This window comes from Amblyomma maculatum, chromosome 5 (assembly GCF_055883805.1).
Source record: "Amblyomma maculatum isolate TAMU_Amacu chromosome 5, ASM5588380v1, whole genome shotgun sequence".
NCBI lineage: Eukaryota > Metazoa > Arthropoda > Arachnida > Ixodida > Ixodidae > Amblyomma > Amblyomma maculatum.
In genome coordinates, this window is record NC_139348.1 from 11,463,731 (window position 1) to 11,524,678 (window position 60,948).

The following is a 60,948-nucleotide window of genomic DNA, read 5'->3' on the forward strand; positions in this document are numbered from 1 at the left end:
CTCGGGTTAGGCTCAGAATAGCGATTCAAGTTTGCACGTAGCGGCTAAGACGAATCGGAACAAGTTAATACACAAAAGGCCTTACAGGCACTTTTAGGCATGATGTGCAAATTGGCGTCACTCAAGCTTGCGCGGGTTAGGCTCAGAACTGCGATTCAAGTTTGCACGTAGCGGCTCAAACGAATCGCAACAAGTTAATACACACAAAGCCTTACAGGCTCTTTTAGGCATGATGCGCAAAACGCGGTCATCCAGCTTGCTCGCGTTAGGCTCAGAAATGAGATTCAAGTTTGCACATAGCGGCTAAAACAAATCGCAACAAGTTAATACACAAAAGGCCTTACAGGCACTTTTAGGCATGATGTGCAAATAGGCGTCACTCAAGCTTGCGCGGGTTAGGCTCAGAACTGCGATTCAAGTTTGCACGTAGCGGCTCAAACGAATCGCAACAAGTTAATACACACAACGCCTTACAGGCACTTTTAGGCATGATGGGCAAAACGGCTTCATCCAGCTTGCGCGGGCTAGGCGCAGAACTTCGATTTAAGTTTGCACATAGCGGCTCAGACGAATCGCAACAAGTTGATACACACAACGCCTTACAGGCAATTTTAGGCATGATGTGCAAAACGGGGTCATCCAGCTTGCTCGGGTTAGGCTCAGAAATGCGATTCAAGTTTGCACATAGCGGCTAAAACGAATCGCAACAAGTTAATACACACACAGCTTTACAGGCACTTTTAGGCATGATGTGCAAAACGCTGTCATCCAGCTTGCTCGGGTTAGGCTCAGAACTGCGATTCAAGTTTGCACGTAGCGGCTCAAACGAATCGCAACAAGTTAATACACACACAGCTTTACAGGCACTTTTAGGCATGATGTGCAAAACGCGGTCATCCAGCTTGATCGGGTTAGGCTCAGAACTGCGGTTCAAGTTTGCACATAGCGGCTAAAAGGAATCGCAACAAGGTAATACACACACAGCTTTACAGGCACTTTAAGCATGATGTGCAAAACGCGGTCATCCAGCTTGCTCGGGTTAGGCTCAGAACTGCGATTCAAGTTTGCACGTAGCGGCTCAAACGAATCGCAACAAGTTAGTACACACAACGCCTTACAGGCACTTTTAGGCATGATGTGCAAAAGGGGGTCTTCCAGCTTGCGCGGGTTAGGCTCAGAAATGCGATTCAAGTTTGCACGTAGCGGCTCAAACGAATCGCAACAAGTTAATACACACAAAGCCAGGCTCTTTTAGGCATGATGTGCAAAACGCGGTCATCCAGCTTGCTCGGGTTAGGCTCAGAATAGCGATTCAAGTTTGCACGTAGCGGCTAAAACGAATCGGAACAAGTTAATACACACAAGGCCTACAGGCACTTTTAGGCATGATGTGCAAATAGGCGTCACTCAAGCTTGCGCGCGTTAGGCTCAGAACTGCGATTCAAGTTTGCACGTATCGGCTCAAACGAATCGCAACAAGTTAATACACACAAAGCCTTACAGGCTCTTTTAGGCATGATGCGCAAAACGCGGTCATCCAGCTTGCTCGGGTTAGGCTCAGAAATGAGATTCAAGTTTGCACATAGCGGCTAAAACAAATCGCAACAAGTTAATACACACAACGCCTTACAGGCACTTTAAGGCATGATGTGCAAAACGGGGTCTTCCAGCTTGCGCGGGTTAGGCGCAGAACTGCGATTCATGTTCGCATATAGCTGCTAAAACGAATCGGAATACACAACGCCTTACAGGCACATTTAGGCATGATATGCAAATAGGCGTCACTCAAGCTTGTTCTGGTTAGGCTCAGAACTGCGATTCAAGTTTGCACATAGCGGCTAAAACGAATCGCAACAAGTTAATACACACAACGCCTTACAGGCACTTTTAGGCATGATGGGCAAAACGGCTTCATCCAGCTTGCGCGGGCTAGGCGCAGAACTTCGATTTAAGTTTGCACATAGCGGCTCAGACGAATCGCAACAAGTTGATACACACAACGCCTTACAGGCAATTTTAGGCATGATGTGCAAAACGGGGTCATCCAGCTTGCTCGGGTTAGGCTCAGAAATGCGATTCAAGTTTGCACATAGCGGCTAAAACGAATCGCAACAAGTTAATACACACACAGCTTTACAGGCACTTTTAGGCATGATGTGCAAAACGCTGTCATCCAGCTTGCTCGGGTTAGGCTCAGAACTGCGATTCAAGTTTGCACGTAGCGGCTCAAACGAATCGCAACAAGTTAATACACACACAGCTTTACAGGCGCTTTTAGGCATGATGTGCAAAACGCGGTCATCCAGCTTGATCGGGTTAGGCTCAGAACTGCGGTTCAAGTTTGCACATAGCGGCTAAAACGAATCGCAACAAGGTAATACACACACAGCTTTACAGGCACTTTAAGCATGATGTGCAAAACGCGGTCATCCAGCTTGCTCGGGTTAGGCTCAGAACTGCGATTCAAGTTTGCACGTAGCGGCTCAAACGAATCGCAACAAGTTAGTACACACAACGCCTTACAGGCACTTTTAGGCATGATGTGCAAAACGGGGTCTTCCAGCTTGCGCGGGTTAGGCTCAGAAATGCGATTCAAGTTTGCACGTAGCGGCTCAAACGAATCGCAACAAGTTAATACACACAAAGCCTTACAGGCTCTTTTAGGCATGATGTGCAAAACGCGGTCATCCAGCTTGCTCGGGTTAGGCTCAGAATAGCGATTCAAGTTTGCACGTAGCGGCTAAGACGAATCGGAACAAGTTAATACACACAAGGCCTTACAGGCACTTTTAGGCATGATGTGCAAATTGGCGTCACTCAAGCTTGCGCGGGTTAGGCTCAGAACTGCGATTCAAGTTTGCACGTAGCGGCTCAAACGAATCGCAACAAGTTAATACACACAAAGCCTTACAGGCTCTTTTAGGCATGATGCGCAAAACGCGGTCATCCAGCTTGCTCGCGTTAGGCTCAGAAATGAGATTCAAGTTTGCACATAGCGGCTAAAACAAATCGCAACAAGTTAATACACAAAAGGCCTTACAGGCACTTTTAGGCATGATGTGCAAATAGGCGTCACTCAAGCTTGCGCGGGTTAGGCTCAGAACTGCGATTCAAGTTTGCACGTAGCGGCTCAAACGAATCGCAACAAGTTAATACACACAACGCCTTACAGGCACTTTTAGGCATGATGGGCAAAACGGCTTCATCCAGCTTGCGCGGGCTAGGCGCAGAACTTCGATTTAAGTTTGCACATAGCGGCTCAGACGAATCGCAACAAGTTGATACACACAACGCCTTACAGGCAATTTTAGGCATGATGTGCAAAACGGGGTCATCCAGCTTGCTCGGGTTAGGCTCAGAAATGCGATTCAAGTTTGCACATAGCGGCTAAAACGAATCGCAACAAGTTAATACACACACAGCTTTACAGGCACTTTTAGGCATGATGTGCAAAACGCTGTCATCCAGCTTGCTCGGGTTAGGCTCAGAACTGCGATTCAAGTTTGCACGTAGCGGCTCAAACGAATCGCAACAAGTTAATACACACACAGCTTTACAGGCACTTTTAGGCATGATGTGCAAAACGCGGTCATCCAGCTTGATCGGGTTAGGCTCAGAACTGCGGTTCAAGTTTGCACATAGCGGCTAAAAGGAATCGCAACAAGGTAATACACACACAGCTTTACAGGCACTTTAAGCATGATGTGCAAAACGCGGTCATCCAGCTTGCTCGGGTTAGGCTCAGAAATGAGATTCAAGTTTGCACATAGCGGCTAAAACAAATCGCAACAAGTTAATACACACAACGCCTTACAGGCACTTTAAGGCATGATGTGCAAAACGGGGTCTTCCAGCTTGCGCGGGTTAGGCGCAGAACTGCGATTCATGTTCGCATATAGCTGCTAAAACGAATCGGAATACACAACGCCTTACAGGCACATTTAGGCATGATATGCAAATAGGCGTCACTCAAGCTTGTTCTGGTTAGGCTCAGAACTGCGATTCAAGTTTGCACATAGCGGCTAAAACGAATCGCAACAAGTTAATACACACAACGCCTTACAGGCACTTTTAGGCATGATGGGCAAAACGGCTTCATCCAGCTTGCGCGGGCTAGGCGCAGAACTTCGATTTAAGTTTGCACATAGCGGCTCAGACGAATCGCAACAAGTTGATACACACAACGCCTTACAGGCAATTTTAGGCATGATGTGCAAAACGGGGTCATCCAGCTTGCTCGGGTTAGGCTCAGAAATGCGATTCAAGTTTTCACATAGCGGCTAAAACGAATCGCAACAAGTTAATACACACACAGCTTTACAGGCACTTTTAGGCATGATGTGCAAAACGCTGTCATCCAGCTTGCTCGGGTTAGGCTCAGAACTGCGATTCAAGTTTGCACGTAGCGGCTCAAACGAATCGCAACAAGTTAATACACACACAGCTTTACAGGCACTTTTAGGCATGATGTGCAAAACGCGGTCATCCAGCTTGATCGGGTTAGGCTCAGAACTGCGGTTCAAGTTTGCACATAGCGGCTAAAACGAATCGCAACAAGGTAATACACACACAGCTTTACAGGCACTTTAAGCATGATGTGCAAAACGGGGTCTTCCAGCTTGCGCGGGTTAGGCTCAGAAATGCGATTCAAGTTTGCACGTAGCGGCTCAAACGAATCGCAACAAGTTAATACACACAAAGCCTTACAGGCTCTTTTAGGCATGATGTGCAAAACGCGGTCATCCAGCTTGCTCGGGTTAGGCTCAGAATAGCGATTCAAGTTTGCACGTAGCGGCTAAGACGAATCGGAACAAGTTAATACACACAAGGCCTTACAGGCACTTTTAGGCATGATGTGCAAATTGGCGTCACTCAAGCTTGCGCGGGTTAGGCTCAGAACTGCGATTCAAGTTTGCACGTAGCGGCTAAAACAAATCGCAACAAGTTAATACACACAACGCCTTACAGGCACTTTTAGGCATGATGGGCAAAACGGCTTCATCCAGCTTGCGCGGGCTAGGCGCAGAACTTCGATTTAAGTTTGCACATAGCGGCTCAGACGAATCGCAACAAGTTGATACACACAACGCCTTACAGGCAATTTTAGGCATGATGTGCAAAACGGGGTCATCCAGCTTGCTCGGGTTAGGCTCAGAAATGCGATTCAAGTTTGCACATAGCGGCTAAAACGAATCGCAACAAGTTAATACACACACAGCTTTACAGGCACTTTTAGGCATGATGTGCAAAACGCTGTCATCCAGCTTGCTCGGGTTAGGCTCAGAACTGCGATTCAAGTTTGCACGTAGCGGCTCAAACGAATCGCAACAAGTTAATACACACACAGCTTTACAGGCACTTTTAGGCATGATGTGCAAAACGCGGTCATCCAGCTTGATCGGGTTAGGCTCAGAACTGCGGTTCAAGTTTGCACATAGCGGCTAAAAGGAATCGCAACAAGGTAATACACACACAGCTTTACAGGCACTTTAAGCATGATGTGCAAAACGCGGTCATCCAGCTTGCTCGGGTTAGGCTCAGAACTGCGATTCAAGTTTGCACGTAGCGGCTCAAACGAATCGCAACAAGTTAGTACACACAACGCCTTACAGGCACTTTTAGGCATGATGTGCAAAACGGGGTCTTCCAGCTTGCGCGGGTTAGGCTCAGAAATGCGATTCAAGTTTGCACGTAGCGGCTCAAACGAATCGCAACAAGTTAATACACACAAAGCCTTACAGGCTCTTTTAGGCATGATGTGCAAAACGCGGTCATCCAGCTTGCTCGGGTTAGGCTCAGAATAGCGATTCAAGTTTGCACGTAGCGGCTAAGACGAATCGGAACAAGTTAATACACACAAGGCCTTACAGGCACTTTTAGGCATGATGTGCAAATTGGCGTCACTCAAGCTTGCGCGGGTTAGGCTCAGAACTGCGATTCAAGTTTGCACGTAGCGGCTCAAACGAATCGCAACAAGTTAATACACACAAAGCCTTACAGGCTCTTTTAGGCATGATGCGCAAAACGCGGTCATCCAGCTTGCTCGCGTTAGGCTCAGAAATGAGATTCAAGTTTGCACATAGCGGCTAAAACAAATCGCAACAAGTTAATACACAAAAGGCCTTACAGGCACTTTTAGGCATGATGTGCAAATAGGCGTCACTCAAGCTTGCGCGGGTTAGGCTCAGAACTGCGATTCAATTTTGCACGTAGCGGCTCAAACGAATCGCAACAAGTTAATACACACAAAGCCTTACAGGCTCTTTTAGGCATGATGCGCAAAACGCGGTCATCCAGCTTGCTCGGGTTAGGCTCAGAAATGAGATTCAAGTTTGCACATAGCGGCTAAAACAAATCGCAACAAGTTAATACACAAAAGGCCTTACAGGCACTTTTAGGCATGATGTGCAAATAGGCGTCACTCAAGCTTGCGCGGGTTAGGCTCAGAACTGCGATTCAAGTTTGCACATAGCGGCTCAAACGAATCGCAACAAGTTAATACACGCAACGCCTTACAGGCACTTTTAGGCATGATGTGCAAAACGCCGTCATCCAGCTTGCGCGGGTTAGGCTCAGAAATGCGATTCAAGTTTGCACGTAGCGGCTAAAACGAATCGCACCAAGGTAATACACACAAAGCCTTACAGGCACTTTTAGGCATGATGTGCAAAACACGGTCATCCAGCTTGCTCGGGTTAGGCTCAGAACTGCGATTCAAGTTTGCACATAGCGGCTAAAACGAATCGCAACAAGTTAATTAACACACAGCTTTACAGGCGCTTTTAGGCATGATGTGCAAAACGCGGTCATCCAGCTTGCTCGGATTAGGCTCAGAACCGCGATTCAAGTTTGCACGTAGCGGCTCAAACGAATCGCAACAAGTTAATACACACCACGCCTTACAGGCACTTTTAGGCATGATGTGCAAAACGGGGTCTTCCAGCTTGCGCGGGTTAGGCTCAGAAATGCGATTCAAGTTTGCACGTAGCGGCTCAAACGAATCGCAACAAGTTAATACACACAAAGCCTTACAGGCTCTTTTAGGCATGATGTGCAAAACGCGGTCATCCAGCTTGCTCGGGTTAGGCTCAGAACAGCGATTCAAGTTTGCACGTAGCGGCTCAAACGAATCGCAACAAGTTAATACACACACAGCTTTACAGGCACTTTTAGGCATGATGTGCAAAACGCGGTCATCCAGCTTGCTCGGGTTAGGCTCAGAACTGCGGTTCAAGTTTGCACATAGCGGCTAAAACGAATCGCAACAAGGTAATACACACACAGCTTTACAGGCACTTTAAGCATGGTGTGCAAAACGCGGTCATCCAGCTTGCTCGGGTTAGGCTCAGAACTGCGATTCAAGTTTGCACGTAGCGGCTCAAACGAATCGCAACAAGTTAATACACACACAGCTTTACAGGCACTTTTAGGCATGATGTGCAAAACGCGGTCATCCAGCTTGCTCGGGTTAGGCTCAGAACCGCGATTCAAGTTTGCACGTAGCGGCTCAAACGAATCGCAACAAGTTAATACACACACAGCTTTACAGGCACTTTTAGGCATGATGTGCAAAACGCGGTCATCCAGCTTGCTCGGGTTAGGCTCAGAACTGCGATTCAAGTTTGCACATAGCGGCTAAAACGAATCGCAACAAGTTAATATACACCACGCCTTACAGGCACTTTTAGGCATGATGTGCAAAACGGGGTCTTCCATCTTGCGCGGGTTAGGCTCAGAACTGCGATTCAAGTTTGCACGTAGCGGCTCAAACGAATCGCAACAAGTTAATACACACAAAGCCTTACAGGCTCTTTTAGGCATGATGCGCAAAACGCGGTCATCAAGCTTGCTCGCGTTAGGCTCAGAAATGAGATTCAAGTTTGCACATAGCGGCTAAAACAAATCGCAACAAGTTAATACACACAAGGCCTTACAGGCACTTTTAGGCATGATGTGCAAATAGGCGTCACTCAAGCTTGCGCGGGTTAGGCTCAGAACTGCGATTCAAGTTTGCACGTAGCGGCTCAAACGAATCGCAACAAGTTAATACACACAAAGCCTTACAGGCTCTTTTAGGCATGATGCGCAAAACGCGGTCATCCAGCTTGCTCGGGTTAGGCTCAGAAATGAGATTCAAGTTTGCACATAGCGGCTAAAACAAATCGCAACAAGTTAATACACACAACGCCTTACAGGCACTTTAAGGCATGATGTGCAAAACGGGGTCTTCCAGCTTGCGCGGGTTAGGCGCAGAACTGCGATTCATGTTCGCATATAGCTGCTAAACCGAATCGGAATACACAACGCCTTACAGGCACATTTAGGCATGATATGCAAATAGGCGTCACTCAAGCTTGTTCTGGTTAGGCTCAGAACTGCGATTCAAGTTTGGACATAGCGGCTCAAACGAATCGCAACAAGTTAATACACGCAACGCCTTACAGGCACTTTTAGGCATGATGTGCAAAACGCCGTCATCCAGCTTGCGCGGGTTAGGCTCAGAAATGCGATTCAAGTTTGCACGTAGCGGCTAAAACGAATCGCACCAAGGTAATACACACAAAGCCTTACAGGCACTTTTAGGCATGATGTGCAAAACACGGTCATCCAGCTTGCTCGGGTTAGGCTCAGAACTGCGATTCAAGTTTGCACATAGCGGCTAAAACGAATCGCAACAAGTTAATATACACACAGCTTTACAGGCACTTTTAGGCATGATGTGCAAAGCGCGGTCATCCAGCTTGCTCGGATTAGGCTCAGAACCGCGATTCAAGTTTGCACGTAGCGGCTCAAACGAATCGCAACAAGTTAATACACACCACGCCTTACAGGCACTTTTAGGCATGATGTGCAAAACGGGGTCTTCCAGCTTGCGCGGGTTAGGCTCAGAAATGCGATTCAAGTTTGCACGTAGCGGCTCAAACGAATCACAACAAGTTAATACACACAAAGCCTTACAGGCTCTTTTAGGCATGATGTGCAAAACGCGGTCATCCAGCTTGCTCGGGTTAGGCTCAGAAATGCGATTCAAGTTTGCACGTAGCGGCTCAAACGAATCGCAACAAGTTAATACACACACAGCTTTACAGGCACTTTTAGGCATGATGTGCAAAACGCGGTCATCCAGCTTGCTCGGGTTAGGCTCAGAACTGCGGTTCAAGTTTGCACATAGCGGCTAAAACGAATCGCAACAAGGTAATACACACACAGCTTTACAGGCACTTTAAGCATGATGTGCAAAACGCGGCCATCCAGCTTGCTCGGGTTAGGCTCAGAACTGCAATTCAAGTTTGCACGTATAGGGCTCAAACGAATCGCAACAAGTTAGTACATACAACACCTTACAGGCACTTTTAGGCATGATGTGCAAAACGCCGTCATCCAGCTTGCGCGGGTTAGGCTCAGAAATGCGATTCAAGTTTGCACGTAGCGGCTAAAACGAATCGCACCAAGGTAACACACACAAAGCCTTACAGGCACTTTTAGGCATGATGTGCAAAACGCGGTCATCCAGCTTGCTCGGGTTAGGCTCAGAACTGCGATTCAAGTTTGCACATAGCGGCTAAAACGAATCGCAACAAGTTAATATACACACAGCTTTACAGGCACTTTTAGGCATGATGTGCAAAACGCGGTCATCCAGCTTGCTCGGGTTAGGCTCAGAACCGCGATTCAAGTTTGCACGTAGCGGCTCAAACGAATCGCAACAAGTTAATACACACCACGCCTTACAGGCACTTTTAGGCATGATGTGCAAAACGGGGTCTTCCATCTTGCGCGGGTTAGGCTCAGAACTGCGGTTCAAGTTTGCACATAGCGGCTAAAACGAATCGCAACAAGGTAATACACACACAGCTTTACAGGCACTTTAAGCATGATGTGCAAAACGCGGTCATCCAGCTTGCTCGGGTTAGGCTCAGAACTGCGATTCAAGTTTGCACGTAGCGGCTCAAACGAATCGCAACAAGTTAGTACACACAACGCCTTACAGGCACTTTTAGGCATGATGTGCAAAACGGGGTCTTCCAGCTTGCGCGGGTTAGGCTCAGAAATGCGATTCAAGTTTGCACGTAGCGGCTCAAACGAATCGCAACACACAAAGCCTTACAGGCTCTTTTAGGCATGATGTGCAAAACGCGGTCATCCAGCTTGCTCGGGTTAGGCTCAGAATAGCGATTCAAGTTTGCACGTAGCGGCTAAAACGAATCGGAACAAGTTAATACACACAAGGCCTTACAGGCGCTTTTAGGCATGATGTGCAAATAGGCGTCACTCAAGCTTGCGCGCGTTAGGCTCAGAACTGCGATTCAAGTTTGCACGTAGCGGCTCAAACGAATCGCAACAAGTTAATACACACACAGCTTTACAGGCACTTTTAGGCATGATGTGCAAAACGCGGTCATCCAGCTTGCTCGGGTTAGGCTCAGAACTGCGGTTCAAGTTTGCACATAGCGGCTAAAACGAATCGCAACAAGGTAATACACACACAGCTTTACAGGCACTTTTAGGCATGATGTGCAAAACGCGGTCATCCAGCTTGCTCGGGTTAGGCTCAGAACTGCGATTCAAGTTTGCACGTAGCGGCTCAAACTAATCGCAACAAGTTAGTACACACAACGCCTTACAGGCACTTTTAGGCATGATGTGCAAAACGGGGTCTTCCAGCTTGCGCGGGTTAGGCTCAGAAATGCGATTCAAGTTTGCACGTAGCGGCTCAAACGAATCGCAACAAGTTAATACACACAAAGCCTTACAGGCTCTTTTAGGCATGATGTGCAAAACGCGGTCATCCAGCTTGCTCGGGTTAGGCTCAGAATAGCGATTCAAGTTTGCACGTAGCGGCTAAAACGAATCGGAACAAGTTAATACACACAAGGCCTTACAGGCACTTTTAGGCATGATGTGCAAAACGGGGTCTTCCAGCTTGCGCGGGTTAGGCGCAGAACTGCGATTCATGTTCGCATATAGCTGCTAAAACGAATCGGAATACACAACGCCTTACAGGCACATTTAGGCATGATATGCAAATAGGCGTCACTCAAGCTTGTTCTGGTTAGGCTCAGAACTGCGATTCAAGTTTGCACATAGCGGCTCAGACGAATTGCAACAAGTTGATACACACAACGCCTTACAGGCAATTTTAGGCATGATGTGCAAAACGGGGTCATCCAGCTTGCGAGGGTTAGGCGCAGAACTGCGATTCAAGTTCGCATATATCTGCTAAAACGAATCGGAACACACGCCTTACAGGCACTTTTAAGCATGATGTGCAAATAGGCGTCACTCAAGCTTGCGCGGGTTAGGCTCAGAACTGCGATTCAAGTTTGCACATAGCGGGTAAAACGAATCGCAACAAGTTAATACACACAAAGCCTTTCAGGCACTTTTAGGCATGATGTGCAAAACGCGGTCATCCAGCTTGCGCGGGTTAGGCTCAGAAATTCGATTCAAGTTTGCACGTAGCGGCTCAAACGAATCGCAACAAGTTAATACACACAACGCCTTACAGGCACTTTTAGGCATGATGTGCAAAACGCCGTCATCCAGCTTGCGCGGGTTAGGCTCAGAAATGCGATTCAAGTTTGCACGTAGCGGCTAAAACGAATCGCACCAAGGTAATACACACAAAGCCTTACAGGCACTTTTAGGCATGATGTGCAAAACGCGGTCATCCAGCTTGCGCGGGTGAGGCTCAGAACTGCGATTCAAGTTCGCACATAGCGGCTAAAACGAATCGCAACACGTTGATAAACACAAAGCCTTACAGGCACTTTTAGGCATGATGTGCAAAACGCGGCCATCCAGCTTGCGCGGGTTAGGCTCAGAACTGCGATTCAAGTTTGCACATAGCGGCTAATACGAATCGCAACAAGTTAATACACACAACGCCTTACAGGCTCGAAGGGAACAAAATGTAGCGCACCAAGCAGAGAAAGAAGACACACACAGCGCTAACTTCCAACTAATGTTTATTCTAGGAAGAAAGCATGGTTTTATACCACCGCGTATCACATGCGCCAAAGAACATGCGCTAGCAAGTCATATCACTCAGATACGCAATCTCCTTTGGCAACAACGCGACAGAAGGGTTACTAATACAATCATCTTTCAAAAGAGTAATCCATTCAGCTTCAACTATTTCACGCGTTAACCGGTTTTTGTGCACATTTAAAAGCATACTTTTTTTCAGGAGAGGAATACAATTGCAAACACGGCAATGAGCCGACAAACCTTTACCACACCTGTTACTGACATCCCGGCCATGCTCACGAAGCCTATCATTGAGGCATCTGCTCGTTTGACCAATATATTGCTTGCCACAGGATAGGGGTATTTGATAGACTACATTTTGGATGCAATTAACAAATTTTTCTTTATGTTTCTTTCAAACACAAAATAACATAAAAGGAACAGCCAAGGTCGCAATGAGCGACTGCAGGTGACAAATGCATCGGTCCCTGGTACTCGTGCTTTTTTAACATCACACTATGCAGCACTGAACTGAATGCTCATACGAGCGAAAATGAAAAACTCTAGGGGCACTTTGGACCACTAAAGAGCAATGAGGTGAAAGCCTTTATTGCACGGTGGTCTGATGCCCTCCACTATGGCACCTCCTTCCTCGTTTTCCTCATGGCTCGATTCAGGTGTTCGTGGAGAAGTGTGAGATACTACGCCTTTTCTTTCCTGTAAACCAATTTGAAGTGCTGCTGATGCTTGCTGTACTGCGTCTGCCTTTGTATGCTGTGTCATGTGGCGTTTGAGCAAACGCCAAATGAAAGGCGCTGCACTGACGACTGGATCGGGTTAACCTTCACATGTGCTCGAGTCGCCTGGTAACGTCATGACTGAATGTGATGTCATGATGGTGTAAGTTTCGGCCATGACATCATAGTAATCTCTGTCATTATCATCAATGTCACTAACTATCATGATCAATCAGTATCTATCACTAACTTCTTCACTGACAGATTTAAAGGTAAACAGCACAACCATGCAACTGCTCGCAAGATTCCAATGACAGCTCTCGCATGTTGGAATGGGGACGGAGGAAAGCAGTGGCAATGTGAGTGGCAAGTATGTATTTCCTGGGGCGGCTGTGCTGCGCAGACAGAGCGGGGACATACGTGAAGACACAGGTGCCTTCACGGCCAGTCAGGCTCAAGCAATTCCCAGGCGAGGTGTCTCTGGCCACCCTCCTAACACCTCTCATAACCATGTTGCGCGAACTGCAGCGGGGATGGTGGAGGCTGCTGCCACAGTTGCTCTAACAGTGCAATTGCAAAACGTTTTTTCCCAAGTTTATGGTTACGAGAAATCCAAGTTTATGGTTTTCCCAAGTTTATGGTTACGAGAAATCACCGTGGGAATGTAAACATTCCCACGGTAATTTCACTTATATGTACTCATTTTGGTTTCCACTCTTCTTCACGCAAAAATTTCACAGAACCAAGAAATAAAACTGCAGACCTGTCGTAGTTAGGTTATAACTGGGTTTAAATGTATTCAATGTGGTAATCACCGATAGATTAAGAGGAAACCTAGACTTTAGTGAACAAAAAGGCCAGGCTGGATTTCAGGCACACCACTTGACCACAGCCGATGTTCACGGCACCAATCAGATGAAAGAGGAACCACAGAATATACAGTATTTAGAGTAAACAATTCCGTAATGAATATATGATGTGAGGGAAGAGTTTGTGTCGAGAATAAAAACAAAAAAATTTTATCACGATTCCAACACAAGCTCACGATTATAACATGAAATCGTAACATTAAAGGCAACCATAGCTGGGGATGTGACAATAAAGGAGACTGCATTTAAAAATCCAAAAGAAAAGTATCCGAGTGGTTTATTCACTGTCACTACTCGTTTCCCCCCTCTTGATTAGACACGATTTGCTAAGCACTACATGCTTTCTTCTCTCGCTTAGAATCCCGCATCTCTCCCTGCATGTTTTGCCCATTGGCCATGATGTAATGATATTAAACAGGAGAGTTCGAACCCTCAATAACTACAGCTTTTTATTATTTTTTTCACTTCCACCTTTTGGTCTTTCTCTATGGTTACCTTTTTTTTTTACCCTTGCCTCATTTTACAGCCTCGAAGTTGCCGGAAATTTGCCTTCTCTTCGCAACTGGCTTGCCTGGTGGTAAAGCTATCTTGATGACCAGCAAAAAAAGTAAAAGTGTTAAATTCAGATATTGCTTCTGAACACAGCATGAAGTGCTGTTTCAGTGATGCAATTTCTAAAAAAACTAACTCGTGCTATAATCGTATAAATACTGGAAGCAACCCCTACATACAACCTGCTTATATTACAAGCATTTGATTTAGTCTAAGCATCAATCATGTATGCATTACATAACCATGGCATAGGAAAGGCATATGTAGAAACGCTGTAATGGTATATGGAAACCGCACAGCAGCCACAAGTCTTCTGCACAGAAAGCTAACCCTGATCAGGAATGGCGGTAGTTCCCCCCCCCCCCCCCCCATAGTTCATCCTGTGTTTTGTGCACCCCTAATCCCATGAATTTAGCGGTGAGGAGGAAGGCAGAAGAGTTCAGGATTTCGTTACAGAATAGGTATTCAGCTCTAACCGAGGATGGCGACATTATCCTAGAAGCAAGGAACAATAATTTCAGAGATATCATTACTGAGTGCGCGGTAGAAGTAGGCGGTAGGATAGTTAGAGAGGATACCGGTAAGCTGTCTAAGGAGACGAAAGATTTGATTAAGAAACGCCAGAGTATGAAAGCTTCCAATCCAACAGACCAGATCGAATTGGCTGAGATATCAAAGCTAATCAATAAGCGCAAGGTGGCCGATATAAGGAAGTATAACATGGAGAAAATTTAGCATGCTGTAAAGAACGGGGAAAGCTTTAAAGCGGTAAAGAAGAAATTGGCCATAGGCAAAAACCAGATGTATGCGATAAGGGACAAGGCGGGAAACGTCATCACGAATATGGACAAGATAGTCAAAGTAGCCGAGGAGTTCTATACACATCTCTACAGTAGCCAAAGTAGTCAGGACCGTAATGAGATATCCGGTAGGGAAAAACAGTCAGACGTTCCATCAGTGACGAAAGACGAGGTCAAGAAAGCACTAGAAACTATGAAAAGGAGGAAATCAGCTGGAGAGGATCAGCTAACTACAGATTTGCTGAAGGACGAGGGGGATATCGTGCTAGAAAAACTGGCCACCCTGCATACGCAGTGCCTGGTGTCATCGACGGTATCGGAACCATGGAAGAATGCAAACATTATCCTCATTCATAAGAAAGGGGATGCTAAGGACCTTAAAAATTACAGACCAATCAGCTTACTGTCTGTTACGTATAAGGTGTTTACTAAGGTAATCGCTAATAGAATCAGGGCAACCTTAGACTCCAATCAAGCAAAGTATCAAGCAGGGTTTCGGAAACGGTACTCTACTATCGATCATATCCATACCATCAATTAGGTGATAGGGAAATGCTCGGAATATAACCAGCCCTTATACATAGCATTCATTGATTACGAAAAAGCACTTCACTCAGTTGAAACCTCGGCGGCGATGCAGGCATTGCGAAATCAGGGGGTAGACGAGCCGAACGTGAAAGTGCCGGAAAGTGCCGGAAGTCACTGCACAGCAACCATAGTTCTGCATAAAGAAAGTAACAAAATTCTGATAAAGAAAGGTGTTAGGCAAGGAGACACAATCTCCCCAGTACTATTCACAGCTTGCTTAGAGGAAGTATTCAGAGACTTGGAATGGGAGCAGTTATGGATAAGGGTAGATGGAGAATACCTCAGTAATCTGCGATTTGCTGATCACATTGCCTTGGTAAGCAACTCGGGGATGAACTGCAAATAATGACTGATGACCTAGACAGGAAAAGTAGAAAGGTAAGCTTGAAAATCAATATGCAGAAGACTCCTAAGTGCAGCTGCCGACTATAGCTGTTAACAATGTTGCGTCATACGCTTAAAAGCAGAGCTTATGTGTATCCCTGACATATATCGCACCAAGTAGTGACACACAAGCGATCTTCATCTGAAGAATGATGGCAGCCACCGACTTCCGCGAGAGGACGCGACGTGCAACAGGGATGTACAGGTTAGCCATGCAGGCGCTGAAATTAAAGGTGCAAGCATGGGTAGAAAGTAACAAGATGCTCGGAGAGGCGCTTAGATGATAGCCTGTTCGTGCTTACCCGATGCATCGAAATATCTAGAGTGGAAAATAGATCCTTTGTATTTGGCCTTCCTGGACACAAACGGGGCGTACGACAACGTAAGCAGGGAACTCCTGTGGAACATATTAAAAGAAAAAGGTATCGGTTATGAGATAATAGAGTTCCTACAGGAACTATACCGGGATAACAAAGTAGATATTACCTGCAAAGGGATAAGAAGTACGCAAGATGTAAAGTATGCAAAGGATTAAGACAAGGCTGTCCTCTATCAAGGTTGCTGTTCATGCATTATATGATAAACCTGGAGCAAGAGGATACAAGACAGCAACCTAGGTTTTAACCTATCATATAGATTAGGTGGAAAGGCGGTCTATACCGCCTCCCCGGTTTGATGTATGCAGACGATATTGTGCTATTAGCTGAGAGTCTGGAAGAATTGCAAGAATTGTTAACTATTGCGGAGACGAAGGGGACGCTCTCGCTTCAGTTTCAGCGCAGTTAAGTCGGGACTGATGATTTTCAACGGCTCAACTGATCAGGGTCTTAAAATACAAGGCCTTGAAATACCTTGGTATGGGTAAACGAAGGATTGGCATACATTGGAAAGCATGAGCAATCACTTAAGGCAAAAGCGCGAAGGAATGCCGGGATAATGAAGCATAAGGCATTGTGGGGATACAATAGGTATGAGGTTTTGAGGGGTATTTGGAAAGGAATTATGGTGCTCGGACTTACTTTCGGAAATGCGGTTTTGTGCCTAAAATCAGAGGTACAGTCGACAGTAGAAATAAATCAGAGATCCGTTGGACGATTTGCACTAGGTGCCCACGGCAAAACTACAAATGAGGCGGTACAGGGAGATATGGGCTGGGCATCTTTCGAAGTACAGGAAGCTCAGAGTAAAATATTATATGAGGAACGCCTGAGGAAATTGGTCAGTAACAGATGGGCAGCTAGAGTATTTAAATACCTGTACTTATAAAGCGTTGACTCACAATGGAGGAAAAGAACTAGGAAACTAACTAGTAAGTATGCTAGTCACAAGGACAGAGAAATACAGAGCATTAAGCAACAGGTGGAAAACACAGAAGGTAAAAACTGGAGAAACTCGATGGAAAAGAAACAGTGTGGAATTATATCGAAAGTGGAAAATGCAGATCAGGAAGGAAGATTTCTTTGATAACTCAAGAGGCAGTGCCCTACTTTTTGAAGCTAGATCAGTGTGCCTTAGAACACGCAGCTACAAAAAGAAATTTAACAATGTGGTACCTCCAGTGAAACAATGACCATATTATACTCGAATGTAATGGTATCCATCCGGTAGTTTATGCAGGCGCAATCCCTGTTCCTGAAGCTCTGGGGCACGGTGGAAGAAAGAGAGGTGCTACTACTACGACGGCGCGGCCGCGCTGCAGCGAGCGCGCGGCCGCTTAGTGTGACCAGAAGAGAGGGCAGCCGCGAGGGTCAGCACGTGTTCTGGGGGCCATCCTCTTCGCCGCTTCTGCTGGCGTGCCTATGAAGCACCGGCGCGCGCGCTTATAATTTCGCACTTAAATCAGCAATAAAAGGTCTTAACTCTTAGATATTTATTTTGCGATATTTACACCCCAAGTTCTGAGCAGATAGAAACTTTCGTAACGCTGACTAAACAAATAACTCCATTTCCGAGCAAACAGAGACGCGTCGTCTGCTTGAGCGGACGACACGCTGCGCTCACCGCTCCGGACCACGCATCAGGCGCGCTTCTAGCGGATTGTGGCCACGTCTGGCCAATTAAAGAGAAGCTTCATGACATCATGCCGCCGGTGCAACACCTCTTGGGTAGCTGTTCAACGCATGTGAAATGAAGGTTCGCTATTCTATCCGCCCCTTGTTCGCATCGCAACCAGACGCCGATTGCATGGCGGTGAAGGAAGCAAGATTAAAGCGCTGTCGGGGAGGTTTGAGCGCCCGCTTTATCCCCGCGGGCGCGACAACCGTTGCCACACGAGAAACAGCGCTGCGCCTGTTTGAACGTGGCGCTCCAGTGGCAAAGTGAAGTATCGAACACAAAAAAGCAAAGCTATCTATAGCCGGATGCGCGTGTCTATCTCAGACGAAGGCTACCGCACTGTCAGACTGGGGCTTTTCCCGAGCGTTCGATCTGCCGTTCACACTTCTTGCAGGCATGCATAGCCTAGACTGCATGAAAGAAACAAAGAAACTGTGCACAGGAATGAAGGCAAAGTGCATCGTCGAATGATTAAAGTAAACGACTGCAGCTAAGAAACATTCTATTTTAATGGGGGAATTCTCCATGACCTTCACAATTTCTTCATTTCACTAGTAATATTTGGAATACGTTGCTTGCTCATTGAAATTTATCGTATTTTTGCGCAATCTGTGTTTTGGTGAAGGTAAGACTCAAAAAACATCTCTGTGCTGCCCGATGCCACAAGCGCATCAGGAACACCACGCGTACGAATTTCCGAATCATTCACTACGCTGTCTGCCAGATAATTTGCAACGCCAAGACATAAATGACAAAATACAATATTATGCCACATTGAAAAACGGTGTGCGATTCACAAATGTCGTAGAATCTTGAATCCTGCTTCGTGCACTGAGACTTGTGCAAGGGCGTTATTGGAGTGGCCGTAATTACTAGCGCAACTAAATTATGCAATATCTTTTCAATGAATTTGAAAGCTGAAGCAAAGGAGAATAGGGGACAAAGTTTAAGAAATATAAGAAAAATTATTTGCCTTAAGAAATTTTCATTGCTCGCTGTTTTCTTGAAATTAGCGCGATCGTACGTCTGTATATTGAAACATTATGTAAATATAAGCTTTCGCAGTTTGATACATAAGTATGCTGAGAACAGTGTGTGGAAGATTGCCGCTCTATCACAAACGTTTTTCGAGACAAAGGCCTGCAAAATAGGCAAAATTTCATTTCCAGGCCCGATTTTGCCCCGCAGCGTGGTGCAGTTGATAAGATGCCCGACTGCTGTGCCGGAGCACCCTGGTTCGATCCCGACCGCCGACGGCTGCGTTTCGATGGAGGCGAAAAGAAGAGGCGTCCGTGTGATGTCAGATACCCGGGTGGTCGAAATTACTCCTTAGCCCTCCACTGCGGCACCTTTTTCTCTCTTTCCGCTTTCACTTCCACACTCCTCCCTTCCCTAAAAGCACGGGTCAGGTGTCCACAGAACATTTGTGACAGATACTATGCCTTCCCTTTCCTGTGAAAACTAATTATTTTATTTTAGGAGATTTCATAAAAACAGACTAGGTGATTCTTACAAATCTGGTGAAAAGGAGTAACCGGAACCGCTATGCGCCACCAAATTCTCCTTTATTGTTCACATAAATAAAAAAATCTGCACCCCCCTCCCCCCCCCCCACCAAAAAAAAAAGCAATTATCTGAATACAAACAAAAGCATGCATATTTTTAGTCAGACCATTTCCAGCTACCTTGCTTTATTATAATTTCTGTAATCAGTCTAATCAATAACCAAAGTTGGCAAAAACAACAGAAAACATAAGCGCGGCACTCCACTTCGTTATTATTAATTTCCTATGCCCCGAAAAAGAAAAAAAAATTGGCAGCACATCCAATTGCAGATATCTTCTTTCCAGTCATCGGGCAACAGTATATCAAAATTTTAAAATCAATTTATAAGGTCGGCCGACCATCCTTTGTTTGATCGTACATGGAATCGCCTTATAGCATCCTACCATCAAATTGGGCTGTAATGCAAGACAGGCACGTGTAATGGCAATAAAAAGAAATGCGAGCAAAGGCACGCCTACGGGTTCCGCTGTTTAAATTTCTTGCGTCATGTTTACATTTGGGTTGCATAAAAAGCCTTCTACAATTGTCCGCAATGCAATTAATCTGGACATTTGCGTGTCTTTGCTATCAACCGGAAAAAAAATGAACGGCGAGAAAAAATTCAAATCGTGGAGTGCACGAACGTAACTCTGTTCGTTTTTTTTTTTTTTTTTTTTTTTTTCCAGCGCGACAGTATCTGGAACTTTGCACATGTTGGCAGCTGTGAAGGCTCACATAGTCCTCTTGCACTCCTTTGGATGCTCTTTACGCATCGCTCACTCGCGTTTGTCGTAAACAGCAGAGCTGCATATCAATTAAGAAATTATTCATGCAATCCCGAGTCGAATTATAACCTAGAAAATGGGCAGAAATATAGAGGTACATAATTCCAACAAAAAAAAATTGTTCCAAGCAGGCGAACGCCCCTATGTGTCAAAAACAAGCGCCCGTCCTAGACGCGCCCATTGAAACGCCAGCGAAACGAGCGAAGAGACAAGCTGGATGGATGGATGGATAGAATATAGGAGCGTCCCCTTTGAAACGGGCTGGTAGCAGTAGCTATCATGCTCATTTTCCTCCCTATATCTTAATTATTGATTTAGAATGGTTAACTAAACCCCCATTCTATTTATTAAATTTTGTTCCTACATTACTAACATTATGTCAGATCTCTGCTTTTAAGCCACCAATCTTCCAGTCGTTTTTTGCTAGTTTCCACCGCCGGTTTATTCACCCGGCCACTGTTATCTCTAACCCCAGAGCTTCAGGAACAGTGATTGCGCCTGCACCAACTTCCGGATGAATACCATTACATCATCATCAGCCTGCTTATACCCACTGCAGGGCGAAGGCCTCTCCCATATTTCTCCACTTAACCCGGTTCTGTGCTAGCTGCTTCCACTTGACCCCTGCGAACTTCTTAATCTCATCCGCCCACCTAACATTCTGCCGCCCCCTGCTACGCTTTCCTTCCCTTGGAATCCAGTTTGTTACCCTCAGCGACCATCGGTTATCCTCTCTTCGCACTACATGTCCTGGCCATGTCCATTTCTTCTTAATTTCTACTAGAATGTCGGTAACTTGAGTTATTTCTCTGACCCACTCTGCACGCTTTCTATCTCTTAATGTTACCCCTACCATTTTTCGTTCCATAGCCCTCCATACCGTTCCATACCATTACATTCGAGTATAATATGGTCAATTGTTTCACTGGAGTTTCCACATACAGCACATGCGTCATATCTATTGTTAAATTTCTTTTTTTAGCTGCGTGTTCTAAGGCACCCTGATATAGCTTCAAAAAGTAAGGCACTGCCACTTGAGATATCAAAGAAATCTTCCTTCCTGATCTGCATTTCCCACTTTCGGTATAATTCCACACTGTGTTTCTTTTCCATCGAACTTATCCAATTTTTACCTCCTGTGTTTTTCACCTGTTGCTAAATGCTCTTTATTTCTCCGTCCTTTTTACTAGCATACTTACTAGTTAGTTTCCCGGTTCTTTTCCTCCATTGTGAGTCAACGCTTTTTAGGTACAGGTACTTAAATACTTTCACTGGCCATCTGTTACTGTCCAATTTCCTCAGGCGTTCCCCATATAATATTTTACTCTGAGCTTCCCGTACTTCGAAAGATGCCCTGCCCATATCTCCCTGTACCGCCTCATTTGAAGTTTTGCCGTGGGTACCTAGTGCTAATCGTCCAACGGATCTCTGATTTGTTTCTAATGTCGACTGTACCTCTGATTTTAGGCACAAAACCGCATTTCTGAAAGTAAGTCCGAGCACCATAATTCCTTTCCAAATACCCCTCAAAACCTCATACCTGTTGTATCCCCACAATGCCTTATGCTTTATTATCCCGGCATTCCTTCGCCCTTTGGCCTTAAGTGATTGCTCATGCTTTCCAATGTATGCCAATCCTTCGTTTACCCATACCCCCAGATATTTATATTCTGCTACTCTAGGTATTTCAAGGCCTTGTATTTTAAGACCCTGATCAATTGAGCCGTTGAAAATCATCAGACCCGACTTAACTGCGCTGAAACTGAAGCCTAGAGCGTCCCCTTCGTCTCCGCAATACTTAACTAGAGTTTGCAATTCTTCCAGACTCTCAGCTAGCAGCACAATATCATCTGCATACATCAAACCGGGGAGGCGCTGCTCTACCGCCTTTCCACCTAATCTATATGACAGGTTAAAACCTAGGTTACTGTCTTGTATCCCCCAGTACCCGTGCTGCCCCTGGCGGCCGCGTCGTGCGTAAAAGTCATACTAAGCGGCCGCTCCTCGCGGCGCCGTCGGAGCACCTCTCTTTCTTCAACCGTGCTCTGGGGTTTAGAGATAACAGTGGCCGAATGAATAAACCGGCGGTGGAAACTAGCAAAAAACGACTGGGAGATTGGTGGCTTAAAAGCAGAGAAGTGACATAATGTTAGTAATGTAGAAACAAAAATGTAATAAATAGAATGATAGTTCAGTTAACCAATCTAAGGCAATAATTAAGATATAGGGAGAAAAATGAGCATGATATAGCTACTGCTACCACCCGTTTCAAAGGGGACGCTCCTATATTCTATCCATCCATCCATCCATGCCACGTTCGCCACTCCGCGCGTAGCGGCCGCCGGGATAACTGAGGTACAGAGGAGGGCGCGGTTCTCTTCGGAGCTATTTTCACATGCTATGCATTTGGTGCGATATTTAACAAAGAGGCTACTTATTCCAGGTGCTTAAACCGATCCCTGCAATAGTCCTTTACGTCCCTCTGGAGACGCCATGCACGCTTGGGTATTCATTTAGAGCAGCGCGCTATGCTGGAATCGCTATTTGAAACTCTTTCAAGGTTTCAAAGGGAAGCTGAAGCGGTTATCAAATTGCATGAAATGCTGTGGTTGAGAAGAAAAGACCTCGAAAATCATATGTGTAAATTTTTTCTCGATTCTGTCCGTTAGAACAGCCGCAATCGCCTTTTAAAAACCCGCGCGGACACGCCCCCGTCGCCTCCGGAAGCGCCGGGTTGGGGGATGGCAAAATTGGAGAGCTGGCGGAAGTGACGCCGTTTACGGGGACCCACGAGCCGGCCGGCCGTCCTGCCTGTCCCGCATTGCTTGCTCCGCTGCGTCTCGCGCTTTGGCGTGGCGAACGACGATTCAACGTAATCATTTGCTAGTGCCTTTTGTTTTTTCTAGTTCGAGCGTTCTGTGTGGAGTGGGTGTAGCGACAAGTGGCCATCATGTTGTCGTTCTGCGCAGCATTCGGCTGCGCGAACACCTGCGGCCGGGACGATGTGGTGTTTCACACGTTTCCAAAGGACAAGAAACTTTCAGCGCGGTGGGTCTCTGACGTGAAGAGGAAAAATTTCGTACCTACGAAATCAACTGTGTTGTGCTCGAACCACGGGCACTCGGAATTCCAATTAAATCAGCGCGACTGAAGCCCGGAGTCGTTCCGTCAGTGTTCCCGCACAACAATAACGCCTCGCCACCTCCAAGAGCGGCCTTCGCCAAAAGAAAGCGGCGGGAGGTAAGTGTTTAAGGTACCCTTGTGCCTGTCCATGGTTTGCTTGTGTGGTTCGACGTTCCGCGAACTGACTAGAGCTATGTGAAGGACATAGTGGCTCGGGAAATATTTCTCATGCCCGAATCTCCATACATCGGATATTACACATGGCGCCTTGCATCTGCTGTGGCGGGGCCAAATCCCTCTGCCTCGAAATTAGCGCCCTAGCAATCGGCACCCGAGGGCCATAACTGTATACTGGATCGTGTGAACATATCCTGTGCGCCGCAGCCACCAGTCGGCGGCACGAGGCCCACCAGATAATAAGGTGTGACTCGGCAGCCCGTCTGTTTTCTTTCGACGACATTTGTCAAAACAACCACTGAGCCACCGCGGTGGGACAGTATTTTTTTTTTTAATTGCGTGCTATCAGCGTTGTAGTACGCGGGGGTATATCTGTACAGCATAAAACTGAGACCTTTGGTCGGAGTTTAACTTTCGTATTCTCTCTTATTCACCCTCTGAACATATATCTGTCAAAATGCACCATTATTGGTGCAGTGGCAGTAGTTTTCTGTGCTCGTTAGTAAAGTTGCACTCACTCTTGTGCTGTTAATCAGTATAAATCTGACTTCCTTGGACAGAATCTTGCAACTACATTTTTCACAATGCAAAAGAACAGAGTGCAGGGAAGAGCACGTCTCAGGATAGTAAATTCCTTGAGGCTCCTAATCTTTGGATGTAGTCTAAGGCACTGTGGGTATTGATACTAAAGAAAGAAAATGCTTTTGTCAGTGTTTTCATGAATTTTTATGTATTTCTTCATAGTAGGCTGGCATTTGTGTTGTGCATATTTCATATTCTTTCAGGTCCTCACAGAAATGCTCGAGAACACGCCTCCTGAAGAAGAAGCTACCACTTCACCCCCTTCGCCATGCGAAGAGAATGTAAAAATCAGGGTTACAGAGGCACAGGTCGTCTCAAAGGAAACTGCTGACAAAAGCCTGCAAGTTAGCAAAAAACAGCCACACTAAAAATGTACTTCAAACGCATTGTATTTATTTCGTATTAATTTCGCATTTTTTTGTCCCAATGCCATACAAATATGTTATAAATATACTAGGAGTACAACACTGCATATCTTTATATAAAAATGTTTAAAATATGCTTTTTGCCTGTTGAGTATATTCCTAACATACCTAAAAAGTACTTTCTTCAGCTTGGCAGGGTTCACAAAATCTTCCATCTATAGACTGACAATGTACTTTGAAAGTATTACTAATGTACTTGACCTATTTTTCATGCTGGCAGAAAGTACCCTTAGAATAGATTAAAAATATATGAAAAATAGGATACGCTCATATTTTTTGGAGCATTACAAATATGTTGCAGCTATATTTTCCAAACCAAGAAAAGTATACTAATAATATATATACTAAAAGCATAATTTATACCATTCTCAGAATGCACTAAAAATATATGAAAAATTTGATGCGCTTATATTTTTGATGCATTACAAAAATGTAGCAAAAATGCACCAAAAATATAGCTGCCAAATGCTGAAAATACGTCCGACATTTTGAAAACTAGCTACCGAGAAACATAAATGAAGGGCAACACTGACAAACACCTCAATGCGACATTTGTGTCCATTGTCATGACCCTTTTTCATGCTCCTTGGTTGACAGTTTTCAAAAGTCAATGTTACTTAAGCTAACTTACCGTTATTTCCGTCCCTGTATTTTACCCACCCAGTCTGAATATATGTGACACAACTTCCTTTATATCTTTATTTAAAGCATTTGAGTGCAATGTCCCACCGTGGTGGTGCTGTGGTTAGGGTGCAAGACTATATCCCGGTATATTTCCTACAGGAAATATACCGGGATAACAAAGTAGAAATTACGTGGGAAGGGATAAGAAGTACGGAGGATGTCAAAGTATGCAAAGGATTAAGACAAGGCTGTCCTCTATCACCGGTGCTGTTCATGCCTTATATGATAAACCTGGAACGGAGGATACAAGACAGTAACCTAGGTTTTAACCTGTCATACAGATTAGGTGGAAAGGCGGTAGAGCAGCGCCTCCCCGGTTTGATGTATGCAGACGATATTGTTACGATGAAATAGCAAAGGGGTGTTTATTTACAGTGATATGGCAGTGGGATAAGGTGAAGCCTACTAGCCCCAGGCACCAACGCTTCGTCTTCTTCTTCTGTCTCACCATCACCATCCCTCATCGTCGTCATTAGCGTGACATTTCCCCCCTACTCAGACGAAGCCCTCTGGGCGTGTTCGTGAGTCGTGCGAGGCTGACACGGCTTCAAGCGAGCAACATGACACAGTTCGGTTTTGGCAGACCGGCGACCCGATGCTGTCAGGCGGGCTATTCCATAAGTTAAATCACTAAGGCGTTTGATAACCACATATGGGCCGTCATAATGGGCCAAGAGTTTTTGATGTAGGCCACGGCGCCGAATTGGACGCCATAGCCAGACTAAATCACCTACAGAGTACGTGACCTGCCGGTGACTGGCATCGTATCGCACTTTGGAACGTTCTTGTGAAGCACCAGACCGTAATCGGGCGATTCTCCGAGCTTCTTCGGCGAGACAGAGGGTCTCAGCCAGGCAGGGGTCTTCACGGCTTGTGAAGGGCAGGATAGTATCCAGAGAGTAGCGTGGCGGTCTGGCATAAAGCAGAAAAAATGGACTGTACCCAGTCGTCTCATGCGTGGCGGTATTAAACGCATACGTGATGAAGGGCAGTATGGTGTCCCAGTTCTTATGCCCTGCGTCCACATACATGGCTAGCATGTTGATAAGCGTTCTGTTGACGCGCTCAGTCAAGCCATTTGTCTGGGGATGGTATGGCGTCGAGTGTCGGAAAGTTACGGCGCATAAACGCATGAGCTCTTCAACAACATCAGCAGTGAATTGTCGGCCCCGGTCAGTGATGACAATTCGTGGCGGCCCGTGTCGTAAGATGACTGAGTGCAGCAAGAAAAGCGACACCTGATGCGCCGTAGCAGATGGAAGAGCGGAGGTTTCACAGTAACGTGTGAGATAGTCCACGCAGATTACAATCCAGCGATTTCCATCCACGGACTTCGGAAACGGACCTACGAGGTCAATGCCTACTTGATCAAACGGTGCTGTCGGGGTCTTCACAGGGTGCAGCAAGCCAGACGGAGTTGCAGTTGGACGTTTGTGGCGTTGACATTGCTTGCAACTGGCAACGTATTGTTCAACCGTCGAGCGCATTCTGGGCCAGTAAAATCTTTCTTGAGCACGGTGGAGTGTTCTAACCGATCCCAAATGCCCAGAAGTTGGATTATCATGCATAACACGCAATACGTCCGTGCACAACGTCTTGGGAACTACGAGTAGGTATCGCTGGCCGACAGGCGAATAACTCTTTTTCCATAGGAGGCCATCATGCACACAAAAACGGCTTGTAGGTACGTTGGCTTGGGCAAAGAGAGGCTGCAGACTGGTATCATTTTGCTGTTCCGTTTTGAAAACATTCGTGTCGGGGAACGCTGGTTCGAGGGTCGATATATAATTGTCGAAATCGTCGCTTTCAGGTCCAGTCGTGGCCATTGGCATCCTAGAAAGACAATCTGCGTCTGCATGACGCCTCCCGCTTTTGTAAACCACGGCAAAGTCATATTCCTGTAACCGGAGGGCCCAGCGTGCGAGGCGACCACATGGGTCTCGAAGGTTCCGCAACCAACAGAGTGAATGATGGTCAGTTACGATAGTAAACGAACGTCCGTACAAATATGAACGGAAACGCTGCACAGCGAAAACTACAGCTAGGCATTCCTGTTCGGTGACTGTGTAGTTTCGCTCCGGCTTGCTCAGGGTACGACTTGCGTACGCGATAACATGCTCTCGTTCATTGTGCCGTTGGACAAGGACTGCACCAAGACCGATTCCACTAGCGTCCGTGTGTACTTCTGTCATTGCAGTAGGATCGAAGTGACGTAAGATGGGTTTCGATATTAAAAGAAACTTCAGTTGACGGAATGACGCGTCGCAGTCTGGTGTCCAGTTAAAAGTAGAGTTTTTGTGGAGAAGGCACGTCAATGGGTAAGCAACGTCAGCAAAGCGATGTATAAAGCGTCTAAAATACGAGCACAACCCTAGAAAACTGCGCAACTCCTTCACTGTCTGCGGGGGTTTAAAAGACTCAACAGCGGCAGTTTTCTGGGGATCCGGCATTACACCATCACCATTGACAAGGTGTCCTAGCACCAGCGCTTGGCGCTCTCCAAAGCGGCACTTTTTGGAGTTCAGAATTAGGGCGGCGTTGTGCAGGCAATTCAAGACACGTACTAGACGGTCATTGTGTTCTTGGAAGGATTTCCCAAATATCACGACATCGTCCAGATAGCAAAGACAAATGTCCCATTTTAAGCCGCGCAAAACTGTGTCCATAAAGCGTTCGAATGTAGCTGGCGCATTACACAGCCCGAATGGCATAACATTAAACTCATAAAGGCCATCTGGCGTTACGAAGGCTGTTTTTTTCTTATCCGCAGGGTCCATTGGAATTTGCCAGTAGCCAGATCTGAGATCAAGACAAGAAAAATAGGACGCACCAGAGAGGCAGTCGAGGGCATCGTATATGCGAGGAAGAGGATAGACGTCCTTTTTCGTAACAGAATTTAAACGCCGATAATCGACGCAGAATCGCCACGAACCGTCTTTCTTGCGTACAAGAATAACAGGGGCAGCCCAGGGGCTAGATGACTCCTGTATCACCTTTTTCTGTAGCATGTCCTCCACTTGCTCATAAATGACTTTGCGCTCAGATGGGGACACGCGATATGGCTTTTGACGAATGGGACGAGCCGAACCAGTGTCGATGCTATGATGGGTCCGATGTGCAGGGCGAGAGGTTGGTCCATCTGTTTCAGAAAAGTCAAACATAGGCGAAAAAGGTAGAAGAATATCCACAAGAGTACGGCGTTGAGGTGAGCTGAGATCGGCGCTGATCATGCGGGAGATTGAAGTTTCATCAGCAGGCAAAGGTGCGGTGACACTCGTAGCATCTGTGACCAAAGCAACGACGTGGGGCGCATCGGGTCCACAGGAGGCAAGCTTCAATCCCGCTGGTAAAACTGCGGGCTCGGACGATGGGTTGATGGTCCATAACGAGGCACTACCATGATGCACGGATATCATACAGTGAGGGATAATTACATTTTTCTTCAGGCATGCTGAGTGAACTGGGTGCACCATGGCCTGGAATGAAACCTTCTCAAGAAGTGGAACGGACACGGGGACGAACATGGCAGACAAGGGTGGAACTACTGTGTCTTCGGTAATACTAAAAACTGTTTCTTCATCACGGCCACTTTCAAAAAATGTCGGCAGATGCGAGCCATCAAAATGAACCTCTTGACTTCGGCAGTCCACGGTAGCGCCACAAAACTTCAAGAAGTCCATTCCTAAAATGATGTCATGCGTAGAGTGGGGTAAGACTACGAATTCGGCTTGAAAAATTGCACCACCCACAGACACTTGCGCACTACACACACCCAGTGGCCGCAACGCCTCTCCACTCACACCACAAAACGTTGAAGCACGGTCATATTCAAACATCACTTTGCGTCCCAACAAGCGCCTAAACTGATTACTCATCACAGACACAGTCGCACCCGTATCCACCAAAGCTAATGTATACACACCATCAATAAACACACGAATTTTGTTTTTGAGCATTATAGTTGGAGGGATGTTGGCACACAGCACATTTCCAGCGGCCTCACCCCCATTGGTCGCGCTGGTTAGTTTTCCTGCTGAGGATGCTGAGGCGACATGGGGCGCCGTCGTGGTGATGGAGAACGACGCGCACGGAAGGCGGGTGGTGGAGTAACACTTCTATCAGATGCAGGGGAGTGGTCGCGGATATTCTGGTTATGGATGTTGCGGTAATACCCACGCTCAGTATTTGATTGTTGAAAAACGGGATTGTATTGCCGATTGTTGGGTACTGTTGGAAGCGCCGGACGGTTATAGCGAGGTGGGAACCTACTGCGGCAGTATCTGGCGATGTGACCTTCGATGCCGCAGCGGTAGCATATCGGCGGAGAAGGTAGAAAATGCTGTTGCGAATAAGAGCAGGGAACAGCTGGGTGCGTCGTAGTTCTGTCTGAATGGTCATACTGCTCAGGAATCCTGGTAGATCGAATGGAAGATCTATGGGCACTTGAGGCGACGTCATACCTTGGGGCGTCAGGCACCGACGCATTCCGGTTGGCGAAATGCATAGGAGGATAGTCAATGGAAGCTGCAACTTCAGGAGCTTGTGGGAAAGGCTGAACGGTAATCGCTTGTGGTGGTGAAGCCGGCCGTCTAGATACCGTCTGGACAGAGACCTCAGCAGATTCGTGCAGGGGTAGTGGGTTGAGCCGCAGTAGTTCTTCCCGCACGATTTGCCGGATCGTCGACGGAAGATCTAGTTGGGCGTGGTCATCAAGGCTGGCCACGGTAGGCACGTTGGCCAGCCGCCCAAATTTTGGCACAATACGACGCGTTTTCAGAGCTTGAAAAGCGCGGATGTGTTTAATGACATCGGAGACGGTTTCAAGGCTGTCTTTGGCGATTAAAAAGTTGTACACGTCAGCCGCGATACCCTTCAAAATGTGGCCGACTCTGTCTTCTTCGGGCATGTTGGAATTGACACATCTGCACAATCGGAGGATCTCTTCTGTATAAGTGGTACAAGTTTCATCCGGCAACTGAGCTCTTTGGGCAAGGGTCTGCTCAGCCCGTTTTTTGCTCGGTACAGAGTCACCAAAACGCTGTTTGATCTCGGTGGCAAACCGTTCCCAAGTTGTCAAATTGTCCTCGTTATTCTCGAACCATGTCATCGCCGTGTGAGTTAGAAAGAAGACGGCATTTGTGAGCATGGTGATAGGGTCCCACCGGTTGTACCGACTAACTCGTTCATAATGAAGCAGCCACTTCTCAACGTCCTCACCTTCCTCTCCTGCAAACGGTCGTGGTTCCCGGTAAGGCTGGCAGGGAATAGAGCTGGAGGGGGCAGGCCTGTCACCAGCCTGGCTTGCAGCGTCGCGGCCGGCGCGGTTAGAATCGCTGTGGTCCATGATGTTTGGAAGCGGTGGCAGTCCAGCAAGGCGGCGACTACGTCGAAACTCCAGTGGTTCTTGCTGCGCCGTACTTGGGGATCGAACGGAGCACCTTCCACCAAGTTGTTACGATGAAATAGCAAAGGGGTGTTTATTTACAGTGATATGGCAGTGGGATAAGGTGAAGCCTACTAGCCCCAGGCACCAACGCTTCGTCTTCTTCTTCTGTCTCACCATCACCATCCCTCATCGTCGTCATTAGCGTGACAATATTGTGCTGCTAGCCGAGAGTCTTTGCAAACTCTAGTTAAGTATTGCGGAGACGAAGGGGACGCTCTAGGCTTCAGTTTCAGAGCAGTTAAGTCGGGTCTGATGATTTTCAACGGCTCAACTGATCAGGGTCTTAAATTTCAAGGCCTTGAAATACCTAGAGTAGCAGAATATAAATATTTGGGGGTATGGGTAAACGAAGGATTGGCATACATTGGAAAGCATGAGCAATCACTTAAGGCCAAAGGGCGAAGGAATGCCGGGATAATGAAGCATAAGGCATTGTGGGGATACAATAGGTAGAGAGCAATGGTTAGCCTTGACCGCCTAGTAAAGAGCAGAGACATTAGTCTGCCAAACAGGATCTGTATAACTCATGCTATGGTCTTTCCAGTTGTGTTGTATGGATGTGAGAGTTGGACTGTGAAAAAGGCTGACCACCGAAGAATTGACGCGTTTGAATTGTGGTGCTGGCGAAGACTCTTGAGAGTTCCTTGGACTGCCAGAAGATCAAATCAGTCGATATTGTCGACCATAAACCCTGACTGCTCATTGGAGGGTCAAATTTTAAAGTTAAAGCTCAGCTACTTTGGTCATCTGATGAGAAGAGAGGAGTCGCTGGAGAAAGATTTGATGTTGGGAAAGGTTGAGGGTCGCCGGAGAAGGGGTAGGCAGCGAACGCGTTGGTTAGATGGCATCCTCGAGGCACTGCAGATAAAGTTATGTGATGTTAGGAAGATAGTGAGAGACCGGAAAGCGTGGCGTGACATGGTCCATAGGGTCACGAAGAGTCGGACACGACTGAACGACTAAACTGAACTGAATAGGTATGAGGTATTGAGGGGTATTTGGAAAGGAATTATGGTGCCCGGACTTACTTTCGGAAATGCGGTTTTGTGCCTAAAATCAGAGGTACAGTCGACATTAGAAAGAAATCAGAGATCCGTTGTACGATTAGCACTAGGTGCCCACGGCAAAACTACAAATGAGGCGGTACAGGGAGATATGGGCTGGGCATCTTTCGAAGTACGGGAAGCTCAGAGTAAAATATTATATGAGGAACGCCTGAGGAAACTGGACAGTAACAGATGGGCAGCTAAGGTATTTAAATACCTGTACCTAAAAAGCGTTGACTCACAATGGAGGAAAAGAACTAGGAAACTAACTAGTATGCTAGTAACAACGACGGAAAAATAAAGAGCATGAAGCAACAGGTGAAAAACACAGAAGGTAAAAATTGGATAAATTCGATGGAAAAGAAACAGAGTGTGGAATTATACCGAAAGTGGAAAATGCAGATCAGGAAGGAAGATTTCTTTGATAACTCAAGAGGCAGTGCCCTACTTTTTGAAGCTAGATCAGGGTGCCTTAGAACACGCAGCTACAAAAAGAAGTTTAACAAGTGCCCTACTTTTTGAAGCTAGATCAGGGTGCCTTAGAACACGCAGCTACAAAAAGAAGTTTAACAATAGAGATGACACATGTGCTGTATGTGGAAACTCCAGTGAAACAATTGACCATATTATACTCGAATGCAATGGTATCCATCCAGAAGTTGATGCAGGCGCAATCACTGTTCCTGAAGCTCTGGGGTTTAGAGATAACAGTGGCCGGGTGAATAAACCGGCGGTGGAAACTAGCAAAAAACGGCTGGAAGATTGGTGGCTTAAAAGCAGAGAAGTGACATAATGTTAGTAATGTAGGACGAAAATTTAATAAATAGAATGATGGTTTAGTTAACTATTCTAAATCAATAATTAAGATATATGGAGAAAAATGAGCATGATAGCTACTGCTACCACCCCGTTTCAAAGGGGATGCTCCTATATTCTATCCTTCCGTCCATCCAAGACTTCTGTGCCCAAGGATGTGGGATCGAATCCCGGCCGCAGCAGCAACTTTTTGATGGAGGTGGAAAGCAAGGCGCCTGAGTGCTGTGCAATCTCAGTGCACATTAAAGAAGCCCAGGTGGTCGAAATTTCCAAAGCCCTCCACTATGGGGTCTTTCATAGTACTCTTCTGCCATACCATATCACGCATCATTAAATCACAATACAGTCCATGGAAAGGAAATACGCCTATGCCACTCAATATCTATTTACAGAGTTTAATTTTCAAGAAACAGTGCTACAATACACCATCATATAGAGTAGCAAAACACTGATCTCGTGCTAAACGAAAGCAAGTAGAAACTCCGGACCGCAGATCTGGATAGGTTCCAAACTTTGGACGCAACGTGTACTGAAAAGGAAGAAAACAAGACACAAATTAAGGTAGGCTTTTTAACATTCAATCATATACTGCTACAAGAACTAGCTTTAGAAACCAGATGGTTTGTTCCTTCTTAACATGGTTATGAATGATGACAAAACAAAAGTAAAAAAAGCTGAGCTGGAGTTGGAAACCGCAATGTCTGAAACGCCATATTTGAAATGTAGATTATGGCAAAGCCACCAACCTGTAATGGAAACCACAACGGGGCATTCTGTTTTTTTATCTGATCCTGACATGAATATAATAGTTCCATTTTTCAGAGTAAAGGAGTGCGGGTTAGAATCTTGGAAGCATTTTTTTTTTTTTTTATCAGAGGATGAGAAGTGATACATACTTCCTGTTTATGCATGAGGTTCCATAGCGCGCATCAAGAAAAGGACCGAACATGAGCGCTTGTGTTCTGTCCCTTCTTTAATGTGCGCTATGGAACCTCATGTAGATTACCCACTAGCCCGAACCCTGACCCTTCCTGTTTGATTCTTTGCTTGCTTTCTTCAATGCACTCGCTGCATTGTAGAATTTGTGACGCAAGAAACTCTGGACCATAGAGTAAGGTAGGTGGGGAAATTTTGACATCGCATGAACTGAAGAGGAAGGAAACAAGACACAAATTAAAGCCCTCTTTTTAACATTTAAAACAATCAAATACTGTAACAAAATAATAAATACTGTAAGCTGTAACAAATATGGCAGCCCCTATTAATGCAAAATAAGTGAATAAAATTCTCAAATGCAGCCCAAATCTGGTCAGGTTAGATATACCAGTACTGCCCTTCTAAAAGCCGGTGTCATGATCACAGCTGACCGCATGCTTTCGATGCTTTATAAATGCAAAAATGGACAACTCTCGCAAAAAAAAAAAAAAAGATAAATGTGCCGCTTCTTAACATTCGCATCCACCATAGCTTATGCTACTTTGCACGTTCAGACGACAAGGACGGTCGACTCTGGCAAAAAAACAAGAAAGAAAAAAAAAAACATCTGCCGCTTCTTAGAGTCCGCCCTAATCCATCCTAATTTACAACGAAATTTTGTTTTTACACAGCAGCATTTATATAAAAAAAAAACACTGTTATATTACGAACTTCACTGCATGAACAGTTTATCTTTTAGCGGTGTAGAAAATACAAAACACAAGTTCTCGAACCCTTCCCTTTTCGCTTAATCTTGAATGCATGCATTTGTGACTATAATACAAGCGAATTTGGAAGAAACAGCAAACGAAAGAAGTAAAGCTTTGGTAACATACAATTCATCATCATCATCATCAGCCTGACTATACCCACTGCAGGGCGAAGGCCTCTCCCATATTTCTCCACTTAACCCGGTTCTGTGCTAGCTGCATCCACTTGACCCCTGCGAACTTCTTAATCTCATCCGCCCACCTAACTTTCTGCCGCCCCCTGCTGCGCTTTCCTTCCCTTGGAATCCAGTTTGTTACCCTAAGCGACCATCGGTTATCCTGTCTTCGCACTACATGTCCTGCCCATGTCCATTTCTTCTTCTTAATTTCCACTAGAATGTCGGTAACTTGAGTTATTTCTCTGACCCACTCTGCACGCTTCCTATCTCTTAATGTTACCCCTACCATTTTTCGTTCCATAGCCCTCTGGGTTGTCCTCAACTTAAGTAGAACTCTCTTGGTTAGCCTCCACGTTTCAGCGCCATAGGTGAGTACAGGTAAGATGCAACTGTTATATACTTTCCTCTTTAGCGATACCGGTAAGCTGCTAGACATAATCTGCGAGTGCCTGCCAAATGCACTCCATCCCAATCTTATTCTTCTTGTTATTTCCTTTTCATGGTCCGGATCTGCGGTTACTACCTGTCCTAAGTAGACATATTCGCTTACTACTTCCAGTACTTCGCTACCTAATGTAAACTGCTGTTCCTTCCCGAGGCTGTTGAACATTACCTTAGTCTTCTGCATTCTGCATACAATTGCATACCTCAAAACATCAGTACAGTTGAAATTTTCTGTGGAGCCAAGCTGCTCCCAACAGGTGCTCTATCATTAATTTTACCCACAGAAAACCTTTTGACCAAACTTGGGACATCTCAATTAAAATCCTGACTGACGGCTGGAGGTACAAACATTGCCATCAAAAATTATCATGAGCTTCATGTGTTGATACAACTGCCATGAAATGGGTACTCCCACTGAATGCGAAACCAAGTGGCGCTGTGAATGTTTTAACGGTGCCTGAAAGCCTGCAACTGCATTGCAGGTATAATAGGAATGGGATGTGCAAACTGAAAGTCTCAGCAATATAGACCACCAAGTTCAGTTTGATTCTTGTACTGTAAGTTCTCAATGGTTTTCTCACATGAATGCCAACTAGCGCCCATATTGTAAACGTGCCTCAACTCGATGCTCTACCACCAGTGCTTGGAGTGGAGAAAACAGCCACTCCTCCACTTCAGGGCCAATTTGGATTCATAAATCCAACTCGGCATTTCCTCTGACAAGTTCTCTCTCCACTCGAAGCAGCACAAATGGCGTATGGGGATGAAATTAAGGCGTACTTTTGGCCCGAAAACTGTGTGCTAAAGTAGCACGCTTAGTTTTTCATGTTGAGTCTTCTAAACAACCTTCGCAAGCAAGTTGTATGTTAAGAGCATAGTGGAACTTGCTTTGCGGGCTAGATGAAAAGGGTGGCTGTGAAAAACGACCAAAAATGCTTTTGCGCCTGGCAACAGTCGCTGCTGGTGACGTAGAGTTTACGCAGTACATGACATAGGCTTTGAGAAATGGTGTGAATACTTCGGTTGGTGTGAGGTGTTCTCGCCCTTTGCCGCTCTGCCTTTTTTTTTTATTGCCATGCTTTGACAGACATCAAAATACATTGGAAAAAAAAAAAAGTAAAAGCCGGCACTTTCTATGAACATGGCTTTGGCCTTCAGAGGGCTCGGGGGCAAACGGTGAAAACCTGCATGCTGCTTCACAGTGCGTTTCAGCGCATACACCTGAATTCGGAGCCCTAACTGAAAATGTGCTTGAAGAGAATGCCTTCGCTGGCAGCGAATATCCATCCGTAGGACAAGCACACCAATGCACTCCCTCGACAGTGCCACGCGTCCAAAGACGCACTACGTACCCTCAGGTGACAGGCAAGCCATTGATGCGTGGGGTGCAGCACAGATGTCCGCACAGCCCCACCGCGCCTTCGGTGCACCCCAGCTTACTGCTTGCGACATGCTGTTCCCCCACAACAAGTTTGCCGCCGTTCATCAGAAAGGGCGAGCTATGGAAGGAGTGCGCCTCCCCCACAGCTCGAGTCCACCTTCAAGCTCACCATTAACCGTGAAATGCGCGCCTCAACTCTGCACTCAGTAGGCTCCGAAAAGTCGTTCACTTCATCGGCAATGACTTCAAATGTACCCACACCACAGGAGCATAATGCGATAATCAATTACAGTACTGGTACCGGCGGCTGATCACAGTTATAAAAGCTCGGCACGGGCAGCAAGAGGCCACGGCCGCACCTGTAAAACGATAACGTGCCAGATGTCCTGGGTCGCTGTCACTTTCAGCCAATGCTTTAGAGAAAGGTTTGGTGCATCCTCGTCATATCCACTTTCGTGAAGTTTGGTATACCGGTAGAACAAAGTCCACACAGCGAGCAAACGATGTGATGTCCTCAGTGTTTACAAGTGGAGTGGTCGAGGAGCGGCGCCAAGGCAGCGGCATTGCGGACTAGAGATTCTTGAGAAAACTCGAGTTCTCTCTGGCACTGTGGGCGTTATTCGAGTGGAGGTTGTTTTCTGAAAAGAAAAACGGGCCTCAGGGGCTGCTTGGAGTAGAAGTTCGAGTGAAGGCGCAGTCGTGAATATGACGGTAAGACTAACTGCCACATTCGCGAACATGCCTTCACTGCAACTTCTACTCCAGGCCGTTTGGAGCGGCAGATCTGTTTTGTTTTTTGCCAGAGTCGACCATCCTTATAGTCTGCACGTGCAGCGTAGCATAAGATTTGATAACTCTGATCAGCTGCCGGTACCAGTACTGTAATTGATCATCGCATTACACTTTTGTGGCATGGGCACATTTCAAGTCGTCACTGGTAAGCGAAAGTTTCGTGGCTCGCCCTGCGCGATGGCTTCCCCAGACGACGGTGAACTTGCAGGGGAGCAGTGTGTTACATGCAGTAGTAATTGGGGGAACTGGAGGTGCGGAGAAGCTGTGCGGACATCTGTGCTGCACCCCACGCTTCAGTGCCTTGCCCATGGCAGTCGAGGAAGCGCATTCATTTGCTCATCCTACAGAGCGATATTTGCAGTCAGCAAAGGGCATGGCTTTTCAAGCAGGTTTTCAATTATGGCTCCGAACTTGTCCGAAAGAGACAGGGCAATCAATGAACAGAAGGGTAAATGAACATCGGGCAGACACAGGCAAAGCCCTCCCAAAGGCAGTTTCCCAGCATTTCAATCAGATGGGCCGTAAGGTTGTTGAAATTTATTTATTTATTCTCCATGTTGGGCTTTAAATCTTCAAGGGACACAAAATATAGGGTGGCATATCTAATCCATAAATTTAGAACATTGGAACCAACAGGAGCAAATATTGTTACGTGAAAACTATGTATTTACAGTATATTTACAACAGCCTCAACTAGCATAGCCGCGAGCAGCAACATGGAACCAGGCCCATTTGTTATCTCCTTGTCCCTTCCACGAGGCAAGTGAAGGAAACACTTCGTTGTCGTTATCTTGCAACAATATCTTGAAAGAAGCATTAGTATTCCTTAAATATATTTCCTCTCTGCCACAACTAGTCATGAAAACAATCCCATAAATGTAAATAGTACAGTTTATTCATAGCACATGTGCATACTCTGGATCCCCGGCCCCCCTCCTGTAAAAGCATAAGCTCCAATTGTTTTTTCAAACATGTTTGTTTCTCACTACTTCTTACTTTGGTTCCCCCTTGAATTGTTTCAGATAATGCCATGCTTGGCAGGTATAGTATACTCTGATTTGTTGTTATTTAGATTTTTTTTTGTCCTTCTCTCCCCTTTCCAAAACCTCTTGATAGCTGTTCCCATGCAGCTGCATTGCTCATCAGGTCCCTTTGGAATGCTTGTTCCTTTCAATGTATGAAGGAGCACTGAACAAGGGTAAAAGGGGTACAAGAATGCTGAATTGGGTGAGTTGGTGAGTTTGCAGTTGTCCTTGTCTTCTTTGCGCTACGTTTCCTAAAATGTAAAAGGGGTACATCTCAGTTTGCAGGTCGAGCCAACGTTTCGACAAGTGGACTTGTCTTCGTCTGGGCAAAGCGATCATCAGTGGCAGGGGTTTAAATACGCTTTTGCTTCCAAAGAAGAAAAGCTGTGGAGGTGAAAATGGGTGGGAATAAAGCAGGTGAAGGAGTGGGGAGGGGAGGATGGGTGAGAAGATGAGAAGAAAGTAGGTCATGGAGTGAAGAAAAAAAAAACATCTTCAGTATGTATTTCTCAGCCTGGAACCAGGGATCCTGTGGCCAGTAAAAGAAGTAAAAGCAGCATACCAGGAAAAACTACAATACCGGGTAGATGATTAGTCACCACTTAAGAAAATCCCTTAAGTATATTCCCTATGCAACATAACTATTCGGGGAAACAATCCCACATAGCGTTAATTGTACAGTTTATTCACAACGCATGTACACTCTATTCCCTTCTGCAATAGCATAAGCTGTACATGTTTCTCCAAACACATTTCCCCCTTATCACTTGTTGCTTGAGTTTGTCCTCAAACCTTTTTTTTTTTTTGCATGTCATTTGTGGTTCACTGTGCGGTTATTATCCTGTGACTTTGTACACACCTCCCCCTCCCCCCCCCCCCCCCCCGCCACCACCACCACCAGCTTTGCAGAAAGTTTTAAGAATTGGCCCCCTTAGATATATTCCTTATCAGGGCCCTTTGCAAAGCCTGTCTCTTTGTAAGGTGTATCTGCACCAAACCCTCTTAAGTGGTGACAAATCATCTTCCCGGTATTGTAGTTTTTCCTGGTATGCTGCTTTTACTTCTTTTGCAGGCCACAAGATCCCTGGTTCCAAGCTGAGAAATACATATACTGAAGATTTATTTATTTTTTCACTGCATGACATACTTCCTTCTCACCCATCCTCCCCTCCACACTCCTTCACCTACTTTCTTCTCACCCACTTTTCCCTCCTAAACTTTTCTTCTTCGGAAGCAAAAGCGTATTTAAACCCCTGCCAGTGATAATCACTTTGCCCAGACGAAAACAAGTCCACTTGTCGAAACGTTGGCTCGACCTGTGAACTGAGGCGTACCCCTTTTACACTTGTTCAGTGCTCCTTCATAACGGGTAAACCATCTTCTACCTGTCCCCTTTCAAGAAACACGTGTCAGCATCGAACCTGCTTTCGGTGCTGACAATCGTCTACTTCGCATATTAGATTTTCTTGCTGCTGCTGCTTTTCTTTTTTTTTTTTCATGTGATGGAGGCACTGGTTCCATGCTCATAGAAATTCATACCCAAGGAAACATTCTTTCACTTCTCGCCCTGCTTCTCCCCCCCCCCCTGGCTTTTCTTCTTCGGAAGCAAAAGCGTATTTAAAACCTCCACCAGTAATTGTGCTGCCCAGACGAAGACAAGTCCCCTTGTCAAAATGTTGGCTCGGCTTGCTAACTGAGGCTCCCCCTCTACACTTGTTCAGTGCTCTTTCATCCTACAAGCGAATTCCCTACTTTGATCTAATAGATGTGCCACCTTCATGGTCCCAACAGCGCAACAAACTTTGTTTAGACTTGATGTTAAATTCCTCTGTTCATAGTAAAACTCAAGGTGTATCTGGGACAATTAGATTTCTAACTGCTTAGACTGTGCAGCTCTGACAGGTCAACTTTCAGTGCCCCAATGAGGCATTTACACTGCCCAACTTGACACACAGTACTTTCAGAGAGAATCATGCTTAGCAACAGGTATAAAAAAATAATCCAGAATAGGTGCCTCTTATAAAGGGCTACAGGTTAACTTAATTTTCATTGCAACAGTTGATCAACACTTACAGGACGGCCAAAACACTCAGCACCTCCAGTATTTCCTGCTGCTGCACCAGCCATCCCAGAAGTATTGAAGACGTCAACAAGTTCTGGCAACTCTATAAAACAACAGAACATTACAGAAAGAAAACATGAGCAACACTGCGCATCAGAGCTTCAGATGGGTGAAGTTTAAATTTCCCAAACTTATTTAGCTACCGACAGCACAGAGCAACACAAAGATGCTACTCAGCTAGAAATCATCTGCACTATGTCGTGCAGCAACCAACAATGCTACTGAGTAAAACTTATTTGCCTTTGTCTGGGCCTTAGAAAATAACCTTTTATTTATTTATTTTTTCGTTTGCTCCTGCACAAGGTCTGCAGACATAATTAAAAAGGTATCACTTGCAGAGTTTAGAAATCGTTCTTGAGGTGGCACCACAAAAGGCAGCTATGTATTGTACAACCAACAGACATATGAGCTACCACTGCACAGCACCAACTATAAGATTGGAATGCAAGGAGGCAGTGTCCATATTCCAGTGTACATAAAGCAATACCTACAGGAAGAAGGTGTGCCTACATACACACCCACCAGCTGCTCGGTTAAATGGACTCACTTGCTCAAAATAATGCGCAATGGTCTCAACTGCCTCAGATGAAATAGACAAAGCGAGCACTCAGATTAAAATATTCAAGGTGCATTCTGAATGAGTGAGCCCAAGAAAATTTGCACTTTTCTTTCTAGATGCAAGATTTCTGGTTCCCAATTCAACGAAAATGTTTGTACTCTAAAAAAGTAGTCGCATACAGTGCCAAGTCTGAACGACAAGCACTGTATCGCAACAGTGCTCAGATAACAACATTTTAGCGCACATTATTTGGATTACATAACTGGTATCAAAGCCTCCCTTAACCTTCACCCACTGGAAATTCCGACAGAAAATTGCACAACTTTGTCCTCATTGACCAAACTTGCTCTTAGAGTCGCCACTACGCACTTCTCGTTGCCATTATAATTCAATGAGCGTTCAGCATCTTCATGGTCACACTGATGCTTTCAACAGGTCCTTTTTTCCTAGACCAATTGCAGCATAGAATAAATTACCCGAATCAATAGCCTCCAAGCATGACATTTAAATTTACGACTATACTTGCTGCCCATCTAAACGAACAACTACAATGGTTTCCTTTCTGTGCAATATTTATTCTTTCGAGTTAGTTATGTTGCATTTGTTTTTGCTCTTATACTGCCCATAGTCTGTTTTAGGAGTTTTTGAATTGCGCTCAGGTACAATTTATGGTATTCTTGAATTGCTGTTGTATTACTGCATTGGTAGTGCCTGTTCTCGTTTTTCATTTACTGACCGTTGATACATATGTTATCGATTCCCCCCCCCTAATGTAATACCCCACTTGGGGCCTTTAAGGGATAGAAAATGATGATGAGACACAGTAAAGGTTATGTGAACGCATAACTTTTTCTATCACGCAAATAAGACAGGGAGTCTTGCGCTCGTGCCAATAACTTTGGCATGTAAGTATGCGGCGACATAGCACAGCTAGAAGCAATATAAGAACACAGGAGCACGTGGCCTCCACACTTTGCAAAGTGCTGCCACCGACATGTGATCAGAATCAGCAGTAAAGGCGCACGCAAAGTAAGCTTGGACGGCTCCTTTTTCCGAGGATGCCCTTTACATTATTTCTTTAAACAAAGAAATAAGTGGTCAGTGGTACCATGGATTGACCCATAATTTGATGAAGATTGGACACAGACATGGCATCCGGATTGTTCCCTGCGACATAAAACAGAGCCAAAGGCATGTTTGGTCGAGTGAATAACCAGGAGTTTCTAGATGCCAAACTGCGCACCGGACAAGGTACTCCGATTGTATCCAGGGGATTGTTTACCAGATTCCCTTACATTGTGGGAAGCAATACATTGATTAAAACTTCCTGCTGGGCGAGTTGGTAGTTCATCTTGATGTAGGTTTTTATTTTTTTTATTTTTTTAGCGCAAACGTCTCGCCTTTCTTGTCTGTCTTTGTTTGCGCTAAAAAAAAAAAAAACCTACATCATGCAATACATTGGACAAACAGGAAGATTCATTAATAACAAAATTAGAGAGCACACTGCAGCAATATCGGAGAAGTCAGACATCAACCTCCCAGTGCACTGCAAAGGCTGCTTTATTTGTATTTGCAAAGACCAAAAATGACCAGCTGACCTTCACAATGGGAAGGTTTTGAGAAGGAATAAAGACAGGTTAACAAGGGAAATTTTCAAAGCACATGCAATCAGGAACTCGGAAGACCAATGTGTTACCACGCCTTCAATGGTACTGTTGAAAAAGGAATTAGATTACGCTTGTTGGCAGGATGTTAAAGATAAGGAATAAGTTAGCTGCAGAGGTAAAGTGAAGGGAGAAAAGATGCGCGGGTTCAGATCAATATAGTTGTCAGTGCAGTGTTGTCCTTGTGTCTGTGTGCGCTTCTTCGGTTTTGTTCCTCTGCTCTGCTGCCTTCTTCCAAGATGTTACACCAACTAGCTCAACGTTCTACTCTATTATTGTTCAACTGAGTGATTTCATGTGAAAACCAAAGCCTTGAATGTACACGGCATTGCGTTCCACTGTTTAGGGCATTTAAAAGGCAATAGATGAGAAATGTATGCGACAGTCAAGCACAGCAAAACTGAACATGCCCGCGCCTACATTTCTTGCCATCACTACCTTGTGTTTCGCCTTGCAGCTCGGAAATTTATTTCTTTCCCTACTTCTTGCTACGCTTTTCCTCTCTTTTACTTCTGAGTGAACTGCACCACCTTCCTTCCATATTCATAGCCAACTTTACTTTTTTATTCTATGCACTGTATTCTTTCCTTCTAAGGCTTATGTAAAGTTGGCTCCTTAGTGTTGGTGAGCCTGATGGTAAAGCCATTAAAAAAAGCAATTTTGCGTTTTTTGTTTGTTTTTTTTATATCTGCCCTTCGATTCTAAGTAGTGCGTGTGCAGTGATGTAATTTCAAGGGAAGTACATCCCCGTGGCCAGGTGCACTTTACGACAACTGATTGTTACCAAAGATGTTTTTACCATTTAGGCAAAAGATGTAGCTTATGGAAGAGGAACTGGGACTTCAGTTTCATTTTACTATATCCGAGTTTACTATAGTGGGGTTCCACTGTATTAGCACTGCGCTGCGTGTTCATTGTCAGTTTCGCTGAGCTAAGACAGTGCACTCTTAGACAGGCCCTCCAATGGTTAACCGGCTTCAAGACAGCAATAAATGAACCAGCTGTGAATGGACCCCTTTCTAAGTCAAGCCAGAGCTTTGAAATCAATACTGAGTTGCAGGCAGTCACAAATTTGCAGTGATGGCAGATGAGACTGGGACAGGCATTGAAAAACATTCCTCATCATATGTCTATTCTGCACATGCACCATGCCAATCATTTAACGTGCCAGAGAGTGCCATGTAATGATTAATCACAGGCCTTTAATTGTGACACTCAATTGTACAGTGAAAATCCTTTCCTATTTACAAAAGTGATCACTAGCTGTAACATGAACTGTAGAAATTAACACAGAGAGCTGAGGCTGTGTGATCACTACATGCATAATATCTGCATTCCCAGGCCATTAAAATTGCAAACAAGCCATTCCTTTCTCCAGTAGACACAATATGAAAAATTTTTGACTGATTTTAACTCTTATTTATGTGGAGGATCAGAATATCGCAAAAGTGTATTTAAATTGCCAATGACAATTTTTTATTCAATATGAGTTATGCATAGATAAGCCTACTAACTACTTCAACGTAGCCAAAAACATGTAGTTGCTTACCTTTTGATCTAATTCCAGCCTAAGATGCTGTCTCCCCATTTTTGATTTCCTGGCTTCTATTATACAAAAAAGAAACACCAGAATTTTTTTTCAAAAATGAGGTTTAACTGCTTAAACACAAACAATTTAGAACTGATTCCTAGCTTTTAACAAGCAGCAGTCATTCATCAATAAGAGGCCTGGAGGAATGTAAGAGACTAATGGTATAATGAATAATGCAATTTGAACATTATTTTCAATAGCAAGCTGTGGTACTTAAGAGAATAGTGAAAGCTTAGCATCAACACTAAGGCAACAGGTGATGCCACCAAGCTGCCCATTAAAGCTCACAAAAATAATTTCTTTTGCCGATGTACTGCATATTAAACTCGCTAAAATTGGTGTGCCAGACTTACTGAATAACATAAAAAGCTTTCTGCTAAATAATTTGACAATCTACCAGCTCCAAGATGCTGTGGAGCTGGCAGATACACATGGGGTTCACGACCACCCTGTGCAGGATTTCTGGCTCAAACAGGCTTCTGCTCCACACTGCTAACTCGAATAAGGAAGTTACTACATGATGATCTTAAAACATATGTTAATGGCCTGCAGATCTATTTAATTTCCGACTCTGTCTCAGGGATTAGATAGCAAACGTAAGCATTTTATGCTGTTGTCAAAAAAGGAAAACAATACATTTTTACAGAAATCTAAAAAGCAATACAAAACATTTTCTCATTATGGCCTATAACACACGAATGGAAGGTACAGAAGACAGAAACCTTGCTGGTCTTCAGTTGATGGGCATCACCCTATCCCTCCTCTTCCTCTAGCATTGCATTCAGTAATTTTTCCAGATTGCTGCGCACAGCTAGGAAGAAGAAAACCTATTAGTAGACACTCTCATACCAGTCTTTGCTTCACTCTATATTATGGCTTGTGAATGACATCACTTGCCTTAACATACAAATGCCACAGTTCAAAATTGAGCTCTTGCTCTGAAAAAGCAATGACTATGTTCATTTTTGTTTTTACATATCGAACACCCTGGGCGGGGACACTTATATCCCCACCCACGGTGTCCGATATGCAAGAACAAAAATGTTGAAGCCGGCTTGCTGTGGGACTGCCCAGCAAGCCGGCTGGGCACTTGACACGAATCCCGGCACTTGGCGAAAGCTAGCCTACCAGCAAACAATCCTGCCACGTATATCACCTGGACGCAGGGACTCCTTGACTTCATAAAATCACCCAACCTTTTTCCATTAATTTAATCATTTCTTCATTCTTCATCTCATACCCTAGTGATGCCCTTAGGCAGTAAATATCGTTAAAAAAAACAAAAATCAGACGGCACAAGCAGGCAATGTACTTTCCGGTTCTAACCCAAAAACATTAATGGGATGAAATTCAGGAGCAGCTGCAAACTGGAAATTTTGTAGTATATGGTGTAGCAGAAACCCACCTTAGAGACAGTGAAGAACCTCCACACATTGAAGGATACTCATGGCTGGGGTGCAATAGAAAAGGGAAGGACCGAAAAGGAGGTGGCCTGGGGGCGCTAATCAAAGGCCAAGATTGGAAAAGGATAACAGAAAGCTGCAGAGAACATATATGGCTCCAGGGTAGAGTGGGAAAACTAGATACAATACTAGGGTTTGTTTACCTAAAAACAGGAAATGACTCAAATGAGGAAAATTCAGAACATTTCAGATGTTTAGCTAAAGACAGAGGAATTTGGCCAGAATAAGGAAGTGATAATCTTAGGGGATATGAATGCCCACATGGAATTTTTTGATGGAGCTACCGATACGACAGGCAAAATGTTAGGAACATTTTGTGAAGCCCAGGATCTCACAATAGTTAATTCAGAAATAAAGTGTGAGGGAAAAATAACATGGGAAAGAAATAACTCTCATTCCACAATCGACTATTGTCTGATGTCCCACAAGCTGTATGACAGGTTAGTAGGCATGGAAATTGATGAAGAAGGGGCGAAGAGCTTAGGAAGCGATCACAAAAGAATTAAACTCCAATTTGGCGGGACAGCGGCCGCAACAAAAATGCAGGTATGTGAAAGCAACCAGAAACTCAATGATATGCAGTTGGAAAAAGGGTCAAAGCGCATTGAAGACATAGTAAACCAACAACCAAATAGAGAATGGACATACGATGACCTCGTAGAAGTATTTAAAAGAGAGCTAAAAAAGGGCAAGATTAGAAGAGGAAAGAGAAAATATAAACCAAAAAGCTGGTGGGATGCTGAAGTTAAAGCAGCCATAACGAGGCGTCAAGAGGCATCCAGAGAGCACAGATTAACAAAGAAGAGGGGAGCCACACCAAGGGAAGTAGAATCCAAATGGGAGGAGTACCTTGAGAGAAAAAGGGAGGCGTCAACCTTAATCCAAATCAAAATAGGAAAAGCTGGGATCCAGTGGATGATGGACATAAGTAAAAAAGATAAAAATGCTGCAAAGAGGTTTTGGAACCACATAAGGCTACAAGCAAAAAAGACGGAAGGGGTCCAACACTCACTGACCACAGAGGAAGGAAAAAGAGTGGAGGGAGAGGAAGCACAGGAATATGTTAGGCGCACAATAGAAACAGCCTTTGCCAGTCTGGAAGTGAATACCGCAGAAGAAATGGAGAATAATGAGGACCACAGGGACGAGGAGCAAGAATACAAGGAGATGACAGCAAGACAATGGGAAAAAATAGAACGGAAGGTCCCCTTGGGAACAGCGACAGGACCAGATAGCATACCCATGGGATTGATTACCAGATTAAGACAAAAAAGCAAAGTAAAATTGCGACAGTTGATTGAACAAACAATAAAGGGCGGTCAAGTACCAAAAGATTGGAAATTAAGCAGGATGAGACTAATATACAAAGGCAAGGGAAGCAGAGATAACATAAAGTCCTATCGGCCAATCACAGTTACATCAGTTATATACAGGGTAGCAATGCAGTTAGTAAAAGTAATGATGGAGGAATGGGCAGAAGGAGGGAATATCCTCGGAGAACTACAAAATGGTTTCCGCAAGGACAGAAGACTAGAGGATAATTTATTTGTGGTTACCCAGTGTATAGAAACAGCAGCTGCAAGTCAGAGACCATTATGGATAGCGTTTTTAGATATTAAAGGGGCATACGACAGTGTAGATCAGAAAAAACTGTGGGACCAGTTGAAGGAATATGGCCTGAATAAAAACCTGGTTCAGTTCATACAAGAAGTGTATGCAGATAATGAGGCAGTGATAGTATGCGAGACGGAAACAACAAAACCAGCAAAAATAAAAAGGGAGCTTAGGCAAGGGTGCCCACTGTCACCGCTGCTTTTCATGATATACATGAGCCAAATGGAAAGGCGCCTGGAGGAAAGTAATAAGGGATTCGATGCAAGCTATATGCAGGGAGGACAGAAAGTAACACAAGTTCTACCAGGATTGATGTGCGCGGATGACATTGTACTGCTGGCAGATAAGAGGGATGGGTTGCAGGAGCTGCTTAAGACCTGTGGAGAAGAGGGTGAAAAGCTGGGACTGCAATTTAGCAGTGAAAAATCAGGAATAATGGTATTTAATGATGAAAGGGGGGACGTGCTGGAAATACAAGGCACCAAGGTTGAACATGTGGAGAGCTATAAATACCTGGGCATATGGATCAACGAAGGAAAAAATTACCTAGAAAAGCATGAAGGAATTACGATAGACAAAGGGAAAAGGAGTTCGGATATTATGAAACACAGGGCCCTCTGGAATTATAACAGGTATGAGGTTGTTAGAGGAGTATGGAAGGGTGTTATGGTACCAGGACTCACTTTTGGAAATGCAGTCCTGTGCATGAAATCAGAAGTACAGTCAGGCCTTGAAATCAGACAGAGAAAGGTAGGTAGATTGGCATTGGGAGCACATGGCAACACACCTAATGAAGGAGTCCAGGGAGATATGGGCTGGGCATCATTTGAGGTTAGAGAGGCAATTAGCAAACTAAAATATGATCAGAGACTAACCGAAATGGAGGAATCAAGGTGGGCACGAAAAATGTACAAGCACCTCTTCATGAAAACCCTGAATACGAAATGGACTAACAGAACCCGAAAGCTCAGATTTAAGTACCTAGAGTTTGGAGATACACCGCAGCAAAACAGCAGCATTGAAAAGCAAGTAAAGGAGGCAGAAAGGAAAATGTGGGAGGAAAGAATGCAAGGAAAATCAACATTGGGTATGTATAGAACTCGAAAACAGGAAAACAGAACTCGAAATCAGTGGGCTCGGCGAAAGAGGACTGGACGGTGTGCTAAGCATGCCTCCCATCTTATTGCAGGCGATCGTGCTATCTACAGCCGGACTGCTTTCAACATTTCAACCCCAAGGCGATGGGCTCAGAGAGCAAGCAGCAACATTCGGCAGCACGTGGGACAACGCCTACTGCATCGACGGTTTTCTACAAGCGGCAACAACAAGCATCGGATTTGTGACGTCATCAAAGACACGGGCTATAAAATCAGGACTGCATTCTTGGGACTTCAGTGAGCTCGGCGAAAGAGGACCGGACGGTGTGCTAAGCATGCCTCCCATCTTATTGCAGGCGATCGTGCTATCTACAGCCGGACTGCTTTCAACATTTCAACCCCAAGGCGATGGGCTCAGAGAGCAAGCAGCAACATTCGGCAGCACGTGGGACAACGCCTACTGCATCGACGGTTTTCTACAAGCGGCAACAACAAGCATCGGATTTGTGACGTCATCAAAGACACGGGCTATAAAATCAGGACTGCATTCTTGGGACTTCAGTGGGCTCGGCGAAAAAGGACCGGACGGTGTGCTAAGCATGCCTCCCATCTTATTGCAGGTTAGTTATACTGGCTTATTTAGAAGTGATGAAAGAACGCTTGTTGTTGTGCCGAGCCCACACACTCTCCTATTTATTGCTGCTGACTGCTTTCATGTTTGTAAGTTATTGCTTTGTGGCGATATAGAGGAAAACCCTGGTCCTTCTGTTGCAGAAATGTTAGAGCAACTAGTGGAAGGTCAGAAAATAATTCGCAGCGATCTAGTAGATATTAAGCAAAGACTGGAGAATACTGAGAAAGCTGTGTTTGAATTTGGTGTGCGCATGGAGAAGGTAGAAGAGAATATTAAGGAAGTACACAAAAATTCGCAGCAGATACAAAGGCTGCAAGAAATTGTTGCAAAATACCAAGAACTTAACTCGCAGAGGTCACGTCTATCGGATTTGGAAGATCGTAGTCGAAGAAATAACTTAGTTGTGTTTGGCATTAACGAACAGGATGATGAAACTGAAGATGACCTGCGACGGAAGGTAATTGACGAGGTTTTTAATCAAAAATTGGGTGTTGATTGCTTATCTGTAGCACGCATTCACAGAATGGGGCGAGGAGCCTCTATTCGCCCAGTTATTCTCTACTTCCAGAACTACCTTGAGAAGCAAATGGTTTGGCGTAACGTACGGAAGCTACAAGATTCTGGTATTTCTATTCAAAATGACTTCTCGCCAGAAACTTTAAGAAAGCGCAAATTACTTTGGCAAAGCGGAAAAGCAGAGAAGGACGCTGGCAAAAAAGTAAATCTAGTTGGAGATAAACTACGTGTTGATAAAGCCTTTTACGTTTGGGATGATTCGTGCAACATGCCAATGCCGGCTCGACGAACCGTTCAATCAGATAGATAGCGATCACAGACTCTGCAGCGTCAACTACGCATGCTCTCGCTCAACGTCAGGAGTATCGTGAATAAAACTGATAGCCTGGAATGCCTGCTTCTCTCATATGACCCTCATATAGTCATCCTTACAGAAACTTGGTTACATGATGGCATCTCTAGCGATACAATTGTTCCAACTGGTTACAAAGTATACAGGCGTGACCGGTGTTCTCGTGGTGGAGGGGTTGCCGTTATAGTGAAGTCTTCTGTTGCCGTTACTGTATTAGACCAAATACCTGACCACGAAAGCTTATTTTTGAATGTATCTCTTTGGGGCACTTCCTTTCTACTATGTTCAGTTTATCGTCCACCCAACTCTGCAAATTCGTACCTTCAAAAATTGTATGATCACCTGCTGGCAAAGCGTTATTGTAATACCATATTAACTGGCGATTTCAACCTGCCAAGCGTGAATTGGCCATGTCTGGCTTATGGACAATGTGATGACAATAATACTATCTTGGATATCATGTTAGCTCTGAATTTAGATCAAATGGTTAGAGAACCCACCCGTGACAGTGCCCTTCTTGATTTGTTTTTTGTCAGTGAAATTTTTTCCAAAGGCTTTTTGAGTGTTGAGCGTGGCATTTCAGATCATGACTTGTTATCGTTTTGTTGGTCTTGTAACTATGAACGGTCGTCCGAGAATGTACCACCTGTACGTATTCGAGACTTTAATCGATCAGACGACGCTGCCATAATAGACTACCTAGAAACGTCTTTAGTTATTAACGAGAGCGATGATATTCATGTTTTGTGGAATAGGTTTAAAAAATCAATACTTTCTGCTATTGAAACTTTTGTTCCTCTGAAAAAAATAAAACCTAATCGAAGGAATCCTTGGGTCACCCGGGAAATTATACACCTGAAACGCAAAATAAAACGACATCGTAGGCAACTTAAGGCCCCTACTGCAACCTTTCAAGAATTAAAGCACGCGTTAGCACGTAAGTTAATGATGGCAAAGAACCATTACTACCAAGTTATTCTTCCTTCATATTTAAATACTTATCCTAGCAGATTTTGGAGACATCTAAGTAAGAGAAAGGAAGTGATAGATAGAGTGAAAACGGATGAAACTGTGTTACTTGATAGCCAGAAAATTGCGGATTCTTTTAATCATTACTTTCAAAGCGTTTTCACATTGAAACCTGTCCTTACTAAACCGAAAGAATGTATAGATCCTAGTAGTATTCCTTCCATCTCAACAGAAGGCGTATTATCATTGCTACGCCAACTTGACACAAAGAAAGGCTGTGGAGTGGATGGCATTCCAAACACTTTTTTAAAACGCTATGCTTCACAGATTGCTGAGTATTTAGCCAACATGTTTTCAGTTTCCTTCCGTACAAGCGATTTACCTTTTGACTGGAAAGTAGCACGTGTAGTGCCCATTCACAAATCAGGTGATCGATCAATACTATCCAATTACCGTCCTATATCAATAACTAGCAGCTGTTGCAAAATTATAGAACACATTCTGGCGGGTATCGTTAGGGATTTTCTCAGTGACAAAAACATTTTATCCCCTTTCCAACATGGATTCCGAAAAGGAATGTCAACAGTTACCCAACTTGTGTCAACTGTTCATGAATTATCCTCTGCCCTTGACAATTCCGGCCAAATGGACATATTGTTCTTGGATTTTGCCAAGGCCTTCGATACGGTCCCACACAATAAACTTATTCGTAAATTAGAGCTAATATGTCTTCCACAATATATAGTTCAATGGATAGAAGCATACTTGGAAAAGAGAAGTCAGTTTGTTGAGGTGAATGGTGCCATTTCCGAATCACTGTGTGTCACTTCGGGTGTACCGCAGGGAAGCGTGTTGGGTCCATTACCGTTTCTTATATATATAAATGATTTGCCTGATGTTATTCCAAATTCTGTATCCATACGATTATTTGCAGATGATTGCATAGTGTTTAAGCAGATAAGGAAAACTTCTGATCATGGTATTCTTCAAGCCTCTTTGACAGCTATTGACAAATGGCGTGTGGAATGCAGCATGAAACTTAATGTCAAGAAAACTGTACTCCTACGTGTAACAAGGAAAAAACATTTTAGCCCATTTACTTATTCCCTACAAGGCTCCGATATTAAAGAAGTAGCAAGCCATAAGTATTTAGGGCTGACACTTACCAATCAATTGGACTGGTCACCGCATATCTCACAAATTTGTTCTTCGGCATTCTCGACACTCTGCTTCCTAAAACGCAAACTTAATCGCGCCCCCTCTAATATCAAACTTTTGGCATACAACACATTCATCCGAACTAAGCTCGAGTACGCCTCTATCATTTGGGACCCTCACACAAAAAAGAACATCACTGCTCTTGAAATGATACAAAGGAAAGCAGTCAGGTTTATTTTCCACAAGTACAGCAGATCTGATTCTCCCACACAGCTGATGGTAGAAAATGACATCCCGCTTCTTTCAGTCCGCCGCAAAATGAGCAGAATTTTGTTTCTTCGTAAGATTCTGTCACAGGAAGTTAATATTCCATTACCTAACTTTGTCCAACCTTCTACTGCCAGACGAACACGACACACTAGGGAACATATGCTGCAACCTGTCTTTGCCCGAACAAATTCATTTAAGTACAGTTTTTTCCCACGGACCATCTCTGATTGGAATTTGCTTCCAGAATTTCTTTTCCAAAGCAGTAATTTTAACAAGGCACTGGAAGGTCATTTGTTTGGTTAGGCTGCTCAACTTTTCACTACTTTATATCTGTTTCCTTTGTTCATGCCAAATTGTGCTGTGTGTTATTGCCTATTTTTATTTGTTAGACTGTCAAATTGTTTAATAATTACTATTACTATTATGATTCCTTTTTTCTCGCCGAATTGTAGTGTGTATTGTATTTTTTGTTTTTTCTGTGTGTGATTGTTACCTGGTATGCCCCTCCTGCTTGGGCCATAAGGCCTGCAGTATTATGAAATAAATAAATAAATAAATAAATAAATAAATATAAAGAAAGAAAGTTTATTCGACAACTCACGAGGGAGCTCATTGCTGTTTGAGGCTAGGACAGGGGCCCTCAGAACAAAAACGTACAGGAAAAAATTTCAGGAAGTAGATATATTATGCGCGGCGTGCGGAACTGAGGAGGAAACGACGGAACATGTTGTTCTAAGGTGCCAAAAACTTCGTCCTGCCCTTCCCGCGGAAAAAGCGGCAGATCTGGAGAGAGCGCTGGGATTTGCTGGGGAAGATGGACGAATGGATGAGGAACGCGTTCTGATAACAAAAGAGAGGTTAGAGGATTGGTGGAAAAAGTCAAGAGAATAAAGAGAGGAAAAAAAGGGAGGGGGGCAGATACGGGCGAATAAGAAGCTAAAAATGGGGAAGAGATAAATATATTTCTTTTAATTTTTTGGCTAGGCGGCGCAAGCTGCCGCCCGATTCAAAGGGCAGAGCCACTATCATCCATCCATCCAAAAAAATTGCGGCATCTGAAAAACCCAATAACGCCGGTTTTTGGTACCTAGTACCAGTTCTTGAAAAACTTTTCCTCTTTCCGTCCCTTCAGAGTACAGAAACAAGCACACAGTATTTTAACCATGGCTCCACTTGTTTACGTTATTGCAAAATCCGGACACTGCGATATGTGCCAAAAGTCTTTCTGTGGCGTGACATCGTATTTTTTCTCCCTTAATACCAACGTTGGGAAAAAAATTACTGCACTGTCGACATGTTGAGCACTACGTGCATGCCCCTTCTCCCCAATGAGGGCCGTAAATATAAATAACCAAAGAACTTGGGAGACCCTGCACAGCTCTGACCCTGAGACGCAGCTGGGCGCGATCAACCTGGCCGAAGAACAACGCACACCAGCCAGCATCCGAGGCGAAGCGCCAGACGCAGGTGGCGGAGATACGCGAAGTCTATTCCTCCTTCTTGATAAACATGCATGCATACCGCCACAGCGAAATAGCAGCGCTATCTGGCTCAATGCAAGGGCGCCAGTTCTACATCTGCAAAAAATACAATAATAGTCTGTATACTTACGGCTGAACTTGACAGCTTGCGCGACGAGCAGCTTTGATGAGCCAGTTGCCCGCCGTTTTTTATCCTCTCGGGCCAGGCAACGTTTACCCAATTGACCTTCTGTTGAAGGGCCGCTGAACGTCGGCAAGGTTTTTGAGTTACGTCTGACGACTGCGTCGTGCCCCTGAATTACATTAACATACTCTACAGCAAAAGATTCATCGGGAAATCGGAACAGCGCGAACTTGTACATGGCGATGGCGATGGCGATATGGTCGTACCCTTTTGAACGGGCGATCACCCAGTGGGATCTGACCAGAAAAGAAAAAAAAGACACACACACACACACCAAAAAAAAGGAAAAAGGAGAGTACAGATGTTAGTTCACTCTACGTCTTTACGCCGCTCTGGCTGCACTGCTCCTCGTGTCCACCAGAACTCCAGGCGTCTCTTCGTACATTCCACGACTGCACCAAGTGATAACACTCCGCTCCCCTCTTCATGTGACGCCGCGGCCCCGTCGGTGCTTCCCTCTGCCGTGTCAGCCGTGTTGCCTGCGAAGCCAAGGGCGACCGGCAGCGACGCCGTGCGAGGGGCGGGAGAAATCGCAACACATCCAAGTATCACGTGCTCCACAGTTTCCTCCTCCGCTCCGCAGAGGGCGCAGTCGGATACGCACTTGCTAGTGGACCTAGATCGCCACTGCCGCGTCCTCAAGGCTCCACACCTGGCTTCAGCCAGTAGCCCGCTCCCCACGGAGTTGTCATACCATGGTTCAGGACTAATCCCTGTCTTCTGCGCGCTGTACAATGCCAGGGATGACTTCTCCTTTGCCCTGCGCATCCACTCAGCTGTCTCAGCTTCCTTCACTTTCAGCTTGAGCTTCTTCCCCTGGCTCACCGCCGGTACATCCGAGAGGCAAACTGTTGGCAGATGGTACCGTCTCTGCAGCCTCGCTAGCCGCCTTGTCCACTTCGTTGCTATTCCAGCATACACCAGGTGGATTAGCGTCTGATGTGCCAGGTTACTTGCCTCCGCTAGTACAGAACAAGATCAGGGTTGCCAGGTCCAAAAAAACGAAAAGTCTCCACAAAAATGGGAAAAATAGCCAGAAAGTAGCCAACCAGAGGAAGAGCAATAAAAAGTAGCCAAAAAGGAGCCATGGGGCCATGGATGGGGCAGTAAATAGAGCGCTCACTGCAAAAAGACAACCTAAAACATTCGTTTAATAGTCGTTTTATTCCAACGCTCGTGAAGAAACAAATGACAGTTGCGTCTTATAGCAACTCACATAGAAAAGTTGTCCGAAAAAAAAAAAAAAAAAACTGGCTGCGTAACACTGCGATATTATATAAACAGACATAAAACTAAACTGACCAGATAAACACACATGTTATCAGAAACTTCTCTGTGATGATTAGAAACAGTATAAAATGCATAAAATTATGTCCACGAAAATGTAAGTATAAAATGTTAGTGGAGTTGGACGTCTCAAACAATGGCTACAAAAGGAGAACATGACGAAACGAAACTGCAACCACTCAGGTGCGATGTTCAGGCCTGCCGTAAATAGTTGAGTTGACCTTCTCAATCATGGTTTGGGTTTATCAAGGATACGGCCAATGTGCAGGGGGTGTTCACATGTTCACACACACTTCTTTTTGATCATGACTACTAGGCGTTGGACGGGAACCTTCGGTTTCTCAAGCATAATATTACATTATCGAGAGGCGTTTACCTTGCCTAGAGATATAGAAATCATTCTTTCATAGGTATACCAAGTATATTCGTAAGCTTTCTTGACACCAGTGCCTAATAATGTTCGGCGAATTGCGGTCAATGAATGGTTGTCCGCGCTCCTTGATCGCATTCAAAGTGCGCAACTGTTTTATTCAGTGAACAAACTAGAGTGCAAGAGCCACTTTCACACTGATGAGACAAACCTGTGGACGGAAGATGCACTCATGACTAATTTATTGTCAGCGGGTGCACGCTAGATAAGACCTACTGCACTCAAATATGCACGGACAAAGAAAAACATTTCGAAGCAGTTCGTGGTAAGCCTAGTTAGTGTGTTAGCTCTGGTGTGATGTTTATCTAAGTTTGGCTAGCTAGCATAATGCGTTTACACTTGCCCTTTGTTGGCCATCTATAATGCAAAATTTGGCTTTAAGTGCAGTTAAATAATTAGCACTAATTAATTCGGTTCGATAACTAGCACAACTGATTTGCATTCAACCTAAGCTTTCGAAAGGTCTATGACTCGGTATATGAAAGGTATATGGTTTTGATTGCATATAGCTCACTAACGCTAATATGGATCGCTAATTCAGAGCATTTGGATTCACCCTAAGCTTTTCAACGGTATGACTTGATCGTCTAGCTCAAGTTAGGTTTTATACAAAATAAATATTTAACGCAGATTAATGAGGATCGCTAACTACCATAGTGTCATTACACTTGGCCTAAGCTTTCCAACGGTATATGACTCGATGCTGCAGTGCAAATTTGGGTTTCAAGTGCGGTTTACTAAATATCATTTAATTTGGCCCGTAGTTGGTCAAAATAAGTGCATAATTAACCAATGATCCAAACTAATCCAATGATCCAATGATCACGTGACATATACTATGCTTAGCCAAGATAGCTTGAAAGTAGCGAAATAGACTAAGCGGCCGCTTTGACTTTCTCTGATCTTAAAGTTAAAAGCACTAGCCTGGGTCGTTTTCTCGTTTTGCGAAGTTTTACCGCGGTGACAGAGTTCACGCTAAAAAAAAAACAAAAAAAAAACAAACACAGACAAAGTCAGAGGCAGTACTAGATCCTGGAGCGCAGACCTGGACCAAAAACGCGCGCTTCACTGACTGCTGCGGCCGGCCGGCGGGCGCCAGGTAGAAAAAGCGTGTCGTGCGCAGAGCTCGCAGCCGCCCCGCGCTAGGAGAATTGAGGAGGAAAGCGCGGCGCGGGGGAGAGTGTCGCTACTTTCGAATTATCAAGGGGTTTTAGTGGAGGGATGTCCTGGCGCTGCAGGAGACCAGGATACCTGTAGAATCTGCTCGCCTTCCGGGCTACACTGGTTACTCTGGCCTGTCCAGCTGTGCCCTCGGTTCATGTGCAGATGCCCCCTGCCTGGACCCGTCCCACCCTCAGGACCGACCCCGCACTGCCATCTACGTGCGTAACACCATCCCGCACACGGTGCTAGATGTCGCTGCCAAGGACCTGGGACACCTCGAGATTTGCGCCATCCGTGTCCGTCTGGGCAACACAGACACCTCGGTGGCCTCGGTCTACGTCCCCCCGGGCGTCCCATGGGATCCTTCCTGCCTCACGGCCCTGCATTGCCGCCTAGGTAATGATGCTGTAATCTGTGGCGATTTTAACTCTCACCACAGGGCCTGGGGCAGCCAGACATCCTCAGCCAGGGGCAAGAAGCTGCTGGATTCCATTTCAGCGGCTGGCATGCGGTTCCTGAGGCCCACGGCCCCAACCTTCATCAGGCCTCGATGCTCGTCCGTCCTCGACCTGGCCCTGCTGACGGAGTCCTGCTTCTACATCTGGGAGCGAGCGGCAGACTCCCTGGGCTCCGACCACTTCCCCATCTACCTGACACCTACCAAGCAGCGTCGACAACGAGACAGGGTGTATCGGGTAACGAGGTGGTCTCAGTTCAGGGAGCTGACCAAGGGTATCCCGCACGCAGGTGACTTCCTAACCCTTTTAGGAGAATGTGCCCAGAGTGCCACCGTGACTGGCCATGTTCCCAGACTCACCCCGGTGCCTGACCTCCGGCTACTGGGTCTTCGAGCAGCTAGGCGAAGGGCGGAACGCACAGCCAAGCGGACGGAGCTTCCCAAGGACTGGTCCAAATGGAGGAAGGTCGACGCCTGCTGCCGCCGACAAGCCAACCGACGGGGTCGAGAAGGCTGGGCCAGCCTCTGCCACAAGCTTCAAACCGCCCGACAGTCAGCGACAGCATGGCGTCTCTTCCGGTCTCTCCTGCAGGTGACCGTCAACCGCCATCCTGTCCTGGGCGCCGCCATTGCCAGAGGGGTGTCATACCAGGCGTTAGCCGAGGAGCTGGCCGACCACCTGTCCAGGGCTGCCCGCCCTGCAGTTGGCCCTCTTCCAAATCCTCCACTACGTGAGCCTCTGACTTGCCACCCCCTTCCTCCCGCAGCAGCCTCCATGGTCGCTGCTCAGTGCTCGGATCCCATCACCACCCACGAGCTTCTCCGGGCCCTCAACCGGTCCAAGAAAAAGACGGCTCCAGGTGCAGATGGGATCACCCTCCAAATGCTGCGCAACCTTGACTCCCCAGAAAAGGCCCGCCTCCTGCAGGTGTTCAACGGGATCTGGGAAAGCGGCATCCTTCCCGAGAGTTGGACCACGGCCATCGTGGTCCCCATCCTCAAGGGGAAGAAGCCCCCCCAGCAGCTCTCGTCCTACCGCCCCGTGTCCCTGACATCTGCAGCCTGCAAGGCCATGGAGTCCGTGGTCCTGGAGCGCCTCTCTTGGATCGCACGGGTGAAGAACTTTCTCCCTGAATGTCAGTCCGGGTTCCGGAGACACAGGTGCACAGCGGACTCCATCGCGGATGTAGTGTCCACCCTGGAAGAGGCACAGTACATGGGCGACGTCGCCTTTCTCGCCCTTCTGGACGTCGAGTCTGCCTTCGACCACCTACCACACCAGGCCATCCAACAGGCTCTGGATGACCTGGGAGTCACAGGTAACCTGCGGCGTTTCATCACAGCCTTTCTTTCCAATCGTACCCTGCAGGTCCGGGTTGGAAAGACCCTGAGCTCGCCTCGCCCCATCAACACCGGAGTGCCCCAGGGGTCTGTTCTCAGCCCCTTCCTGTTCAACCTGGTGCTGGCCGGTCTCCTGAGCGCCATCAAACAGGATTGGGACCACAGAGTGCTGACCTCGATCTACGCTGATGACGTGGCGCTCTGGGTCCGGGCCCCAAGGAGGAGGATGATCTCTGCCAGGAAAGCCCTTCAACGAGCCCTCGACTCCGTGCAGCAGTTCCTTCACGACAGGGGGCTCAAGCTCTCTGCCGCAAAGTCTGAGGCCCTCATGGTGCACCCTTTGGGAGCACGAGCGTCAGCTCATGCAACCACCCTGATGATCGACGGCAACAGCCTGCCCTGGAGACGCCAGGTCAAATACCTGGGGCTGGTGATCGATCACCGCCTCACATGGATCCCTGCAGACAAGGCCTACCTGGGTCATCTGAACCGGGTTGGCCGAGCAGCCCAACGTCTTCTTGCAGGGGGCAACGGCTGCTCCACATCATGGGCAATCCGGCTGTTTGAGGCGGCCGCCACCTCTTCGATACTTTCATCATCATCATCATCATCATCAGCCTGATTATACCCACTGCAGGGCGAAGGCCTCTCCCATATCTCTCCACTTAACCCGGTTCTGTGCTAGCTGCATCCACTTGACCCCTGCGAACTTCTTAATCTCATCCGCCCACCTAACTTTCTGCCGCCCCCTGCTACGCTTTCCTTCCCTTGGAATCCAGTTTGTTACCCTCAGCGACCATCGGTTATCCTCTCTTCGCACTACATGTCCTGCCCATGTCCATTTCTTCTTCTTAATTTCCACTAGAATGTCGTTAACTTGAGTTATTTCTCTGACCCACTCTGCACGCTTTCTATCTCTTAATGTTACCCTTACCATTTTTCGTTCCATAGCCCTCTGGGTTGTCCTCAACTTAAGTAGAACTCTCTTCGTTAGCCTCCACGTTTCAGCCCCATAGGTGAGTACAGGCAAGATGCAACTGTTGTATACTTTCTTCTTGAGCGATACCGGTAAGCTGCTAGTCATAATCTGCGAGTGCTTGCCAAATGCGCTCCATCCCAATCTTATTCTTCTTGTTATTTCCTTTTCATGGTCCGGATCTGCGGTTACTACCTGTCCTAAGTAGATATATTCGCCTACTACTTCCAGTATTTCGCTACCTAATGTAAACTCCTGTTCCTTCCCGAGGCTGTTGAACATTACCTTAGTCTTCTGCATATTGATTTTCAAGCCTACCTTTCTACTTTTCCTGTCTAGGTCATCAATCATTATTTGCAGTTCATCTCCCGAGTTGCTTAGCAAGGCAATGTCATCAGCAAATCGCAGATTACTGAGGTATTCTCCATCTAGCCTTATCCCTAACTGCTCCCATTCCAAGTCTCTGAATACTTCCTCTAAACAAGCTGTGAATAGTACTGGGGAGATTGTGTCTCCTTGCCTAACACCTTTCTTTATGGGAATTTTGTTACTTTCTTTATGCAGAACTATGGTTGCTGTGCAGCCACTATATATCTCTTCCAGCACTTTCACGTACGGCTCGTCTACCCCCTGATTTCGCAATGCCTGCATCACCGCCGAGGTTTCAACTGAGTCAAATGCTTTTTCGTAATCAATGAATGCTATGTATAAGGCCTGGTTATATTCCGCGCATTTTTCTATCACCTGATTGATGGTATGGATATGATCGATAGTAGAGTACCGTTTCCGAAACCCTGCTTGATCCTTTGCTTGATTGCAGTCTAAGGTTGTCCTGATTCTATTAGCGATTACCTTAGTAAATACCTTATACGTAACAGACAGTAAGCTGATTGGTCTGTAATTTTTAAGGTCCTTAGAGTCCCCTTTCTTGTGAATGAGGATAATGTTTGCATTCTTCCATGCTTCCGGTACCGTCGATGACACCAGGCACTGCGTATACAGGGTGGCCAGTTTTTCTAGCACGATATCCCCCCCGTCCTTCAGCAAATCTGTAGTTATCTGATCCTCTCCAGCTGATTTCCCCCTTTTCATAGTTTCTAGTGCTTTCTTGACCTCGTCCTTCGTCACTGGTGGAACGTCTGACTGTTTTTCCCTGACGCCAATCTCATTACGGTCCTGACTACTTTGGCTACTGTAGAGATCTGTATAGAACTCCTCGGCTACTTTGACTATCTTGTCCATATTAGTGATGACGTTGCCCGCCTTGTCCCTTATCGCATACATCTGGTTTTTGCCTATGCCCAATTTCTTCTTTACCGCTTTAAGGCTTCCCCCGTTCTTTACAGCATGCTCAATTTTCTCCATGTTATACTTCCTTATATCGGCCACCTTGCGCTTATTGATTAGCTTTGATATCTCGGCCAATTCGATCTGGTCTGTTGGATTGGAAGCTTTCATACTCTTCGATACTTTATGCCCTCCCTTTTGTTTCCCTCAGGCCCACCAGAGTGAACATCCTGGACGGAGCA

General features: G+C 45.6%; 2 protein-coding genes across 2 annotated transcripts; one reads left to right on the forward strand and one right to left on the reverse strand.

Annotated features, from left to right (window-relative positions):
* Positions 1-33,006: 33,006 nt before the first annotated feature.
* Positions 33,007-54,711, reverse strand: LOC146187753 (uncharacterized). Its single transcript, XM_084603524.1, has 4 exons — positions 53,711-54,711; positions 43,985-44,040; positions 40,164-40,255; positions 33,007-33,113 (listed from the first exon to the last, which is right to left on the reverse strand). The coding sequence occupies exons 1-4, from the start codon at positions 53,940-53,942 to the stop codon at positions 33,044-33,046; spliced, it is 450 nt and encodes a 149-aa protein (XP_084459650.1). The 5' UTR covers positions 53,943-54,711; the 3' UTR covers positions 33,007-33,043.
* LOC146187754 (uncharacterized) lies at positions 48,536-49,660 on the forward strand. The gene has a single exon (XM_084603394.1). The coding sequence runs from the start codon at positions 48,536-48,538 to the stop codon at positions 49,658-49,660; it is 1,125 nt and encodes a 374-aa protein (XP_084459520.1).
* Positions 54,712-60,948: the final 6,237 nt, after the last annotated feature.

Bases quoted from the DNA above. Each gene is read 5' to 3' on its own strand.
- LOC146187753 (XM_084603524.1), bottom strand. From the start codon at position 53,942: ATGTACAAGTTCGCGCTGTTCCGATTTCCCGATGAATCTTTTGCTGTA. The intron at 44,041-53,710 runs GTAAGTATACAG...TTTGTATAATAG, and splicing joins GCAAGCTGTCAAGTTCAGCC to AAGCCAGGAAATCAAAAATG. The intron at 40,256-43,984 runs GTAAGCAACTAC...GTTGTTTTATAG, and splicing joins GGCTGGAATTAGATCAAAAG to AGTTGCCAGAACTTGTTGAC.
- LOC146187754 (XM_084603394.1), top strand. From the start codon at position 48,536: ATGCCTCCCATCTTATTGCAGGCGATCGTGCTATCTACAGCCGGACTG.